Source organism: Asterias rubens, chromosome 16, assembly GCF_902459465.1.
Source record: "Asterias rubens chromosome 16, eAstRub1.3, whole genome shotgun sequence".
Taxonomy (NCBI): Eukaryota; Metazoa; Echinodermata; class Asteroidea; order Forcipulatida; family Asteriidae; genus Asterias; species Asterias rubens.
Window position 1 is genome coordinate 10,659,040 of NC_047077.1, and position 72,089 is coordinate 10,731,128.

The 72,089-nt window shown below is 38.9% G+C and overlaps 4 protein-coding genes across 7 annotated transcripts in view; 1 reads left to right on the forward strand and 3 right to left on the reverse strand.

Annotated features, from left to right (window-relative positions):
• LOC117300686 (heterogeneous nuclear ribonucleoprotein A2 homolog 1-like) overlaps positions 1-8,749 on the reverse strand; it is a 19,095-nt gene extending 10,346 nt beyond the window's left edge. For all 4 annotated transcript variants that reach the window (XR_004520199.1, XM_033784416.1, XM_033784415.1 and 1 more), the window contains exons 1-5: positions 8,651-8,749; positions 3,429-3,710; positions 2,640-2,844; positions 1,309-1,431; positions 1-98 (exon numbers count right to left, since the gene is read on the reverse strand). The exon at positions 1-98 is cut by the window's left edge and continues 145 nt beyond it. Coding sequence is in view for 3 of the 4 variants with exons in the window: in XM_033784416.1 (XP_033640307.1) it covers positions 1-98; positions 1,309-1,431; positions 2,640-2,844; positions 3,429-3,710; positions 8,651-8,671 (729 nt within the window). In the remaining variant the exon portion in view is untranslated. The remainder of the gene's footprint in view (positions 99-1,308; positions 1,432-2,639; positions 2,845-3,428; positions 3,711-8,650) is intronic.
• Positions 8,750-15,099: 6,350 nt separating this feature from the next.
• Positions 15,100-46,295, reverse strand: LOC117300852 (vacuolar protein sorting-associated protein 11 homolog). Its single transcript, XM_033784701.1, has 25 exons — positions 46,236-46,295; positions 43,827-43,901; positions 41,340-41,513; positions 38,794-39,014; positions 37,852-37,996; positions 36,258-36,347; positions 35,163-35,299; positions 34,371-34,432; positions 33,799-33,878; positions 32,192-32,271; positions 31,740-31,893; positions 31,150-31,296; positions 29,366-29,557; positions 28,521-28,626; positions 27,672-27,704; positions 25,626-25,759; positions 23,988-24,122; positions 23,534-23,622; positions 22,855-22,929; positions 21,742-21,919; positions 20,421-20,542; positions 19,722-19,817; positions 19,058-19,184; positions 16,970-17,035; positions 15,100-16,062 (listed from the first exon to the last, which is right to left on the reverse strand). Exons 1-25 carry the CDS (start codon positions 46,251-46,253, stop codon positions 15,283-15,285), a joined length of 3,516 nt encoding a protein of 1,171 aa, XP_033640592.1. The 5' UTR covers positions 46,254-46,295; the 3' UTR covers positions 15,100-15,282.
• Positions 46,296-46,652: 357 nt separating this feature from the next.
• LOC117300853 (ELKS/Rab6-interacting/CAST family member 1-like) lies at positions 46,653-60,239 on the forward strand. Its single transcript, XM_033784702.1, has 12 exons — positions 46,653-46,764; positions 47,390-47,483; positions 48,179-48,292; positions 48,903-48,981; positions 49,642-49,756; positions 50,656-50,840; positions 51,961-52,116; positions 52,949-53,026; positions 55,563-55,646; positions 56,764-56,922; positions 57,684-57,851; positions 59,520-60,239. Exons 1-12 carry the CDS (start codon positions 46,710-46,712, stop codon positions 59,718-59,720), a joined length of 1,488 nt encoding a protein of 495 aa, XP_033640593.1. The 5' UTR covers positions 46,653-46,709; the 3' UTR covers positions 59,721-60,239.
• Positions 60,240-61,757: 1,518 nt separating this feature from the next.
• Positions 61,758-72,089, reverse strand: part of LOC117300568 (enoyl-CoA hydratase domain-containing protein 3, mitochondrial-like) — a 12,299-nt gene continuing 1,967 nt past the window's right edge. Inside the window, exons 2-8 of the mRNA XM_033784226.1 lie at positions 70,433-70,581; positions 69,263-69,401; positions 68,644-68,749; positions 67,271-67,355; positions 66,503-66,612; positions 64,645-64,810; positions 61,758-62,903 (exon numbers count right to left, since the gene is read on the reverse strand). Coding sequence (XP_033640117.1) covers positions 62,780-62,903; positions 64,645-64,810; positions 66,503-66,612; positions 67,271-67,355; positions 68,644-68,749; positions 69,263-69,401; positions 70,433-70,581 — 879 coding nt within the window. The 3' untranslated portion in view covers positions 61,758-62,779. The remainder of the gene's footprint in view (positions 62,904-64,644; positions 64,811-66,502; positions 66,613-67,270; positions 67,356-68,643; positions 68,750-69,262; positions 69,402-70,432; positions 70,582-72,089) is intronic.

The following is a 72,089-nucleotide window of genomic DNA, read 5'->3' on the forward strand; positions in this document are numbered from 1 at the left end:
ACTACCATAGCCGTCTGATCGATACGAGTCGTAGTCTCCGCCACCGCCGTATCCTGAAGAGTAGTTGTTATCTCGGTATCCTCGGTTTCCGAAACCACCTGGAGACACAAACCAAAACAAGTCAAAATTAAGCCTGGTTCATACTTCCTGCGAATCAAATACTGACGTAACGAATTCGCAACAATTGATTCGCGGCAGTTGAGTTGTGCTCAACTCTCTTGCGAAAATATTGCACAAAAAAAAAGAGTTTTGATGTCAAATTCACATCGCATTCACACGTAGTATGAACGGGGCTTTACTCTTCATGAAAATAAACCCTGGATACATTCTTAAAGGAACACGTTGCCTTGGATCAGTCGAGTTGGTCTTTGAAAAGCGTTTGTAACCCTTTGTTATCAAATGCATATGGGTAGAAAGATGTTGTAAAAGTAGAATACAATGATCCACACAAACATGGCTCTAAATTGCACCGTTTTCCTTTTACCTTGTCGACTATAAATGGCCGACCGTGTTAGTTCGCACAGTAAAAGGAAAACCACGCATTTCGAGGCAAATTTGTGTGGATCATTGTATTCTACTATTAAAACATCTTTCCAACCGTGCATTTTATAACATACAGTTACAAACGCTTTTTATAGACCAACTCGTCTGATCCCAGGCAACGTGTTCCTTTGACCCGGCCTTCAACAAATTTCTGCCATCATCCAATGAACAAAAAACTTGCTAGCTTTAAAACCACAATTTGTCTTTGAAAACATTTTCAAAATTAAATGCAGTGCAACGGGGGTGGGTTTTTTGTCTGCTCATGACAAATTACTTTTTATTCATACAGTTAACTTCATTGCTATAAGGCAACAGATAATGGCCTTCTAGACCCATCCAAATGTTCCAACAAGAACACCTCCTTCTACTTAGTTCATACTCGGCACAGGGTCAGGCTGTAGTTTGAAAAGACAGATTTCTTTGTTTAAAAAAAAATTGGTAATGTCAACTAATGGTTGGTAACAAATTTTCTATTATGCAAAATTTGTTCTAGAATTGGGCCCAGAATTTAAGTAAAAGTGTGGTAGACTGCTTGTTAGTACACCTAACAATCAGTTTTGTCGCTCGAAGTCCAATTCAGTGCACTAAGGATGAGCGGTTCAACAAAATGATTTACGTTTAATTATGCGGCCATCAATGCTGGGGGAGACCTGTGCTGGGCGTATTATTTAGTTGGTTCTGGGCAACCCGCTTGGCATCGCCCATTGTGGCTACAACACTGATAACAATGATCTGTGGAATTGATAGAAAAATAAGAAAACATACCACCACCACCACCTCCTCGTCCGCCACCACGTCCACCATATCCTCCTTGGCCACCTTGGTCGTCCTTGTTAATTGCTTTCTTGGTGACAATGTTGACTCCGTTGATTTCATGGTTCTCCATGACTGAAAGGGAAGTCACATGAAAGTCATTATTTATTTATTCTATAGCTTTATGAGAAGACTCTGAAATGGTTGTTAGCCGTTATCCAAATAACTAATCCTGATCTGGCATGACCTCTAAATGGCCCTGGTCTTGGCTTAGTGAACATGTAATAAATGTAACAGTACAAATCAATATTTCCCTTATGGTGGCCTTCTTACAAAAGAAAACTGCCTTGCCCCTTTCAAAACCAAAACGCAAGTTATTGTCGACAATAACGGCTGAAAGTGGCAGGACTGATTTCAAAAGACCGAGTCCCAATTATAAAAGACGCTGTGGAGCGAACCGGCTCCAGAAATTGAGGCTTGATGTTGAAAACGGTGACCGCAGATACACTGTGCAAAGGCTTCAAGCCGACATGAGCATCAACTATCACATGTGGCTGCATTATTATACAACACACAGTGCACAGATGATGCATAGGCATATGCTGAGATATACAGAGTCCAAAGTCCAACCAGACAGCACGTTGTGATTGGCTGCCGATTATATCCATATTCATAAAAGCTTGTCCCATGCACAAAACACACAGTACTGTATGCATGTACAGGCATGTACACTTCTATGTACAGAGACGGCACACTGCATGCACTACGGACAGACTGCACTACGCACGTACTGCACACTACGGACGTACTGCTGCCGGCCAAATCAAAGACTTTTATAAATGCATGGAGAATAGGTGCTCGGTGGCATGATGTCTGATTGACTTGGTGGGTATTCTGGTAATAATTTTTCTTTAAAAATAGATCGGCTCCAATTGTGTGTATGTGTGTGTGAGCTCTGGACCAATGTCTGATTAACTTGGTTGTTTTCAGTTAAAATAGATCGGCTCAATGGTGTGTGTGTGAGCTCGGGACGGGCGGCTTATGTTTTATATAGAGTGGAACCGGGTATGTCTCAGAACCGAGCTTTTTTTTTGGAACCGGAACCGAGCCCCAAATTTCTGGAACCGCCCAAGCTTATTGCCTTGGTGCCTTTGAAATGCTCCAGTAGAACTTTATAACTCCCTCTTTACCAAGGAGAAAGAGCCTTAGTGCCCTTGCCCTTCAAAAAAACATAGTGCAGATCTTAAATGGGATCCGGATCTTAGAACGTTCATTTTTCATTATTCTAAATTGAGTACATATTGGAATAACACACAGAACTTTAAAAGATAAATTTAACTCACTGGCTAGTTTGTCCACCATGTGACGGTTGGAGAGCTCCACAAAGCCGAAACCCTTGGATAGAGTCGTCTCTTTATCTAAGACGATTTTGACACTGACGACCGGACAGAAATCATTGAAGAACTGTTTCAAGTCCTCTTCAGTCAAATTACTGTTCTTGAAGCCAGCGATGAAAAGCTTCTTAGTTCTCTCGCTACTGACCTGGCCCTTTAATTAAGGAAGTAAAATCAATTAGAAAAATTAAGCATAGATATCTTGACCATTTTAATTATGGCAGGTATGGCCATCACTGGCGATTGCCTCTCTGTCCCCTGTTTATTGGCATGGTGCCTTTGAAATGATCCAGTATAAATATATTGTTTCGTCATAGGTTGCCCTTTACCATAGACCAATGCTTTGGTGCCCTTGCCTTTTCAAAAACAAAGAAACAGGACTACATGATATTTGGTCTTTCAATGGAATTCTTAGACTTTTTAAGAATAATTTGTCAGAATCTTTCCAAGAGCTTAAAAATTTATTATCAGACTTAAGTAAGATGATCATAAGGGGCCGATAAAGTGCTTAGCATTTCAACAAAGCTTGCACCTTGAGCATCGTTTGCCTTTTTACACACTTGTCTTATGGAACCACAGCAAGTAAATGAGAAATGTTCATAGGCAGTGGGGAGGCCCACTTGCATTAGGTAGGCTGCTATCTTGTTTCAAGATTTCTCAGCATTACTCGGTAGAAAGATTGTCAAAGTGCTCACTTGGTTGGTTGGGGATGCGACTTGTTAAATATATTGAACTTACCTTTGGAATTGCACGTTTCACTTCAACTTTCTTGCCGTTAATCTTGTGGCACTCATCGTTGTCTTCATCTTTTGCCATGACAACGCTGTCTGTCTCCTCGATGGAACTCATGGTGACAAAGCCAAACCCTCTGGACTTCTTCTCACTGTCTCTCATGACGATACAATCCTTGATGCTGCCATATTGGCCGAAGTACTCTTTCAACTGTTCCTCAAAGGTTTCGTCTCTCTTGAGACCACCCAAGAAGAGCTTGCACAGGGCATCTTGCTTGTCCTGTGGGCTCTAGGAAATTAAAAATTACAGAATTAAGAGAAAATTTACTTGCACGCCTGCCACCCAAGTTTTTGTGTCAGCTAGGAGCATACATTTATGTCCAAAAAATAATGATGTTCAAATATTGAGTCCTACAAATATCTCTAATTCTCCAGAATCAACAATAAAACAGAAGAGATAAATATTCTCATAAGGATCAGGCCTTCATTTTAATAAATCCGAGGAGAGCTGTAAATCGCTCTCCTTAATTCAAGAAAATGAATTAAGGAGAGCGTTTTGCTCTCGCTAACAAAACCCAAGTTTAATGAACACGTACTCAAGAAAATGAACACAAAGTTCACCAGTTGTTTAACTTTTTCTTACTCAATATAATGAGTTTACTTTAATCATGAACCAACTTTTTTGCAATCAAAATGAATGTTTCGATACATTAAATAGACCCCACCACAATTATGTATATCCCCTAGGCACCCCCCCCCCCTAAAAATAAAAAATTTGGTTTTCCGCTGTTAATGTTGCCAAAAAAAAAATTTTGAGAAAAAAAAGAATGGGCCTAAGTAAAAATATGGCAGAGAATGAAATTGTCTTAACTTTTATAGTAATTATCTTTTGTGAATTTGCCTAAAGATAACAGAAAAACTGTCAAAAAAAAAGTGTGTCCGCTATTTTTCAATTATTTTGTTATTTCTTGGGGCTTGTTTAATACTGTAGTTGTCTGTAGCTCTCTCCAGAGCAAAGAAACATTCTTGTCTGTGGCTGTGCGCATCGGCACCGTAGTGTGTACATGTACGTCAGCGTAATCCGTATTGGTATTATGAAGCGGTGTGGGGAACCACCGACTGCTGCCGATCGTCGATCGCGCCACAAAACGACCGCGACTGATTAGCCTGCCTTGGCACGGCCAGCTTCACATACATGTACTGCACACAGGGCCGACCACGGACCATACTTTTGTACACTTGTACTGGACATGCAGTTAATAATTATTATACACAGTGCAAACTTATCCATATGCATGAGCAACAACACCATGTGTGCTTGTGATTGGTCTGGAATAATATCTGCATACAATGGGTAGTACGTGGGATCTTCCATATGCATCAGTACGCGATATGTGACTTGTGATTGGACCGGCGTTGCAAGCGCCAAGAATGAAGGACGCGCGCTGGCAGTAGTTGTTGCAATGTCGCTATTTAAAATGTACGAGGGGTTTGAGGGCTGGGCTCGAGAGCTGGGCGGGCGGGACTTGAATTGGAGCCAAAACTATCCTTTGGGTTGGGGGGGGGGGGGGGCATACAATTACTTGCGGATGCGTTCGATTAGCTTTCCTGGGTCGACCCAGGTCTGACCATCCCCAGTGCGTTCGATTAGCTTTGACGTCAAAGCTGTGTGGGCCCGAGTGAGACCCAAGTTCATGACGTCACGGCGAAAACTTTCTCAATGGCCACCATTTTGTGTGTAATTCAGCGGGACATTTTTTATGAAGTTTGACACACATTTTCGCCATTAAAACAGCGTTTTTGTAAGCAACAAGTATTTATTATTCGAAGCAGTGTACCCTTTTATCACTGTGGGGTTGTTAAAGTGTTTAAAGTGTTTAAAGGTATATCTTGAGAATAATTATTTGACGATGTTTTCATGAATCCACGAAAAGTATCGGACGAAATGCACAAAATGGGAGTAGTTCCGGTCGGCTGACCCTTGGCGTTCTATCTAGCTCATGTCTTGGGCTTGTCCCCGAATTCTTTTATCCTGCTTGAATTTGTCGATGTCTGACAAACCTTACACCAAATTTTGGTTACCATGACACGGTCATTTATTGGTGCCGTCTCGTAACCATAACTTTCCAAATTCCACCTCAAGAATGTTGATAATTGAACACTTGACAGCTTGATGTCATAATCCAGCATAAGCAAACAAAATTTTCACGTCGAGCAGCATGGGGCTCTTAATTTACTGTGCATGATCCCAATTCCTTTCAATTGTTTTTACTCCAAAATGCGTTTGTCCAGCCAGGTGGCCGGAGATTCCCCCCCCCCCCTCCTTTACGGCATACTTTTATCATGACAAAATACTTAACCAATCACGAGCGTGTATTTGCGGTACCACACTTTAGTGTAAGAGCCCATCCACGTACCAGTGTGGAATTCTATAGGCCCCACACAGATACGTCTGTGTGACCGGCTGCGGTAAACATCAAGCCCGTGCGCGCAAAACACAACCAGTGTGGAATCGCTCACATTCGTCTGTGTGACCGGCTGCGGTAAACATCAAGCACGCGCGCATGCAAACACAGTCAAAGCAGACTATAATAGGACTCGTTTGCCACTGCCAACTCACAACATTTAAGTGGCAGCAGGCTTATAAACTCCGAGATTCAAGCGGCTTATTTTAATCAACAATTAGGGTATTGAAAAAACATGCTCTTGTTAAATTTGTAAGGAGCGCTTTTTTTTGCTCTCCTTGGAAAACATTAAGGAGCGCGGAGGAGCGCGAGCGCGATCGCGCTCCTTTAAAATTATGGTCTGAAGGATGATCAAATCCCTTTGTTTCTGAGCTACAAGCCCCTTTGGTCTTGTGGATTTCCCCAAAAAAAGTTAAGCCTGTATCACAGATGCACTGCTGGATTATTGAAAACCTTTTAAAGCTTGAGCATTGCTAACTGGTGCAGCTAACCAGTTACTAACAACCCTGATCTGGTTGTGTAAATAAATCGACTTATCACGATTGATTCGAGTTCTTTATTTCTGTCTGAGGATCTTGCTTTCATCATCCAACTTGAATTGTTGAAGTTTCCCACTCTAAAACGTTTAAAAATGCGAACCTTTATAAATCTATAACATCAAGAAACATGTCCAACAATGCATTCACAGTCTCCCGACAGGAGTTAGCAGTTTTCTTCTTATGGCTGAATTTTGTTTAAATATTGTTTGTAATGAATTTATATAAAATCCCCTATAAAACTAAGGAGGACAAAATTACCATTTTTTGTTTGAAGTTAATACTTTCCCATTTAACTCAGACATATTTTTGATATAAGCTGGCATTCCACTCACATAATGAAACACAATGGAATGTAACCATAAAAAATCACCTTTTTTTTGTCATGGTGGTTGACCTTTAAGTTTCATATGGACTAATTTGTGTTTGTGGAAAAAAAGAGTTCACACTTCAAATGTTCATTTAAAATATTTATAATCCTGATTCTACAAACCAAATTTCAATAAAACATGATTTACAACTATTTCTGCAAGGAAAACATTGCCAAACCAGGACACTTGTCCGTGCCATGCAAGTTGTGGCTGATGCACTTTTTTTATAACAATATTTAATTAAAAAAAAAATTGGAAAAAATTTCAATATCATGAGGAGACATGATGGTGATTTTTGTCAACAAAAAAAAACGGAAGCGTGAAATCTTTAAATGTACTTTTCTCGGAAAATCATAATGGCGACCCCCTATACAATACATACCACTGCAATGCTTGGTAAACAAGCAACCCGTCTATATAAAACCTAACAACAGAGGGCGCCAAACAAAATAAATACAATCTCTCAAAGGCAAGGCTTTTTTCTGTCAAGTTTTCTCGACATTGGGACGGAGCGACTACACAACGCACGGTCGAGTTTTCTCGACAATGGTAAGGAAGCGCTTGCACTGCGCGGTCGAGTAAACTCGACAATGGTATTGAAAGGGTTAACTAAGGTTGTTAAAAATCAGTTCTTATGTTATTTACAAATTTAAGAGTAGACCCCGACCCGAGAGGGCGCTATACGTAACGTAAATCGAGGCAGACTTTGCCTGTAATGCGTAGAGTAAACACAATTGCAAAGTACATGTACGGACCAAGTCGTGAGTTTGTACGTTTCAAAAACAATTTTTTTTTGTTTTTTTTTCAGCAATGCCGACCATGTGCATTGCTGCTGAATGCAGAAAATCACTTTTTGAAATGTGCCAACTCACGTCTTGGACGTACATGTACTTTGCACCTGTGTTTACTATACGCATTGCAGGCAAAGTCTGCCTCGATTGACGTCACAAAAGGGGTAGGCGGAGTAAGCCCCTCAATTAACTTTATATATTTTTTAAACATATAAATCGTGACAAACAATTACTAAAAAAATTGTTTTATTATTCGTAAGCATGAACTCTTATGTTTGAAAGAAAAAAAAATATATTTCCAGGTGACTTTAATAATGTCAGAATAGTTTGGGACAGATATATGGCAGTATTCGATTTTCTAAGGCTAAATACAAACAAAGGTCAATATGCACTGCCACTCACTGTCATGACTGTCAGTGTGTGTCATGTTTAACATGTTTAAAAAACAACCAATCATCAATAAAAAAACTGACTTTTCAGATATAAAGGGGGCTCATGTTTGACCAAGAAAATGTCGGCTCCTTTGTTCACAAATGGCTTAAAATAAGCTCACATCGAGGATCAAACTTGAGCTGTTCCAGACAAAAAAAATTCAAAAGCCATTTTTTTTATTTTGGCTTTTTGTTCGCTGTCAATTTGACTTTTCTTTACGAAAAATCATCCTAAAATTCCACCAAAAGTGACCATTGATTATGCTTGACGATATTATTACACAAAAAGTATGAAGAAAACATGCAATATTAAATTATATATCATGTTTGTTAGAGGGTTGTGGAATTATCGTGGGAGAACTACAAAACGGAGACAAGAAATTTCTGCGTGTGATGCATTCCGCTGGGTTCAGTACACACAAAGCATTGCGCCGGCCCGCCGCCATGCCTTGCATAAAGCATCACGCAGACAAAAAACGACACATGACCACAAAATGCAAGAAATAAAACCGCTTCAAATCCCTTAATTCTTACAAATCACCTCCTCAAAATCCATTCATTCAATAGCAGAAATCACATAGATAAATAAAATGTAAGAAACTGTTCATATACATCAGCAATAAAGTGAAAATTACCTGTTGGTTTGAGTCATACATGGTGAGATAACACGTGTGTTTTTTAACGTCCGAACAGAAAGATAGTCAAGCTGATAAAGGACGCTCAAGCACGTCTCGATCGTCCTAATACACATGCGCTGTAGTCACGTGTGCTGTCTTAATTAGTGTGCGCATGCGTAAGGGAACGTCTGAGCGAGTCTTTTGTTCACCTTTTTTCAAGATTTTCATCTTGAAAAATAATTCCGTTAAATATCCATCCACGATAATAATTTAAGGCGCAATATTTTATTTTTTAGTCAACAAACAAATCAATAACTTGTGGCAGTCTTTTTTTCTCTCATACTAATAATAAATATCAGAGCAGATTGAAGAGAGCGAGCTCAAATCTGAGCCCCAAGGCATTGTTTAGAATTAATGTCAACTACCGTCACTAACTTCACACAATTACTTGCTCTTTGGCATGCATGACTTATTTTATATTCTAACATAGGCCAAAAAAAACATGATCCTCCAAAATAAAAATACAGAAACATTCAGGAAGAGATTTTAAATTCCGTATGAAAAAAAAGGTATTCTTGTATCGAAAAGTAATATTATTGATCATTGTCGCTAGTGGTAGCATGGAGGAAGAAATAGTTCCTCCGTGGAGGTAGAAAAAGGGTAGCTCCGCGGCACGTGTAAGCGGACTGCTTGCTCTTGAAAAAAACCTCACTTTGCTTTCACTTGATGGAGATCGATGCATTGATAGAAGCAGAGATCTCTACTTGTACTAGTCATGAGTGATGTTGATTGTGATTATCTTGGAAAATTATTTATAATCAAGGATAAAAAAAACGATCTTTAAAATTTCTAAAACATGAGCTCATTAGAGCATTATTATACAACCACTGCAACCGTCGACCTCAACTTCAAACCTAGATCTCTTAGTTATTTAATTTAACAAACAAAATTGACACACAATAGTTATGCACAAGCAAAGTTGACATTCTTATATGCGCTGCATTTTAAAATGGCCTCTTATTTCTAAAAACACTGGTATTTCAGTAAATACATTCTGGCACTAAGCATGTGTCGTGGAAGCCCATCGTTTTGATGAAATTCCAATTGACAAAAATGCTTGTGTTTCTTCCCCGACACTACAGTCCAAATAGCCCCATCATTTTCCTTATAGAGTTGATGTTTTGCCGATTTATACAAAAGAAAGACAATAGATAGGCTTAAAAAGATTAAAGTGAAGCATTTATATAGGATACTTTTTTTTTTTTTTTTTTTTTTTACTTCGACTCACTAAAAGAGGCCCTTATTGAAGTTGTAGCGTTGATTAAAAATTGTAGCATTAACTGTCATAGAATTACTTATTCAATGGGGTCAGATCTGAGAACCCATGACGCTGCAGACCACCCCCCCCCAAAAAAAAAAGGGGGGCAAGACAAGCAAATGAAAGTTGCATTGTAGGAATAACATTAAACGAAATGTTGCTTTTGGTATGCCAAGTAATAACAATAATTTATTTTTAATATAGCGTATTGCATAAAAAAAATATCAAAACGCTGCACTAGTATTTTACATAATATGTAAAATACACTTTTTTGGTTTCACGAAGTAGCGCGCATCTTCTCTTGTGTCTAGTTTCATAATTAATTATGCAAATGAGTCAAAATAAGATTAATTGATAAGTTCAAGTCATCAAGTATCTACATTGAAAAATTTAAATGGAAATACTTTGAAGTTTTGAAGGGAGGCGGGTTTCTAAAAAGTGTTCAACTTCAGAGGCCGTTTTCTTTGATTGTTGTTTTTTGCTGGTATAGCAGTGAGTGCTACTTCGTGAAACCGCTGACGATATATTATAAACATTAAGTTATAAAAAGAGCATAGAGTAAAAAGAGTAAGCAAAATATAGCAACATTACATTGTACCATAAGAACAACGACAACAACAAACAATGACAAATACCAATAGGCCTACGAGAACAATATTCACACCATGCATAGAAAAGGCAATGAAAAAAATATAAAAAGTCAAAGATAATGTTTTTTTTAATTAAATGTTTTGAGATGGGTTAAAAACAAAAAATATCAAAGTTGGTGATAATCCTCAAATGAATGGGTAAATTATTCCAAAGGGTGCACTGGGAGTATAAATAGAAAAAGCCCGATCCCCATAAGATTTGCTATGCTTTGGGCCAACCATAGAGTAAGGACAGAGACCAACTAAGGGACAAAAAGTGACTTTGAATGCCTGTTTCACAGTGTTGTCAGGCACTGGGACAAATTTCTCGGCGATGCTGCGCCTCTCCGAAAACCTATCTCTGCCATTTTGTCGGTTTCCCCTGAAGGAGTTTGGGCGGGTGTGTTACGCCGCCCTGGGGTGGGGCAAACTCATACTGGGGCATCACCTTGTAAGATCTTGAAAATAATGAGACACGGTTTAAAATGGGGAGCGGAGCAAGTATTACTTGGAGCATATAGAGGGAAGAAGAGGGCGATGGCTTCGGAACAAGGCATCATTTTGGTGGGCCTTTTTGCCCGCAGACACACACTTTGAAGAAATATTTTGTACATTAATAAGATGAATATTTAAGGCCACTTTTAACGCACCAAAACAACAACAACAGAAACTTTGGAAAGCAAGAGTTTGTTATTGCTCCATGGTTACAGCAATGCTGCTCAATCTCTGTTATACCTGAAACCACGCGCCCCCATTACGTAATGGTGGCTTTAACTCTTTGTTGAACAGTGAATTGGCTGCATGTAAAATAGACCAAAGGTCTCTTTGTCCTCTTTCTTGATTACTTTTCTTAATTGTTCATCCTCTGCTGCGTTCTTTCTCCCTTTCTCAGTCATGACTGCTGATCTGTTATGCAAACGTAGGCGTACTTGTTATTATGCCACAGAGAATGCCCGAATAATAATTGTTGGTATTTTTTCCCGGTATCCCCGCTCATTCATGGCACGGCAGCACCCCCAAAATACCCCCCCCCTCCGTAAACAACCAACAAAAAGTGAAAGTAGCGTCACATCATGGAGTTAAACAAAATGCTTCATTATGCAGATGAGTAACTCCATGGTCTTCAAGGTAGCTTGGGCATGGTTGGTAATTACTCAAAATAATTAGTAGCATAAAAACCTTACTTGCTAACAAGTAATGGGGAGCGAATGGTATAAAACAATGTGATAAACAGCTCCCTCTGAAGTAACGTAGTTTTCGAGAAAGAATTTTTTCCCACGAATTTGATTTCGAGACCTCAGATTTAGCCTTTTGAGGTCTCGAAAGCAAGCATCTGAGGAAAGCACACAACTTCGTGTGACGAGGGTTGTTTTCTTTCATTATTATCTCGCAACTTCGACGACTTGGGATACACCAAGAAGGCTGGTCTTTGACAATATTGTCAAAAACGTCCATGCGTCTTTAAAGTCACTTGGCGTTTCCTCTTGCTGCGTTCCGTTTTTTTATTTTTAACTTTCACATTTTTTTTGCTTTTGGGACACAATCGTAGGGGGGGGGGGGCTTAGGCATGGAATGCCTGACAATGGCCTTTGAGTGACGAATTATTGAAACGTCGGGCTAAATTGTTCAAATGAACGTGTTTATCAATCAAGCAGTCTACGGGATATGGCCGAAAAAGTATCCCTTTGTTTATTGATAAGTGGACAGATCTTTAAATTTCAATGCATTGTGTATAGACTAGTCAGCATCTCATAATGTGTTTGTTAACAAACATGAACAGGTAACTAAGTGAGACAATAAGCAATGAAGTGGAAATACATGAAAGAGTGATAAGGGGGGGGGGGGGGGTTGAAGGGAAGGGACTGGCTTGACCACAAGAAGATGGAAACACTAAGGACAATATCAAGGGTGGGAAGAGGATAGAATAATACCCAGCTAGTAGATAAACACATGATGTTCCTCATGGGGAGCAAAACCGTCACTTACACCAGCAAACCCTTATTGACATCGCATGCAAAAGGCCCATGAAGATCGGATTCTTTTACAGTAATTTTTCTATATCAATTAAACATTCTAATGTAATAATTATATATTCTTTATTGACATTAGTCTCACTTCGGGTTGAATTAGAGAATTTGGAAAGTTTTATTCGCACAGAATTAAAGTAGTAAAAATGTTTCTATAATGCGCATGTCAAAAAAGAATAGCTTTAGACATGGAGGTAGAAATGCCCGTGAACCACAGGCCGTTTCTAAAACGGCAACCTCGGCTACTGCCTACGGCTATCGCCGTCGGCGTCTTCTTCAAAACTGGCAGAACACACGCTGATCTAGCCGGCCGGCCGGCCGTACCCGTAGTCGAAGTTGCCGTTTCGGACACGGCCTGTTTTATACGCATTATGTAACGCCTCATTGCCAATCTCAATTTGCGGCTACACAGACACTTCCTGTATTGAAGTTAAGAAAGCCCTTTAGCAAAACCCTATCATGATCACGGCTTGAAGTTTGTAAGCTCATGAAGGATTGGCAGAAATAAGGGGGGGGGGGGGGACGACACATGTTTCTCTTCCTGTCTTTTCGAAAAAGGATCAAGTGCCTTTGATTGTTTTTTTTTTCTTTCTAAAAACATTTTTGTACAGACAACCGGCAGGGTTATTTTTAAATTTTGTTGAAATCGTCAAAATGTATCGGTTTTTGTTTTCCTTTGAAAAAGAAAACAAAAAAGGAGGCAGCCTCTTAAAAGGAAAGGGGTTGGATGCCTTTTTGTTTTTGCCTTACAGTTGCAAAATGTTGTCACTGTAATATCCACACCATTGACAAATAAAAGAAAAAAGATAGCCATTTGTGTTTATGTATAGTTGCGTATAATATAATTTTATTTACATCTGCAAATACAACACATCTTCTGGATTGGTACAATGCAGTATTTACTATAACAATAGCCAATTATTATATTTAATAGCTTGATAAAACCCAAAAACCTATAAGTATAAGATACTTACCATTATTATCAGATTATGAATAGTCTATAGTCTTAAAGGTAGTGGACACTATTGGAAATATTACTCAAAATATTTATTAGCATAAAACCTTGCTTGCTGACTAGTAATGGGGAGAGGTTGATAGTATAAAACACTGTGAGAAACGGCTTCCCTCTGAAGTAAGGTAGTTTTCGAGAAAGAAGTCATTTTCCACGAATTTGATTTCGAGACCTCAGAATTAGATGAGGTCTCGAAATCAACTTGCATCTGAAAGCACACAACTTCGTGTGACAAGGTTGTTTTTTGATGTCAAATTTTGACAGGTTTGTTGTTTTATGTGTATGTTGAGATACACCAAGTGAGAAGACTGGTCTTTCACAATTACCAATAGTGTCCACTGTCTTTAAAAAGATCTTGTCTTATGTCAATCATCCTTTGAAGTAAACACTATTTAAATATTTAAAATATTTCTTGATTTTATTCACTAATATTTTGTTTACTGTTTCAACTTCGAAGAGAAGTTCACTTCTTCTTTGAATTTTTTATTTTATTTATACTTTGTTGAACTGTAACACTGTCAGAAGCAGGGCTGCTATATGTACATACAAAATGTGCAATGATTATTTTCAATTGGCTTATCCTTACAGGTTTAAATTGGGCACAATCCAGAGCCCAGTCCCAAGCCTAAGTCGGGGCCAAAGCCTAATAAATTAACAAATTATGAAAAAATCCCTTCAACCAGTTCAATCAAATTTAATTGTAACTGGCAGATTACTTGCCAAGCAACATATCATTATGCATACACTTTATACAATTGGATCCAGGGCCCAATTTGGTAAAGCCTGTAAGTGCAAAAAAAACCTTGCTAAGAACAGAAAAGTTTTGCTTAACAGAAACAGGTTAGAAGCCAAAATTATGTCAAGTTTACATTGGGTGCCTTCGTTTAGCTTCCCTTGGTCGACCCCGGTCTGCCAGGGTATGTTCGAATAGCTTTGACAGGGCTCACCCAGGTCAGCCCCCAGTGTCCTGCTTGTGTAGTGGGTCACTATGGGGTGACCTTAGGTGCATGATGTCACCACGAGAGGGCGAGTGTGATCGTTCGTTTAGCTGTTGTCAGGGGCTCACCCGAGTGAGCACTGCGGGGTCAACCCAGGGAAGCTAAACGAACGCACCCATTGTTGTTACTGGTGCCCCACTTAGTTTTTGCTTAGCAAGGCAATTTGTCAGCAGTATTTTCTAAAACAGCTTTAAGGAATCGAGCCCAAGTGACAAGTCCAACGATTTCATGTGCAAAGAATACATATGTTCAGATCCACAGATTCACACACAACTTTCATGGTGTAAAGATGGTCATGAAGGAAAACTTCCCCTGAACAAGTTTTTGTCTGAAATGCTAGTTTTTATGAAAATGGTTTAAAGACTCTTTGGTAGTTGTCAAAGACTAGTCTCCTCACTTGGCGTGTCTCAACAAATGCACAAAATGAAAAAAACCTGTGAAAATTTGAACAGGTTTGTTATTTTATGCATAATTATGATGAGATACACCAAGTGAGAAGACTGGTCTTTGACAATTACCAAAGGTGTCCAGTGTCTTCAAAGAAAATCCTGAAATCAGGCAAAATGCTGAGAAATCAATGCATGCCTGGCATTCACTATTGACTATTGACCCCCAAAATAGGGAGCATGGTAGAAATCAGCCCTTCTGGCATTGGAGCAAGGGGTTTCAAAGGAAAGGGTTATTAGCATCTTCATCTTCATCAAATGGATTGGTACTAGGTGCATCATTTCCAAACGGGTTAGGAGGTGTATCTGGGCGTCCGGTAAAGGGATTCACCTTACTCTCACTTCCCTTGCTGGCATCACCCCCAGATTCAAATGGATTGTACGACTGTGCACCGCTTGGCTTGGCAGCTTTCTGGGACGTACCACTTGATGCAGGGGTAGGTCCTTTTGCTGTACCTGCTGATGGCCCAGTGTGAAAGGGATTGTACTCTTGGGTTGGTGTTGGCACCCGCTGAGGGGTGCTCGGATTTGATGATTGCGGGGTGGATGGGTTTGAAGAAGGGGTGAGCCTGCTTGGACTCGAGTGGTATATATCGGGGGTTGCTGCCTGGGGTTGCTGGGTGCTCTGCTTGTTTGACTGGGTACCACCACCTCTGGGTACTTGCACGGGCGCTTGAGAGGATCTGGGTAGCTGTTGGGGTACATAGGTCTTGCTGGGCTGGGGTACTTGGGTTCTGCTCGGCTGGGGTACTTGGGTTCTAGTAGGTTGGGGGACCTGGGTCCTCATAGGTTGTGGTACTTGAGAGGGTATAGATGTATACCCTTGAGATGGTTGGGTGGCTCTAGAAGCTGGCTGACTTGATCTGGGTATGGACTGGGTTTGTGAAGGTATCATATATGATGCTGTTGTAGGTTGCATGGGTGCAGGAAGGTTACTCGATGTGTGAGTGGGTGTTTGTTTCCTTGAGGCATTTGGGAAAGAATCAGTCAACAGCGTGACCTACATCAAAACAGAAGATAAAACAAATAATAATAATAATAGCGGCTTCTTATAGAGCGTTCAAGGCGCCTAAACATCCAGAATTTCCTGCAAGGTTTTTTAGTATGGCTTCTTATATTATAGCGCTTTAACCGGCACTCAGTGACGCTCAAAGCGTTTCCAACATTCAGGTAAAAACATGTCACAAAAGTAATTTTAGTCTCTAAAGACGAATATTATTTTAGCATGTTAAACATATTTTCGTGACATTGTTTTACTCATTTCTAAAAAACTACAGCGCCTCAGCTAGTAATATTTTAAGGTAAGCTTTCTACTATATTCATCTTCAAATGGTGTAAACCTGTGGACATTGTGTTTTGTGTTAAAAAAGTACAAAAATTCTTCAAAGAGTTTAAGTGATGAGTGATAAGTAAATGATAAGTAGAGTTTGAGGAGGGATGCCTTAAGGCCGAGTCACACTGCAGCGATAACGAAAACGATAATGAATACGAGGCAAAGAGAGCGCATTCTATTTGTTGAATTGCTCCACGCGTTGCTCATTGCTGCACTACCTCATGCAACCAATGGAATGCGTTCTCTTTGCGTCGTTATCGTTATCGTTTTGGTTATCGCTGCAGTGGGACCGGGCCTTTACAGGACAGAAAAACCAGACAAGCAACCATTCAACAAAAATACAAAGATGAGCAAAATATTGGTTAAAAGTTTTGCTTAGGGACAGAAGTGTCACAACCGGGACTCAAACCCACACTCTGCCTTGTCTGCTGAATAGAAACACCAGAGCTTGAGGCTTAGTGCTCTCACTCATTCGCTCGGCAAAGACATGTTGTATAAGCTTTCAGACTTAAATGCATTACAATGGGGCCATATTATCCCATTGGCTCCTAACGTATAAACAAAGCGGACATACCTTATTGAAAACTCCTCTTCCAAAATAATCAGCCACGACTGAGAAACCATCTTGAGATTTCTCCAACTGTTAAAAACGAAGGGAAAACAAACCAGATTTATGGAGAATACAGTTTTAAGTGACAGTTTTTAACCTACATTGATAAACTTAGTTAAAGGAACACGTTGCCTTGGATCGGTCGAGTTGGTCTTTGAAAAGCGTTTGTAACTGTTTTTTATAAAATGCATATGGGTAGAAAGATGTTGTAAAAGTAGAACACAATGATCCACACAAACATGCCTCGAAATTGCGCGGTTTTCCTTTTACCTCGTCGACTAACACGGTCGGCCATTTATGGGAGTCAAATTTTTGACTCCCATAAATGGCCGACCGTGTTAGTTCGCGCAGTAAAAGGAAACCACGCAATTTCGAGGCAAATTTGTGAGGAAAGTTGTATTCTACTTTTAAAACATCTTTCCAACCATATGCATTTTATAAAAAACGGTTTCAAACGCTCAGTTACAGACCAACTCGTCCGATCCAAGGCAACGTGTTCCTTTAAACCCCAATCCGTCAACTTTGCCTGAGTGAACCAAGTTTATACCAAATCAGTCAACAAACTGCATAAAGGAACCCAGTTAAATACTAAAACAGCACATCTAACCAAAATTAGTGAGCAAGTTTGAGTGGGCACATTCAGTCGACCCGTGGTTGACTACTGACCAGCAACGTACATGCGCAATGGGGCACTCACTCGAACGATTCATTAGGAAGTCTAGTCAACCTTCCGCCTTTTCGCTATAGTGTCACTGGTTCCCCTCTGCGCTTAACACATATTAGAATGGAACATGCTGTTGGAAACAGTGAAGAAACCATGGGCACGAGGCTGGTTCCAAATGGTCGACCACAGTGGTCAACCAATGGTCGACCAGCCTGGGTTCGAGTGCAAATGGTCAACCTTTAATTAACCATTGTGCACTCGAACATGTCCTATCCTGCATTAGTGAACCCATTTTATACCCATGTCAGCCAACTTATTCTGCATTAGTGAACCCATTTTATACCCATTAAGCCAACTAAACCTGCATTAGTGAACCCAGTTCATACCCAAGAAGCCAACCTATCCTGCATTAGATAACCCATTTTATACCCAATAAGCCAACTTATCCTGCTCTAGTGATCCCATTTTATACCCATTAAGCCAACTGAACCTGTATTAGTGAACCCAGTTCATACCCAATAAGCCAACCTATCCTGCATTAGAGAACCCAGTTCATACTCAATAAGCCAACCTATCCTGCATTAGAGAACCCATTTTATACCCAATAAGCACACCTAACCTGCATTAGAGAACCCAGTTCATACCCAATAAGCCAACCTATCCTGCATTAGACAACCCATTTTATACCCAATAAGCACACCTAACCTGCATTAGTGAACCCAGTTCATACCCAATAAGCCAACCTATCCTGCATTAGAGAACCCATTTTATACCCAATAAGCACACCTAACCTGCATTAGTGAACCCAGTTCATACCCAATAAGCCAACCTATCCTGCATTAGAGAACCCATTTTATACCCAATAAGCCAACCTATCCTGCATTAGACAACCCATTTTATACCCAATAAGCACACCTAACCTGCATTAGTGAACCCATTTTATACCCAATAAGCCAACCTATCCTGCATTAGACAACCCATTTTATACCCAATAAGCACACCTAACCTGCATTAGTGAACCCAGTTCATACCCAATAAGCCAACCTATCCTGCATTAGAGAACCCATTTTATACCCAATAAGCCAACCTATCCTGCATTAGAGAACCCATTTTATACCCAATAAGCACACCTAACCTGCATTAGACAACCCATTTTATACCCAATAAGCACACCTAACCTGCATTAGTGAACCCAGTTCATACCCAATAAGCCAACCTATCCTGCATTAGAGAACCCATTTTATACCCAATAAGCCAACCTATCCTGCATTAGAGAACCCATTTTATACCCAATAAGCCAACCTATCCTGCATTAGAGAACCCATTTTATACCCAATAAGCACACCTAACCTGCATTACTGAACCCAGTTTACACCCAGTCCACCCACCTGTCTATGGAATTGCTCATGTAAATCCTTGCTCTGTTCCTGAGCTCTAATGATATCCATGACTTTGTGGTTCTCTGGTGCACATGCAGGACACTCTGCATCGTTCTCTGCATAGCTCTCAAAACAACTACACAGAAAAGGAAAAAAATACAGTTAATATTGGAATTTCTTAACCCAAAATAATAAAAACAACATTGCACTTGTAAGCCACACTTTCAAAGGCGCATATATGCAACAAGGCTTAAGGCGGAGTTGGGTATGGGACGCATGACCTGTTACTCAGAATTAAGAAATGAACTAAAAAGTCTCTGCGCTTAATGTACAGACTATGAATTCGAAATGTGACACCATCAAACATTTTTGGATGTTGACAAAAATTGCACTTAACCTGAGGGTAGAAGACTGTAACTTTCTTTTCCATTTTGATAAAAAAATTCTATCTACTAGAAAATGAGTGGATAACAAAACTGAATTTGACATTCGAGCCACTCTTTAACACAGCGCTAAATAAGAAAACAGAATTAGCTGTTGCAAACTGCTTACCAAAGGACCTATGGTATGAGTGCAAACAAGTAGTCGTGACCCTAGCCTTGGAGAAAGACTTTGCTATGGTCTAAACGTCAGACCATTAATTAATTATTTTGCACAAAAGCTAATGACTTACTGTTGGTGGTAGGAATGCTGACAGAGAAAATGAACTGATGGTAGCTCCAAGTTGTGGTTACAAATACTGCACTTAGAGACTTGAAAGATCTTGGCACTAAACATAGAAAGTTAAAGGAACACAGGTTTAATGATAACAAAACACAGAAAACTTCTTGTCCACTGAACGCTAAATCAGAAGTCCCGGCCAATTTTCTACCTTCCGCCCAGATTGAAGATAAAAAGCAGGACACTTCTTTTCAGGACCAAGAAGTCTCCCAAATTCAAAAAACATCTACTCCGCGGTAGTAGAATATAGCAAGAACAAACTCTACCTGGCAAGTAGATACATACATGTTACCGCAAACCAAATAATATCCATGTGAGGTGTCAAGGCTGAGCGAATAAGAGCATCAAAGCTCTGGTGTTTCTGTTTAGCAGAATCCTTAAACAAGACATTTAACCATAAGCTTCTCTCCACCCAGGGGTAAATGGGTACCTGCGAGGGCCAAGGGGGTTCTTGTGATTGATTAACTTAGTACACTTCATTTATTTGGCAGCACAGGCTGTATACTCGCCAGGGAGCTGAATTAAGGAATGATTTAAGCCCCAGTGAGCAGAGGTAGTAATGTTGAAGCACCATGCCCATCACATGGATGACAGACCTGAGCGCTTTATAAGAAGCCACTTATATTATTATTATTATTATATTAAAATTTACCTTGTCTTCATCTCCTCTATCTGAACCCTCATTTTCTCTGTTTCTTCTCGGTATTGTTTGACGAGCCGTTCATCTTCTGAGATCTGATCATTTTCTTGCTGAAGTCTTCGGATGATGTAATCCTGTACAACAATAAGAAGGCAGTAAGCTTCACATATAATGATAGTAGAAAGCTTACCTTAAAATATTACTAGCTGAGGTCCTGTAGTTTTTGGGAAATGAGTAAAAAAAATGTCCCAAAACACGTTTCACATCCTAAAATATTTTTCGTCTGTAGAGACGAAAATTATTTTTGCGACTTGTTTTACTCATTTCTCAAAAAATAAAGCACCTCAGCAAGTAATATTTTAAGGGAAGCTTTCTACCGTCATTATTTTCAATTTGTGTGAGTTTGATGTAAATCTGCAGACATTGTGTTTTGTGTCCTACAAAAAGTACCCAGACCCTTTAACTGCACATTCAAATAATGTAACTTTGAGTGGAGTGTACGATGTTTTAGTTTTGACGTGTCATGGGCGCATAGAGGGAGCAAGGTCAGGTGTTTGTCATCAGCAGAGTTTATCATTTAAACTGACAGTGGATGAGATTGAGTGGTCCATGAGTAGGAGGGTTAATAATGAACTAACCTTCACAACAAATAGTGTTGCAGTTGCGTTATGAGCTAGTGGAAGATATTGAATGGTCAGACAGTAGGAGGGTTAACTGTGTACCGTGTATTCACCACAATATCAATATTGCAGGCCGGCATAGTACATCTATCATACCCACAGTGGATGAGATTGACTGGTCCATGAGTTAATAATCCATGGGTCCATGGGTTAATAATGAACTAACCATCACAACAGATAGTGTTGCAGTTGCATTATGAGCTAGTGGAAGATATTGAATGGTCAGACAGTAGGAGGGTTAACTGTGTATTGTGTAGATGCATTCATCACATGACATGATATTGAGAACCACAGTGGGTGATATTGAATGGTCAGACAGTAGGAGGGTTAACTGTGTACTGTGTAGATGCATTCACCACAATATCAATATTGCAGGCCGGCATAGTACATCTATCTTACCCTCAGCGGATGAGATTGAGTGGTCCAACAGTAAGAGGGTTAACAATGAACTAACCATCACAACAGATAGTGTTGCAGTTGCGTTATGAGCTAGTGGAAGATATTGAATGGTCAGACAGTAGGAGGGTTAACTGTATTGTGTAGATGCATTCACCACAATATCAATACTGCAGGCTGGCACAGTACATCTATCATACACACAGTGGATGAGATTGAGTGGTCCAACAGTAGGAGGGTTAATATAATGAACTAACCTTCACAACAGAGAGTGTAGCAGTTGAGTTATGAGCAAGAGTCTGGACGACCATGAGCGGTGGCAGTAGATTATGACGATCAATCTGGCATAGAGCCTCGATGATATACTGTTTACAGTTCTCTTCTTTACGGGCAAAGTAGGAGAGAGTCTGCACCCACAGATTTGGATCCTGAGTCCTAAGAAAAGAAGAAATCATAAAATCTTAGGATCATTCTTGGTTAATAGTCTTAAAGAAGGCAGTGGACACTATTGGTAATTGTCAAAGACTAGCCTTCACAGTTGGTGTATCTCAACATATGCATAAAATAACAAACCTGTAAAAATTTGAGCTCAATCGGTCATCGAACTTGCGAGGAAATAATGAAAGAAAAAAACACCCTTGTCACACAAAGTTGTGTGCGTTTAGACGGTTGATTTCGAGACCTCAAGTTCTAAATCTGAGGTCTCGAAATCAAATTCGTGGAAAATTACTTCTTTCTCAAAAACTATGGCACTTCAGAGGGAGCTGTTTCTCACAATGTTTTATACCATCAACCTCTCCCCATTACTTGTCACCAAGAAAGGTTTATGATAATAATTATTTTGAGTAACTACCAATAGTGTCCACTGCCTTTAAAATACATTTATAATGCACAAAAACATATCCACCATAGGGTAGCTCAAGGCGCTTTCAAGAGGAAATTACAAATGGTGGTCATAAGGAGTGATTTCAGTTTGGATTTTAAACTATCTACAGTCCCACATGTCTTATAAGCGTTTGGAAGCTTGTTCCACAATTGAGGGGCGATGGTGGCAAATGCTCGATGTTAAAATTTGCATCGGAATAAAAAATACTATTGTTGGTTTTTACCCATACACACCGATGTGTTGTAGCACTGTATACTCAGTACTTACCCGAGTTCTGTGACAAAAATCACTGGAGAACTAGAGAAACAAAGAGTCAGAAGGTAAAAGAACTGTTTCCTTTTTTTTTCTTAAAAGCTTTTTTTGTGTTTGTGTATAGATTTAAACTGTTTATTGTTAATTCCATTTTTCTTAACTCTGTAAATAATCCATTAATATATGAAAGCCAGAGAACCAGGGAAAATAAATTGCCATGTTTATTACTCACCCATATCTCTTGCAGCAATCTATGACTTGATCGTACTCATTGTTCTCCATATGATAATGCAGAATTTGCTGGTAACTGTTAAGGACAGGACAAAAATACATCTATAAACATCTATAAACACTATTACTGTTTTTATTATTATTATTTTTGTTATTATTATTATTGTTATTAAACACAAATATTGTGCCTTGAAAATTTTCTCAAACATCAAGGGCTGGACATTAATTGTAATTACTCAAAATAATTGTTAGCATGAAAAACTTAATTTTTTACGAGCAATTATTAAAAGACTTCAGTTCTGAAGCTTGTAACTATGCATCTGAAAGCACACAGATTTGTACAATGCTGTTTTTTTTCTTTCATTATTCTCTTGCAGCGTTGACGATCAGTTGAGCCCAAATTTTCACAGATTTGTTATTTGATGCATTATGTTGGAGTACACCAAGTGAGGGTTGTGGTCTTTTTGACAACTACCAAAGGTGCCCAGTGCATTAAGCTTCAGAAGGAGACTTTGTAAATTAAATAAATGAGTAAACCAAACGCTTGAAAATTCCTCAGGTTGCCTTTAGGTTCAAATTTAAGAGAAAATAACAAAAAATGTTTCCTAAAACAAATTCAGCAGACGGATAAAACAATTTATTCCTTTTCCAAGTTTGAAAACAGATTGAAATGAACTTACAGTTTTGACTTCTCATAGAGGAATAGAATTCCTTTCTTGAAATTGTGCATCTGGCATAAAACCAGGGCTTGGTCGATGTCACAATGATCCTGCAAATAAACAAACAAACAAACAAATTCAAATGAATTGATTGATCCATTTTGCCCCGATCCCTAATGTAATACCTATCACGATAGCAAACAAGAATAAATCTCATACTTCAACAAAACGTAGCTCCCTACCAAGGAGGAAAAGCCCTTCTTGGCCCAGTTTCAAAAGCCTGTTTACAGGTAAGCGTTTTTCACCATGATTTCTCATGCACTAACCACGGGTTAGCCAGCATTTACCCTTGCTTACAGTTAACAGCTTTATGAAATAGAAATTCTGCAAAGGGGACGCTCCGTAAGCACAAAGCGGCTGCTTACATGTTATATGAAATTGGATGGGCCTTGTACATTGTCTTTAAGAAACTTACATCTGATGTTTGTAGGAGGTCCATAGCTCTTCGATTCAGCTCAAGACGATTCCGTCTCTCATCTTCATGGGCCATATCATGAAGATATAACTCAAGTAAGGTGTTGTATATCAGATTGGAGGATTCTGGTTGAACCTACAAAACAAACAATCACAAATCCAGTCATCAAAGCCATCCAGACGAAAGACAGTTTCAAAACAGCATTTTTTTTTAAAGACACCGGACACTATTGGTAATTTTCAAAGACCGGTCTTCTCACTTTGTGTATCTCAACATATGCATAAAATAACAAACCTATGAAAATTTGAGCTTGATTGGTTGTCGGAGTTGCGAGATATTAATAAAAGAAAAAACACCCTTGTCACAAGAAGTTGTGTGCTTTCAGATGCTTGATTTCGAGACCTCAAGTTCTAAATCTGAGGTCTCAAAATCAAATTCATGGAAAATTACTTCTTTCTTAAAACCTGCGTTACTTCAGAGGGTGCCGTTTCTCACACTGTATTTTCTTTATTTTTAGTAATTACCAATAGTGTCCACTGCCTTTAAAGGCACTGGACACTATTGGTAATTACTCAAAATAATTATTAGCATAAAACCTCACTTGGTAACGAGCAATGGAGAGATGTTGATAGTATAAATCACTGTGAGGTCTGACTCCCTCTGAAGTAACATAGTTTTTGAGAAAGAAGTAATTTCTCACCAAAACATTCGAATTGGATTCGAAACCTCAGCTAAGCATCTGAAAGCACACAACTTGTGCGACAAGGGTATTTACTTATTCTATCACAACCAATTGAGTTCAAATTTTCACAGGTTGGTCATTTTATGCACCAAGTGAGAAGACTGGTCTTTGACAATTACCAAATGTTTCTGGTGCCTTTAATTCCAAAGAGATTGGGGTTACTTCTACTTCTGCTGCAGTTTTTACCATTCTGCTCTGGCAAGGGCACTTTTATTAGGAAAATGTATTATTTTTATTGTAACCTTGTACCAAGTGCACCAAAAAACACAGCAACACGGCAATAAGCCATTTGCGTGTTAGACTTGTTATAGTGTCTGGTGCAATGGCGTGGCGTGCGTAGTCACAATGTATCACTTACATGTGAATTCCTCAGACTATAGAGCCAGTTGCTATGTCAAACGGTTCGGAGCAAGCTTTTGTATAGCAACCTCCAGATGGGCAAACCCTGGTACCACTGTGCTATACACATCCCTTCAGAAAGGTGTATGGGTGCCAGGCCAGTATGCTTCGTTTTTGAAAGGGCAAGGGCACCAAGGCATTCTCTTCTTGGTAAAGGGCACCCGATGATAAAGTTGAAAATTTGTACTGGAGCATTTCAAGGGCACCAAGGCAATGACCAGGGGACACGCAGGCAATCGCCTTCAATGCCTGCGTGAAGTATCATGCCTGTATGGGTGTTCACCATCTCTAATACTTACATGTAACTACGCAAAAGCTTGCCCCTTATCATGTGGCATAGCAACTGTCTCGATAGTCTGAAAAATTCCAATTTAAGTGGTAACTTGTGATCAAGCACATCATTGACAAGACAATATTCAGATTTAACACGCAAATGGCTAATTGCTGTGGGTGCGGTGGGTTATTTCAAGGTCTGGAAGTTGATGGGGTCGGCATACCTTAATCATGTGCTCTAAGAACTCCATTAATTGGCGTGAGTTGTTGACAAAGATATGGATGAATTCTTCTGCGTTGGCTTTGCGTACGGTTGGTATGACGTCTCCACTCAGCATGCTGGAATCAATCAATGGCTCTGAAAGAAACAACATTTACAAATGTTTTAACAGATGTTAAACAAGTAATATTTTTTTATTTCCAAACTGGTTATGTCCCTTTTTTCTTTTATCAGGAAATTTCTAATGTCAAATTTTAATGTAATTTGTATAACTTTTTTATCAAATTTTGTATTGTTTACCCTTTTTATTGTAAATTGTTGCAATTCAGCATGTGGCTGCTTATGACATTTTTTAATAAACCATTCTATACATGTATATATATAAATTTGCATCGGGGATAACAAATATGGTATTTATTTTTGGTTTTTACCCATTATACATGTACACCGATGTGTGTTAGCACTGTTTTGCTCGGTGCTTTCCTGAGTTCTGTTTGCAGTACCCGCTGCTAAAACATAGGATTCGAACTGACTCTACCTATCGGGCAATCTCGGTGGTCTAGTTGGTATGACAGAGTTGCAAAGCGTGTGGGTTCGAATCCCACCCAGGTAATATGCCTGTGATTTTTTTTAACACTGGAAAGTAGAGTATACAGTCCTTACATACATTGGTGTACATGGGTATGAAAAAAATAAAAATGTATATCTACAAATGTCTTAATAATTTTGGCCAAGCATATTTAAAATCGCGCTAGGTTTTTTACACCCCAGTTCAGGAAGAGTCGGCTTGGAATTCTTTAATAACAGTACCCACAACTGTGCATGCAAAAGAATGCATGTTCGGGCAAACTCCTTGGTAACGAGCAATTGAGAGCTGTTGATTGTATAAAACATTGTGAGAAATAGCTCCCTCTAAAGTGATGTATTTTTTTGAGAAAGGTACTTTCTCACTCAGGCCTGACGCCTTTTATTAGGATCTTAGAGCACACAAATTTGTGCAATATGCATGTTTTTTCTTTCAGTGTTCTTTTTTAAATTTGATGACCAATTGAGTCCAAATTTTCCTAGATTTTTTATTTCATGCATAAAATTGGGATACACCATGTGAGGATACTAGTCTCTGTGACAATTACCAAAGGTGTCCAGTGCCTTCAAGAAACTGAAAATAACATTCAACATTTAAAGTTGATTGAATGCAAGTTTGACTTCCATGTTTGTGTTTTTGTTTCAGTTAATTGTTTTTTAATAGCTGCTTTTCATAGTATCCATTTGTCCATAGCACATTCAAAAGACATAAAGGGGCATGCTACACTACCCAGCATTCTGTAATGCATGCAACAAAATAAAACAATTACTCAAAATAATTTTTAGCATAAAACCTTTCTTGGTGACACGTAATGGGTAGAGGTTGATGGTTTAAAACATTGTGAGAAACGGCTCCCTCTGAAGTGACATAGTTTTCGAGAAAGAAGTCATTTTCCACGAATTTGATTGCGAGACCTCAGATTTAGAACTTGAGGTCTTGAAATCAACCATCTTAACGCACACCACTTCGTGTGACAAGGGTGTTTTTTCTTTCATTATTATCTCACAAGTTCAATGACCGATTGAGCTCAAATTTGCACAGGTTTATTATTTTATGCATATGTTTAGATACACCAACTGTGAAGGCTAGTCTTTGACAATTACCAATAGTGTCCACTCAAGATAGGATGAGTTACTCGCCCTAACTTAGGACTAGCCATCGTTTTTAATATCTCCAAGGACTAGTCCTAAGTTATAAGTTAGGACTAGTCCTAACTCCTAGTCCCAACTCTTTGTGAAATCGTCCCCAGGGCAGACCGGGCGCAAAGCGATCATAGTATGAAAAGACCGGCCGTACCCGGTGAACAGGGCATAGTGTTACAACTGGGCATTGAATACTATTTACACACTATCACAATAAAACAACATAAAACAAATAACGAAAATGTATCACAATGCATCTATAGCTCAAAGACACTCATTTTAAAGCAAGCACATAACATCACATGCAAATTTAGACTTTTACCGCCATCAACTCCAACTTGCAGGAAATTTGCAACTAGAGGGAAAAAAATGATGAAGTATTACTCTTGACTGTAAATCTCAAAGTCTGCTTTTCTTTTCTTTTTGTACAGTTTAAAGCTAAAGCATGGTGTGGATAACTATAAATAAATAGTTAACTTGCGCGCACAACCATGTGTAAATCTTTTTTGCGTGAATGTTAGCTCTGAAAAGAGCCATGGTGGTCTCAATGCTTTGAACAGAATACTATATGAAAAGAGCCGGTGTTGTCTCGATGTTTCGAACAGTAACCTCTCAGAATGGAACGGTATGAAACGTCGAGACCACACTCTTTTAAGAGCCAAAACTCCCAGTATACTGTTCGAAACGTCGAGACAGAGAGAATACTGTTTGAAATGCCTAGACCACACCTGCTCTTTATACTGTTCAAAAAGTTGTGACCCCAGCGAATCTTTACAGAGCAAACACTCCCAGTATATTGTTCAAAATGCCGAGACCATTTTCGTCCTACAGAAGTACATGTTATTTAAATTGAACTGGGCCCAATTTCATAGCCCTGCTTAGCGGCCGATTTTGTGCTTACTTTGCAATTTCTATTTCATAGTGCTGCTAAAAACCGTAAGCACATGAAAAGGCATGCTCACCTTCTGGTGCTTACCGCACGTAAATAAATGACGTCACAATGCAAATCCATGGTAAACACGCAATATGGCCGCCCAATTTTTCTGCTAACTTGTAAATTTGCTAAAGCTTTAAAAGCACATTTGTCTGCTACAGTAAGCACGCAAATTTGCTTACCGTTAAGCAGCGCTATGAAATTGGGCCCTGAATGGAACACTGGTGTAATACTTACTGTCACTAGGTTTGTAGTCTGTACACAGGATCTTAAGGAGGTCTGTTGTATCTTTAGGGACTTCGTTCATCAATGTCTTCCCATATTTCTTCATATTGTCCATCGCCTGACAAGAAACAAAAGGATAAAGTGAAATAATCAGATATTCAGATATTTTAATAATACCTTGAGATGAGGGAGGGTATGGGACCCCCTCATACCCTAAATACCACCCAGTGGGAGGACACAAGCAACCAGACCACCACTAGTGACCGTAGCAGGAAACAGCGCCACCAACTGACTGGTGGTGGCTCGTCATGCTCGTTCTGAGGATGACTAGTGGAACTAGTCGAAACAGAAAACAAAACTACGTATTAGTACATGTTATTGGCTGTGTTTTATGGAAAAATCATTTCTAAAAATACCCAGGGTGAAAACAAAGGATTCAAATTGCCTCTGGCTACTGGGTAATCTTGATGGTTGGTGAAACATCTGCTCAAGAATGGCGAAGGTGATGGGTTTGAATCCCAACCGAGTAAAAAACATGTGATTTAAAAAAAAACCATTGTGCTGCCCAGCACAGATTTGAAATGATGTCCATTGAGCATTGCTCTGAGACACAGCTAATGATGGAGTATCAAATGTCACAGAGAAAGAACACAGTCAAAAGGCCATTAATTTGATTGCATGGCCCCATGACCTGTTTGGAAACCTGCCATCATGCTGAAGCTTGCACTTAAACAATAATGGCCCCATAATTGAAACAAGAATTGATCCGCTCGCCATTGGTGGACTTAAAAATATTTTGATTCATTGCCCACTACTAACATTGGTCTAGCTACGACCCTGCAAACAAACCAATTTACCTCAAAAAATTCCAGCTTAGCGATGTATGTGAGAGACTTCTGGTAGTTCTTGATGTCTTCAAGCTGTATCTTGAGGTACCAGTCATGTTGGCCGTGTTTCTCGGCTAGGAATAAGGCATGTTTGTAGTAACCGGCCTGACGGCAGACCTTGATGGCTGTCTCTACGTCAAAATCAACCTCCTTGTCTTTGGTCTGTTTGCAACACGGAAGAGAAAACGAACATCAGTGATTATTGCATGAAAAATAATAATAGTATCAAGATTTATCAATTTTGGTTCAAACGCGGAGCTGCTGCAGAGAAATACCTGTCACCCCAAGACCTCCTCACTCAAGCCGACTGGAGCTTTTTAGCATTTAGTAATGCCCCTGTTCCAGCGGTTGTAAAGTGCCACAACAAAAACCCAACCATCCTCTAAGAGCCCACACACGGCAAGGCTTCTCGCGTGGGAGATCATGTCTTCACTTCGTAGACACTCTGAAACGAGACACCGGCCTGGCCAGCGTTGAGGAACTACGCTCCTGCATGCTAGATTGAAACATCTGGAAAAAGATCATTTGGAAGGCCCGAGCTACTACATGGCACTCGACTTGATGACCAAAAAAGCCAAATGAAAACCAAAGAGGAACCAAACGAGTGAGTTTTAAGATGCTTTTTGAACTGGGAAATAGAAGTAAAATTGACTAATGAACGAGGTATTGAGTTCCAGAGTGTAGGAGCAGTGCATGAAAATGAAAAGTCTCCAGTCTTCTTTGGAAATTATTTATTGATACATGTACCTCAACGTATAATGACTCAAAACCCACAATGTCAATGTTAATATATATTCATAACTACCTCAGACAGTTTCGCTTTTCCTATTGGTGGAGAGCGCGTCATGTGGGGGTATTTAAACCTTTGATAAAGACCAGTGTTTATAACCGGTTGCGAGTGGATACTCCGCGCTAGTCTTGATGCAAGACGCTTCTCGTTACGGGTGATGCAGGCACTGTCGGTGAGTTGGCCGCGCTGTGTGTGAAAGGAAAACCAGAACGTGTTGCACCAAGACTAAACCAGCATGCGCACGAACGGAACCGGAAACTGTCGAAAATAGGTGTCTCAGTCATAACAATGCAACACACGGATGTCGTACATGTATATACCATGGAGGTAGAAACACACAGAGCTCGAGCACGACGGAAACATATAAGTTTTACAGAATTTCTTACTTTGTAAGCCTTTTAACCAAAAAGGCATTGATGAATGGGAATAAAAGGGTAGCGACTTGTTCTTTCACGGCCGTTTTAAACCTTGCAGGGTTGGATTTATTCCCTTAATAATAATTTGGGAGGCTAATCATCCTTACTCACAGCTAAGAGCTGAATTGCGAAGGGCGCAGCTAAAAGATGGTGAACACCCAATACACAATTTTAAATGGATGTGTATGACACAATGGTACCAGAGGTTGCCATGCAAAGGCTTGCCGCGAACCATTTGACATAGCAGCTGTCTCTTTAGTCTGAAGAATTCAAATTAAAGTCATTGTATCAGACATTATTCAAGTCTAACATGCAAATGGCTTATTGATTGATTGATTGATTGATTGATTGATTGATTGACTCACCATGATAAACTCATCTAGTTTACTATTATCTTTGAGCTTGGTATAACAGTTGAGTAGTAGCATAGTGTGATCCTCATTTGCTAGGGACTGCTTATTGATTGGTTGATTGATTGATTGGTTGATTGATTGATTGATTGATTGATTGATTGATTGATTGATTGATTGATTGATTGATTGACTTACCATGATAAACTCATCTAGTTTACTATTATCTTTGAGCTTGGTATAACAATTTAGTAGTAGCGTAGTGTGATCCTCATTGGCCAGTGACTGCTTATGCAGAGCTTGTAAGTAAGCTGTCAAGTTATGAATTCTCTGAGCGTCCAAGAACTGTAAAAAAAAAACCCACAAAAATTAATAACACATGAACATGTTTGGTCATCACCCTACGACAGACCCTGTGACAATCCGTGTTACACATCCTTTGAGAGACCCTGTGAGACACCCTATGGCAGACCATATCTCCCGATAGGTAGCTAATTATTTCCTTTTGGTTTATTCTCCAGATTTGCTTCCTCTTATCTCAATGTCTTTGGCGGATCATTCATGTCATGATTAATTAACTCGTTAATTATCTCATGAAGACCGGTTCCTACTTCCTGCGAATGCGATACGTATTTTGACATCACAAATTCGCAACGAAGAATTCAAAACAGTTGAAACCTATTCAAGCGAAACATTTGCAGCGAAAATACAGCTGTGGGATGTCAAAATTTGCAACATGGAAATAAATGTAATACTAAAGCTGAGGTTAAAGAAGGTAACAAACTCGCCTTCCTAATGACATAGGATGGTTCCAGATGTCCAATGGTGCGTATGTATTGTGATATAGCGCCATCATGATCTCCCTTGCTGTACAGATGATCTCCATATTGAGTGAAGATGTCGATGAGTCCATCGTAATCGTAATGCTGGCTCTTGGCAAGACTGTGAAAAGACAAATAAGATGGAAATATTTCTCTGGAGGATTGCTGCTCGTGTGATCATTAGAATCAGTGAGCTGAATTTGATTGGAGTCCATCATAATCGTAATGCTGACTCTTGCCAAGACTGTTGAATGACAAGACAAAATAAAAATACTTAGGTTGTGACTGAAAGTATTTCTCTGGAGGATTGATACTGGTACAGATGGTATGAACTTAAGAATCTGTAATCTTTCAGATTTGAACTTCTGATTTATCTCTCATATTTAACCAAACCTGTACTATTTTGAAGTAATACTTACTTGATCGCCAGACTGTATAGGTTCTTTTTAAAGAGAATCTCCAGTTTGGTTTGCGTGTCCTTCTCTAGAAGATGATAGAGCTGCAATAAACCGAAGATTCAAATTCAACAAACATTCATAAATACCATAGACAGTTTCGCTATTCCTATTGGTGGAAAGTGTGTCATGTGGGGGTGTTTAAACGGTTGATAACGACCAGCTGGAGCTGTTTATAACTGGTTGTTTTTTCGGATACACTTAGATGCATAATACTACGCACACGAATGCATATCCAAAAACTGTCTCAGTCATAAAAATGCAACGCACGTACAGAGCTCAAGGACTTTGGAAAACGGATAAGTTTTACAGAGCTTTCGTACTTAATTACGCACTTTAACCAAAAAGCCATATGGGAATAAAAGAGTTGTGACTGGTTCTTAAGCTGCCGGTTAAAACCTTGCAGGGTCGTGGCTGTGCGGTCCACGACCCTGCCGGTTTTAAACAGCAGTTTTATAACTCGTCGCTAACCTTTTATTCCCATATTTATTTATACAACTTATGCTCAACCAAACACAAGTGCAGTAGTGGTTGCTCTGAGAAGAGCCGTTTTCTACTGCTCAATGTTTCGGTCAGAGTTTCATTTGTTTACCAATCTCTAGATGATGCCAGAGGTGGAATAAACCAGGGATTCAAATTCAATAAATTTCTATAAATTAATGCTCAACAAAATACAAGTACAGTCAAGCCAAATCTGCAGTAATAAATGGAAAGAGTAAGTCAGTAAGGTTAGCGGTGACCATGTAATAATCTATTTATTGAGAAGTGGTGGCTCTGAGAAGAGCAGGTTTGTACTGCCCATTGTTTTCAATTCAATACACATTTATTTCTATAAATTACACTCAACAACAAAAAATACATTGAGGCCGACACTAAATCTGCAGTAAATGGAAAGAGAAAAAAAGGTCAATTATCTCAGAAGACAATAAAAGGTGAAAATCCAAGAAACAGAACTTGAGTTGGGACCGATAATAACAATAATAATGAAGTATATTTGGTTAACGGTAACTTCTTGCTCGGTAGATTATGTTGTTTTAAACCTTGTCTTGCTTTTTATTCTACTTACGCAGAGTAGATTTTTTTCGAATTCACAGACTTCTCAAATAACTATTTACTACTATCTCGGCAGAAGCTAGGAAGCCCGGCCGTGATTAATACTTTCGCTTAGTGGATCGAGGGGGACTTCTCATTTCGAGGTTGGATTTGAACCGGAGTCCACAGAGATGAAAGGCAGGCAAACAAACCTCTGAGCCAACCTGGGCACAATTTCATAGAGCTGCTAAGCACGAAAATTTGCTTAGCATGAAATTTCTTCCTGGATAAAAACAGGATCACCAACCCAATTTCCATTTTGTTGCATTTCCTTGTTACTGGTATTCAACTGTTGTGTGCTTCTCTTGAAAATCACATAGAAATTTGGTTGGGAAATCCTGTTTTTATCAAGGCAAATATTTCATGCTCGGCGAACTTTTTTGCTTTGCAGCTCTATGAAATTGGACCCTGATCACCCTGTTCCTGCCGAATGTAATACCCACTACTCCGTTTATATCAAATCTAATCCCATGTAATACCTTTCTGTCTCCTCCAAGTACATAGATCGATCCCCATTCCTGGACCACATCCAAGACTTCCGGTACTGGGGCAAGATAAGCTGCAAAAGAAAAAAAAGAGAGGAAATTTTCAACTACTTAGAATCACAAAATCTTCAACAATTTTGGCAGCAAATAGCCTAAAATCAGCTTGAAAGGGTGTGGGTATGACTTTTTGAAGGACACAAAACACAAAATCCACAGATTTACATTAAACTCACATGGTTTAAAGATAATGATGGTAGAAAGCTTCCCTTAAAATATAAACTGCTGATGAGGTGCTGTAGTTTTTGAGAAATGAGTTAAACAAGTCACAAAAATTATTTTAGCATCTAAAGCGTATTTTCGTGACATTGTTTTACTCATTTCTCAAAAACTACAGAACCACAGCTAGTAATATTTTAAGGGAAGCTTTATATCATCATTATCTTCAAATGATGTATATCTGTGGACATTATGTTTTGTTTTACAAAAAATACCCAAATCCTTTAAACCGTGTAAATAAAACAATCTGTGGACAAAAAGTACCCAGACCCTTTACAAAAATTACTCACCAATGAATTTATTCTGAATATCGTAGACTGTGACTGTATCCATCACAAGCTGCTGCCCGCCTCTGATGGGTCAAAGAGCAAATCAAACAAATTCACTAAATTACACAATTTAAATATCAATCAGAGTCAATGTTTTCCCTAGATCATAAAAATAGACTCCAAACATAGAAGTACTTTATGGCTTTGGATACTACTTTTGTATTGGTTAATACGCAATTCGGCATTTTGTTGAAAACCTTGAAACTCAAAACTGTAATTGTCGGAAATAGAAACTCTGCCAGTGGTGGTTGGACTGTTTGCACTCGAACCCAGGCTGGTTTTCCATTGGTTGACCACTGTGGTCGACCATTTGGAACCAGCCTCGAGCCCATGGTTTCTTCACTGGTCCCAACAGCATGTTCAATTCTAACATGTGTAAAGCGCAGAGGGGCCCCAGTGACACTGTAGCGAAAAGGCGGAAGGTTGACAAGACTTCCAAATGAGACGTGCGAGTGAGTGCGTCACTGCGCATGCAAGTTGCTGGTCAGTAGTCAACCACAAGTCAACTAAATGTGGCCACTCAAACTTGCTCTTAGCATGTGCGCGCACAAGCTCAGAGCCGCACAGAAGGACTGTTATGTCTACTGCCGCTAGCGTCTCAAAAGTCTCCCACTTTCTCTTTTTATAACCATTGTATTGCATTTTCTTGTAAATCTTTGATGTGCAATTGTTTAATACATGTGTTTTTTTTTTTCATGTTTGCTGGCAAATAAAATGAAATGAAACGAAATGGGAATGGGGGCTTGTACTTACGAGCCTAGATTTCTGGAGAGCATTTTGCTGTCTTTGGTAACGACGACGAGATAGCCTCGATACCAATGTAAGAGAGTCTTCTTCCCTTCAAATGCTAAGCATGGACCTCTTCCATCTGGCTGGTAGAAATACACCGCCTGTAGACATCATCAAAGAAATAAATCAGAATGTTAAAAACTTTCAAAAGGTGGTCACTTTTTTGAGATATCACCGAAAATCAAGAGGAATGTGTCCAGACAGGAAAATTAATCCCTAATCTGTGAACAATCTGAGAAGTGTTAATGTAACCCAGAAAAAGGGTACACTTAGAAAAAGAATAAATAAAGCTAAATAAAAGTGCTAACTATGGGGGCACTCGCTTGAACAAATGAGAAAAAACCAAGATCGGATAGGGCTAAGACGCGAGGAGATGCAAAAAATAGGAACAGTGACTCAAAGAGTAGGTTTCTCCAAAAAAAAAAAAAAAAAAACAGCTGAAGGAACAATGTAAACAGGAAAGGCAATTAACTAGAACCTGGAATTAACTTGAATATATACAATGGATTTTCTACCCCTACTACATTAACACTAACAGTTTCTAATGCTGTTTTCAGCTGATATATCTTTAAATAATTATTTTTGCATTACTTAGATGTGAAATGTTTCTCAAAAATCACCATTAATTTTTAGAGAGATTATCAAACACACACCTTTTAAATTGACAGGATTTGGGTACTTTTTGTAACACAAAACACAATGTCCACAAATTTACATTAAACTAATTACACCGTTTGAAGATAATGATAGTAGAAAACTAAACTTAAATTACTTCTTGCTGAGGTGCTAAAGTTTATGACAAATGAGCAAAACAATGTCATGAAAATACGTTTTACATGCTAATATAATTTTCATCTCCTAAAAAGAAAATTACTTTTGTGACTTGTTTTTAATCATTTCTCAAAAACTACAGCACCTCACAAAGTAATATTTTAACTGTGTGAGATGAATGCAAATCAGTGGACATTGTTTTTTGTGTCCTACAAAAAGTACCCAGACCCTTTAAAGGAGGGAGGGGGGTTGGGGGATGGGTGTTGATCTTATTGGTCAAGTACTCACGTCTTCTCGACCAATGACAAACTGATTAAACTGTGTCGTATCACTCATGACTGCACAGTGAATGGGGCATCCATGTAGGTCAAGTACTTCCTATAAGGGAAAGAAAAAATAACACATGAACCTCCAATATCGTCATCTATGTAAACTTTGTCAGGCCTGATACTTCACGGAGGCAACAAAGGCAATTGCCTGCATGCCCCCTGGCCATTGCCTGCATGCCCCCTGGCCATTGCCTGCATGCCCCCTGGTCATTGCCTGCATGCCCCCTGGTCATTGCCTGCATGCCCCCTGGTCATTGCCTGCATGCCCCCTGGTCATTGCCTGCATGCCCCCTGGCCATTGCCTGCATGCCCCCTGGTCATTGCCTGCATGCCCCCTGGCCATTGCCTGCATGCCCCCTGGCCATTGCCTCGATGCCCTTGAAATGCTTCAGTAGAAATGTACAATTTCCTCATGGCGCCCTCCCAGGTCAAAATTCCAGTTGAACCTAGTTACCTAGTTAAACTGGGTTCAACTGGAACTAGTTGAAAATCAGTTGATAAACTAGTTAGACACAGTTAAAACCAGTTGGTTTAATATGAAAAATGGACAGAAACCAACTGGTTTATAATTTAAACCTAGTTGAATCAGTTGATAAACTAGTTAAACCTAGCCCAAACCAGTTGGTTAACATGGTTAATATGGAAAATGGACAAGTTTGGTCACTATCCAGTTGACCGCGGTTAACCATTTAGCCGCTGTACCGCCCAGCCGCCTATAGCGATACACTGTATGCGGTACGAGGAAACCTCGCTAGCTTGTGTTTGTAGAAAAAAAGGAACATCAAAAGAAAACTCGATAGTCAAGAGTAGGTCTACGCATTTGTTAATATATCTAGTTGTTAATAGATCGTTATTAATTCTCCCTTCACAGTTGACTTGTCGAAGCTAATGATGATGAAATAATTTAGCTCTTACGAAAAAAAAACCGCTCATTATTAAACAGGAAATTGTTCATCATTTATGATGATATTGTCGAAAATTAACGCCTTCGCATTTAATCAGTATGAGCATTGAGCCAGACAAAAGCCTTGAAAAGTTATTGTGTCCATTTTATCCGTGCACAAAAATATTCGCCATAAAAATTACCGCAGCCGTTTAACGAGAGGGATTATTGTTCCCATGAGAACTTGTACTTTTATACAAATATTACCGAAAGGGTAAAAAATTGTGCATACACATTAAGCCATGGCTATCTTTTACAATTTGAACTACGATTCCAGTAATTTACTGCAAGAATTGACCTGGGCTTTACCGAGGAGAAAATGCCTTGGTTTCCTTGCCCTTTCAAAAAACGAAGCACACAGGCTGAGAACACGAGAAGAGTACACTGTTTGAATTGTCGAGACCACATCGGTTTTTTTTATAGATCGAACACTCCCACAAAGGTTGTCCCCGCAAGTTTACCATTTATTTATGACTATCCTGAGGTTGATACAACTTGAAAGTGTGGTATGGCTAAAGAAAGGTCCACACCTTAAAGAATATGGTCAAAGATAAAGTTTAGAGAATAGTGAAGGGATGGCGCCCTCTAGTGGCGAGGTTTAGTTACTCACCCGATGAGAATCTTTTCCACTCAGACTAAAGGAGCTGACACTGGTCTCCGTGGCAACAAACAACACATTGCTCCGCTGTGAGTGTCGGAATGCTAGACCTGTGATGGGAGTCTTGTCTTGGAAAATGGTTTTAAATTTGTTGTGTCTAGAAAGAAAAAAAAGGCATGAAAAATAGTTTACAAATAACAGATGTTTTAATCAGTACAATGCAAAAAATAATTAATGGCCTGATTAATGGTGAGAATATCTTCATGAGTTGAGAGAAGAAGGAACGTTTAATTTATTGAAAAAAAAGTAAAAATCACAGATCAATGTTTTCAGGAGAGACGCATAAATACTTTGTACATGCTAAAATGATTTTTTTGTTGTCTCATGAGACGAAAATTATTTTCCTGACATACATGTAGTTTTACTCATTTTTCAAAAACTCAAGCACCTCAGCAAGTCATGTTTTTCAGGGAAGCTTTCTACCATCATTATCTTCAAACTGTGTGAGTTTGATGTCAATTTGTGGAAATTGGGTTTGGTGTTGTACACAAAGTGCCCAAACCCTTATAAGACATTGGACACTTTCGGTAAACAGTACTGTTCAAGGCCCACACTTCGTTTATCACAACTTCTATGTAAAATAACAAACCTGTGAAAATTTAGGCTCAATCGGTCATCGGAGTCGGGTGAAAATAACGGGAAAACCTACCCTTGTTTCCGCACGTTTCGCCGTGTCTAAAATAAATCCGTAATTCTCGATATCGAGAATTTATATTGCTTTTATGTTTTCTCAAAAAGTAAAGCATTTCATGGAATAATATTTGAAGAGAAGTCTTTCATCATTACCTTCTGTAAACTCTACAGGAAAGTTATTTGTAAATCTGTGAACTTTTAATTTTTTTACTGCACCGAAAGTGTCCAATGGCTTTAACATACAACTTATTCTCCACTGACCTGTCTCTTGTCACATCTCCCCTGACCAGCGTGACACTACCGTCCTGGAATCCGATGGCCATCATAGTCAATGTCTCGCTGACGGCTAGCACCGACACATTAGATGGTTGATTACTCCCTGGTAGCGCCCTCGTGATGCGCGAACACGTTGGATTGCGCATCTTGTCTTGTTTGTCCAGATTCCATACCTTGATGATGGGATTGATGCCTGGCTCATCTTGCTGAGCACAAAAATAAAACAAAACATTTCATAAATTGATCTGAAAAAATGATGATGATGATGGCCCCATCTATTTCAAAAACATTCAAAGGCGCAAGCTCCTCCAATAAAAAACTCCCCAACAAAGTTTTGCATTTGATAAACGCGTTCAAGGCCTTGAGCTTTACTACGGTGGTCAGACTGGCAACTTACTACGGTGGTCAGGCTGGCCTAGAGTTAACTTTCCTCGCCTTCCACCTCTAGGACCCTGGTTCGAATCCCCCAGGGGCACTATGTGAGATTGGGTTTTCGGTCCCAACCTGACTACATGGGTTTTCCCTTGAATAATTCTCTTGGGTCAATAATAATATCAAAGTCTTATATAGCGCACGTACATGTATCTACCAAACAAGGTACTCAAGGCGCTGAGTACATGTATATACAAACTTTCAGAAAGATATGTTATTGATGGATTCTGAGACCCAATTATGTAGCACTAAGGGTTTACAAGGTGCTACGGCGCATTAAGCAGTCACAACCAGGAACACCGGGGCGAACCCCTTCTCTTTTCGATAAGTGCACTGGGTTCTTTTACATGCGTTACACAACACATGGGACCAACGGCTTTACGTCCCATCCGAAGGACGAAGCAATGGTAAAGTGTCTTGCTTAAGGACACAAGTGTCACAGCTGGCGATTCGAACCCACACTCTGCTGATCAGATGGTTTCCCTCCCACATCTAAAACTGCAATATCCTTCCTTGTCTTCCCTACATTTAATGGTTAATGTAGTACGCTGATTAAGTTTTGCTTTTCTGAGAGTCCTTGGATTCACAGCCATAACTATTTTTTATTATGCACTAGTTACAACAACGTAACACTTTGTCTGGTAACCTGTGTCTGTTAAGCAATATTTCCAATACCAATACCAATATCAATACTAAATTGATACCTCTCAATCAAAAAATTAATAAGTACACGGTTAAATAGAAAACAGAAGGTGATCAGGTGGATGGGGTATCTAAAAAGCAAAGCTTGTCGAGTAGCACTTTTCTGTGCTACATGTAAGCTAATTTTGTGCTAACGACTTCCCAACAGTTTTGAATAAATCTTGAGAGCCCTGCTTTATAGCTACTACAGCCTAAGCTTGGGCGATATCACGATATTATCAAATATCGCGATATTAATTTGGACACGATTTCGATATCGGATGGATTTGGTTTTAATCGAAATATCGATATATCGATATATCAATTAAATATCGCGATGTATTTGCTAGCTGAGACATCTTGCACCCCATAGGTTTGGAGTAAAACCAGAAGAATAGGTCATTAGAACACCTCTCTTATGCTAGGACTGTCTCTTCTACAACTTTCACTTGGACTTTTAAGACTGATGATGTCAAATTTCATTAATCGCGATTATATCGAATATCGCGCTATATTGTCGGCGATATATCGTGAATAAAATAAATCGATATCGCCCAAGCTTACTACAGCCAGCTGCAAATATTGACATCTTTTGCTAATAGTGTACATTTGTATTTGTGTACATTTTATGGAATGGGCACAATAGGCCTGTAAGTCAATAAAGTATTTTTATTTGTTGTAATATTCTGAAGACTTGAGGCACTGTACACGTTTGGTAATTGTCAAAGACCAGTGTTCTCACTTGGTGTATATCAACATAACCATAAAAGACAAGCCTGTGAAAATTTGGACTCAATTGGTCATCAAAGTTACGAGAAAATGATGAAAGAAAAAACACCCTTGTTGGACGAATTTGTGTGCTTTCAGATAGGAATAAAAGACTTCAAGCTAGAAGTCTTTTATTACTTTAGTCAGAAATTACCTTTTTCTCAAAACTACGTTACTTCCGAGGGAGCCGTTTCCCACAATGTTTTATAATATCAACAGCTCTCCAATGCTCGTTACCAAGTCAGTTTTTAAGCTAATATTTGTTTTGAGTAGTTACCAAACTAGTAGCTTCCCTTTAAACAAACTCTTTAGTAAATGAGTTTTATTGTTCCTCTCAGTCCTAAGTAAATTTTTGTAATACTGTTGTATCTACTGTCTCGATGAATGTGTTTTTACAATTGTATTTACTGTCAATGCATTTTTACTGTTTGGGAAGTCCAGTGAGGGTCATGTGGTATAATTTGTTTAGACTGTGGTATTTCCTGGCTTTTACCAGTTGTTATTTTTTCAACCATTATTTTGTTATGAGCTTGTGTACATTTTATGGAACGGGCGCAATAAAAAAACAATAAATTATTATTATTATTATTCGAATTAGGTGCCAACCAAGTGGGTGGATTGAACTTTCCGCTTCAATCAAATGTACTTACTCCAATTGACACCAAGATGTTGTGCTGTTTGAGTTGATATAAATGAGTCACACGAAGCTCGTAAGCTCTGAATCCAGAAATCTCCAAGTTACGATCCAGAAAGAAAAGATTTCCTTCGGAGTCTCCCAGGGTGACTTGACCACGCCCGCTGGCACATGCTGTGATGTCAATGTCCTATTAAAGAAATTGAAGATAATATTAGTGAAAAATAATATTGGAATGTTATAGCACACATATCTACATGTACCAATGAGGTGTTCAAGCAATGTTCAAGGCACTTACACTTTTTAGACAGGTTTTGAAGTTTAAATACAGTGGACACTATTGGTAACTACTCAAAATAATTGTTAGCAAAAAACCTTACTTGGTAGCGAGTAATGGGGAGAGGTTGATAGTATAAAACATTGTGAGAACAGGCTCCTTCTGAAGTAACATAGTTTTTGAGAAAGAAGTAATTTTCCACGAATTTGATTTCAAGACCTCCGATTTAGAATTTGAGGTCTCGAAATCAAGCATCTGAACACACACAACTTCGTGTGACAAGGGTGTTTTTTCTTTCATTATTATCTCGCAACTTCGACGACCAATTGAGCTCAAATTTTCACAGGTTTGTTATTTTATGCATATGTTGAGATACAGCCAGTGAGAAGACTGGTTTTATAATTACCAATAGTGTCCAGTGTCTTTAATTGAAGATAAGATTAGTAATAAATAATATTGGAATCTTATAGTTATAGCACACATAAGGTGTTCAAGCATGTCAAGGCACTTGAACAAAGAGAAACACTTTTTAAGAAAGGTTTTGAAGTTTAAAGACCTGCTTGAACGAAAATGTCAAGTTGTGAACTTTGCTGAATTCCACTTAAAATGTTTTCGATGAATAAAGAAATCGAGTCATATGATTATAAATAGGTTTCAATTGTGTAAAAAAACAATCATTTTGTTTGTCCTTGTCCAGAGGTTTTCTGCGAGATTTGCGAAAAGCCCTGTTACGTAATCACTCTCAAAACGTCATAAGTAGATAAAGCCGCTTTGTTGCAGCGTGGATGTATAACAAAGCAAACTCCCACAAATGACGTCAGCGGCATTGTTCTTTGACGCCCACTCTCAATGGCAGAAGTGTTTTTAGTTTTTCAAAAAACCTTTAGGTAGGGGCCTGATTTTTTACTCGATAATTACGAAAAGTTCAGAAGTGTACACATATCAAAATTACATTAAAATGGTGAACAAGTGCATTATAAACAAGTAAAAATACAATTTCTGTTGAAAACATTCCGCTCAGGTAGCTGTTTAAGAGGTACATGTTTGAGAACAATTTATGTAGCACTTTATACTGGTTAAAATACAATGTGCAGCAGCGCATTCAGCAGCCACTGCCAGAAACACTTGGGCAAGCCACAAATCTCTTTACAATAAGGGGTCCTATTACTTGCTGCCAACTCGCCATCAACTCACTTGTGCCGTCAACTCGCCGTCAACTCCTCCAATAAACATTTAAAATCCACAACAGAAGCATAGAACTGTAAAGTATTAGCTAAAAGAGAATTCTCATAAGTTTTAGGGTACATTTCGGATAAAAATTTTTTTTTCTTGTGAAAAATTATCTCGAAGCAGCAAAATCGTCGGCCGCCATCTTGCTTTTTCAGAGCTTGCACATTATGGCAGCAGGGGGGCGCTTTCTTGCGTATGGGTTAGTCTTGGCCCAAGATGTCAAGGATTGGTACTATTTATTTATCAACACAAAATCATTTTTGTAAATGAAATTTTACTGAAAACCATGAGAAATATGTAGTTTAGCCCAGACTTAACACTTCCATGCCCCATTTATAAATTGTTGAGTACATTTCATGAGTTGACCGCCTGAAAACGAGTTGACGGCAAGTAGTAGGACCGACAATAAGTGAAAAACCAAATATTAGAGGTTGTACTCTTGCGTTACTGCAGTACTGCTTCTCAGATTCAACGTTCCACTACTGCCAGAAACACTGCGGGCAAACCCTTTCTCTCAACGAGAAGTGAAACAGGTTCTTTCACATGCATTTATAACACAACACACAGGACCTACGTCATAAAAACGAGTGACCATTCACAGATGTCAATAGACATTTGGTGTTTAAGGCCTTTGAACAAAGGAAAACACTTTTTAAGAATGACTTTTAATGTTTCTGAATAATGAGACCCATTTATGTACCACTTTATAAGTTTACAACAGGCCTGTATGCTTCGTTTTTGAAAGGGCAGTGGCACCAAGGCATTTTCTTCTTGGTAAAGGGCACTCTATGATGAACTTGCAAATTTGCCCTGGAGCATTTCAAGGGCACCAAGGCAATGACCATGGGACCGGAGGCAATCGCCTTCGCTGCCTCCGTATGTATCAGGCCTGTTACAAACTGCAGTGCCACTACCAGAAACACCGGGCCAAAGATCGGAGTGGGCAGGGACGAGCAACAAAAATTATTTTACTTGGCCTAAAACTAATCCTCTTACCTTGAGGCTAGTGAAGGTTTCCGCAGAACCTGGTAACTTCACCACTTCCTTGTCAAAGAAATTCAATCTCTTCCACTGCAATGAAGCAAAACAAGGATTTAAGGCAGTGGACACTATTGGTAATTGTCAAGTCTAGCCTTTACAGTTGGTGAATCTCAACATATGCATAAAATAATAAACCTGTGAAAATTTGAGCTCAATCGGTCATCAAACTTACTTGCGAGATAATAATGAAAGAAAAAAACACCCTTGTCACACGAAGTTGTGTGCGTTTAGATGGTTGATTTCGAGACCTCAAGTTCTAAATCTGAGGTCTCGAAATCAAATTCGTGGAAATTTACTTCTTTCTCGAAAACTATCGCACTTCAGAGGGAGCCGTTTCTCACAGGGAACCGTTTTATACCATCAACCTCTCCCCATTACTTGTCACCAAGAAAGGTTTTATGCTAATAATTATTTTGAGTAATTACCAATAGTGTCCACTGCCTTTAATATCAAAGTACATTCAAGAGTTTAGATTTGAACAAAGACAATGGAGCGGGAGTGCGGAACTTGAACCAACGACCTCAGACTTCACAGTTAACGTGCCAGCGCTCTTTCAACTGAGCCATCCAGCCCTACAAACGTTGGTGGTCTCTCTATGTTAGGGGGTGCCAGTGAGAAGCCATACAGCCAGAAACTGGCATGTGCCCAAGGGTCACACCCAAGTTTAGGGTACAACCTGGGAGGCGGCAGCACTGTTACTATTTTAGACCGACCACACCCTCTAATGTGTTGTTGAGAATAATATTTTGTGGGTGCATGTAAAAAAAAAAAAAATCAAACAGAGCCATATTTACATTAAAACTCACATATATTCAAAGATGAGGCCGTGTAAAAAAAAGAAACATGTTTAGCGTCCTGGTAAAAAAAAAAAAAAAAGGAGGGGCTTTTTATTTTCAAGATGGCTACCATTCTTTTTTTTTAATTTCACAAACCATTTTTTTTTTACTGCTCAAACTTTTGACAACTTTGAAGCTGAATGAAGCTAATGAAGCTGAAACTTTACCTGGCTAAATTAGATTTACAAACATCATTCACAGGGGTAGGGATTCATGTCTATTATGGACAAAAACTTAATCTACAATCCCTGGCAAACTCAAAGCTATTCGAACGCACAGGGGGTAGACAGGGGTCGACCCAGGGAAGCTAAACGAATGCGTTAAATTTTAAAATGAAAATATTTTCTAAAATAAAAACAATTTGTGGAACTAAAATTAAATCAGACAAAAAGTTAAATCGAGTTGGATCCTTTCTCTGTGCTGTATTTGTATGCATGCCTACATCATTTCATTGTACAATTTAAGGAGTTTGGTTGGGTACCGGTCAACTCGGTCCCAAGCCAACAAGTTGATTTGGGACCGAGTTGACTTGGGACCGAGTTGACTTGAGACCGAGTTGACTTGGGACCGAGTTGACTTGGGACCGAGTTGACTTGGGACCGAGTTGACTTGGGACCGAGTTGACTTGGGACCGAGTTGATTTGGGATCGAGTTGACTTGGGACCGAGTTGACTGGGACCGAGTTGACTCATAAGCGTTTGGTTGGTTGGGCTACTTTTCTTTTTACAACTCAAGGCTCAACTCCTCAAGCAAATTGTCATAACTCAAAGTCAAGTTTAGTTGCGATAACGTAACCCTCCTCCCAACGGCCGCCAGGCCGGAGGGTTCCGGTCTCGTTATCGCAACTATAAGTCAAGTTAACACAGGAAAATGAATGGATTTGAGTAAATACTGACTGTTTTACAATGTGCTGTACAGTACACCGTGTGGTGTGTTTATTGGGATAACTTTCCGTACGGCGCCACCACTTTATCACTCATTTTTACAAAAATGGATATCTCATTGAGGTAAATTAGATACTATATTATTTCATATCAAATGAAAAAGTGGTGGCGCCATACGGAAACTTTTCCGTTTATTGGATAACTTTCCGTATGGCGCCACCACTTTTCCACTAATTTTTACAAAAAGGGATATCTCATTGTTGAGGTAAATTAGAATAGATACTATTTTAGTATTTTACTATAATAATTTCATATCGAATGAAAAAGTGGTGGCGCCATACGGAAACTTTTCCTGTTTATTTCATTCAGCATTTGGATTGGGTATTTATTCAATTTATTGTGCACTGCTCTGAGTCTGACTGATCATTCACAGCAGTCAGTGGGATGGCCATGTCAATGCATGACGAGTCGAGTGCGGCAGGCCTACAATACAACAACTACATACAAAACTGACACAGTTTTGAGATAGGAAGTCTAGCAAAAATGTAAAATCTTCATCTATGTGTCACTCAAATACCACTTGAACCATCCTTCACGGCAACATGAATATATTGCTATTGAAATATACTACAAATGCATCTTACCTGCTGTAGAAACGCCATTTTCAGACCATTTCTATTCGCATACAAAAATAGATGAACAAGATCCACCCCGCAAAATATAAAATGACCTTTGAACTCTATCTCAAAGCTAGTCTCCGCCCTGTCCATAATCAAAACGAATTCGTGTGTATTTTTGTACTTCTTGTGAAGAGGCTAACCTAAAAGGGTACTTAGGCTTTCAATTAAAAATTTAAAATACTTATTCATTAAAACAAAGTAAAAAAACTTAAGTATCAAACTTATGTTTTTTTTAAGAATATGATAATTCAAATATATTATTCCCTTTCATGTTATTTACCTTGACTTGAGTAATATTTAAAATAATCAATCCTGCTTCAATCTTGATTGAACAAAATGTCAGGAAGCTGAGTGGTTTTATTGTTGTTGCCAACGCGAAGATAGCGTCGTGTGTCGACTGCTCTATCGTTAAAGGAAACTCCTCTAAAACCTGTCAAAATGTCGTCAATTTCAAGCATGGCGAGATTCAGGAATCCAACAAAGTCTGCAAGAGGTAACATAGCCTATTTATTGTTATTTATTTCTATTTAAATATGTGTAATTTAGTTGAAATCAGAGTGCAAAGTCTGGAACTTTTCAAAACTGTCGGTGTCAATTTTTTTTTTTTTAGGCTGGCGAACACCGAAATGCCCCATCATAAAGCACTGTGTTTACTGTGTGGGTGGATTGTTTACTTAGTTGACATGGGCTGGGTCTGGGTCTTAGACTTTAAATTCTCTCCAGACTTCTGTGATTTTTTTTTTGCCCAACTTATTCAATTCAATTGAATTTCAATACTATATTGGTTTTTTCAGTTCCCCCTTTTTTTGAGGAAATTTATTCAAATTAACAATAAACAATTTTACATGATATGGTTTGACTGACTGAGCTGTGTATGAAGAATGTATGGCCAATTGATTAGGACCACATTTCAAAATTTCTCATCTCCCTTTGCTTGGCTGTCATTCAATGTCTGATGATATATGCTTAACTAAATTATCTGATTGCCAGTTTACTGTGGTAGAACTAAAACCAAACTGCCTTTTCCCAATAGTTAAAATTGAAAATAATATATAACAAACTGTGATATATGATGATTCGAATTCCTTAAACAATTTCTGCTTCCTTGTCTATGTCAGGTCCAGGTTTTTCTGCCACCTTGAGGCGGAGTGGGAGTCTTGGAAGTCTCAACAAACGAAGCTCTGCCAACTTAGCTCCGTCATTCAATGCTTCGTAAGGATATAACAAATATATCAATATATACACCTGAAGTTAAAATAGTTGTACTGCTCCAGCAAGGGTCAAAGACCCGAGTGTTACAAGCAACGCCATTCAAATTATGGGCAAAATGGTGTTCACTTTTCGTCAAAATCAAACCCTGCCGCCAATTTGAATGGCGTTGCTTGTATTGCTTGGGTCTTAGAAGTTAGACCCTCGCCAGAGCATTATAACTACAATATATCCTATGAGTGGTTAAATAGGGAGTAAAATGCGTTACACTTTACGGCCTAGATGATTGAAAAGGGTTTCCAGTTGTTTTTAAACAAAGACAATTTCAATTCCAGTTTACTATTTTTACATATGAACTGACTTTTTATTAGCCAAATCAATGATGATTCAATCGCTTCCATCCAATCAAACAAAAGTTCTTATAACCTTCATAGCAAAGAGTTTTAGTGTTTTATTTAACTGCAAGTTTGGTTGCTAAAAATCCACATCAAATGTTGTTTTACTCTCGGATGACCATCATAAATGGTGGTCAAAAACTGCCAGCAATTTACAATTAACAGGCTGCATGTTCTCTTTCATTTTTTAAATGGTTTCTCTGCCAAAAAAACCCCAAAATAACATAAACTTTTCTTGTTACTGTCCATAATTTAGATTTTTGTAATTCTAACTCTCGATGATTTTTTAAAATTTATTTGTAGCAAAACTGGCCAAAGCACCTTGAACACAAGTCAAGACTACAACAACATCGAAGCTGAATACATTAAGAACTTACAACAGCAGATCTACTTCCTGGAATTGGAGGCTAACTTTCTATATCCTTTAAAAAAAACAAGAAAAAATGCTTACCAACCAAAGCAACCAGTTTCATAAAAGTTGAAATAGCAATGGCCTCATATTTCAATCTTAGCAAAGTCTTTATTCTTACCCTTGGAGAAAGGCTCCAACATGTGAGGCCATTTTAATGGACACGTTGTCTTGGATAAGGCGAGTTGGTCTATAAAAAGAGTTTGTGACCGTTTGTTATGAAATGCATACATGGTTAGAAAGGTGTTTTAAAAGTCATAGAATACAATGATTCACACAAATATGCCTCGAAATTGTATGGTTTTCCTGATACGTTGTGATCCAACATGGCACGTCAAATTTTTGACTCCACAAAATGGCAGACCATGTTAGTCGACGAGGTAAAAGGAAAACCGTGCCATGACAAGGCATGTGTGGATCATTGTATTCTACTTTTAAAACATCTTTCTAACCATGCATTTCATAACAAACGGTTACAAACACTTTTTTTATAGACCAACTCACCCTTTCCAAGGCAACGTGTCTCTTTAACAGGTAACTGTGTCGTTGGATGACGATGTGTAATAAATAAATAAAACAAAATTCTTTCATTTTTATTTCTTGACTGATAATGTTTACTCGAGACCAAGCAAGAAAAGCCACTGATCTGCAGCCTAAAATGACAGAAGAGGCTGGTCGAATGCTTCACACACTTCAGGTATGAGAACTATTCAAAACATCTTCTAAGGCGTCTTGGTACTTTTTGCAGGACACAAAACACAATGTCCACAGATTTACATTAAACTTACACGGTTTGAAGATACTGGTAGACAAAAGCTTTCCTTAAAATATTTCTTACTGAGGCTCTGTAGTTTTTGAGAAATTAGTAAAACAAGTCACCAAAATAATTTTCGTCTCAGTGAGACAAAAATTATTTTTGCATGTGAAACGTGTTTTTCAAAACCTACAGCACCTGAGCAGGAAATATTTTAAGGGAAGCCTTCTAATATTATACCCTTCAAACTGTGTTAATTTATTGTAAATCTGTGGGCATTGTGTTTTGTGCTACAAAAAGTTGATACTTTACTAACAGGGGACGTAATAACTAATACTTATACAATTTTTTACAATAACCGTATCTAAAATAGTTATGCTGGTGCGCCTTTTTCGTCAAGCATAAAAATTGTCTCTGTGATTTTTGGGTACTGCGTCTTGCTTGCGAGCGTCTTATCCGCAGGATATTACGGTAGTGGCCTGACCTTTTGACCCTAGCAGAGTCTTCCTTGAAGGGAATCTTGAAGACTCTGCTCTGGCTACTAACTATTTTTGTTAAGGTTAAATTTCTGATTTAGTGTTTTTGACATTCAAACTGTAACAGGATTTGCAAAGTGATGTTGATAGCCTGCACCTAGAGGTGAAGAGAAAAGAGTCCAATCTACACATGGTGAATTCGGAAAAGACCAGGCTAGATGGCAAACTCCAGCTACTTCACGGTACAGGAGTATTCATTATACCTTATTCATATTATTAGTGATTTTTAAAAAGAATGCGTGTGAAATTATTGTACACTTGTGGTAATATTTATAATGATTTGTGTCAAGGCCGGGCAGTTTCGTGAACTAGACTTAAGCTCTGGTGTTTCTGATTAGCAGAGTGTGAGTGTGAGTCCCAGTCTGGACACTTGTATGTCCTTCAACAAGGCACAAATCATTATTGTTTTGTTCTTTGGATGGGATTTAAATCCATAGTTTTTGTTTTGTACAATTTTTTTTATGCACATAAAAGAACCCATTTACACTTTAAGTAAGTGTGTGTATACCCTGGGATTTGGAACAGTTCAATTATTTTAATCCTATATAAAAGTAGATGCACACAATAGAACTAACATCTGAAACTGTTTCAAAAGTCGGTTGTGTTTTTGCGATATTGCTGGAAATCCAGAGCGAATATTATGTCCATGCAGGAAGACTGATCCCTAAGGAATGCACAATCTAAAAAGCCTTACCCCATAACGCTTCTTATAGATGATGTAACCTATGCTTACATTCAAACCGCCCTCTGTTGACACTATACGTCATGTTTCGCTGGGCTAAAATATGCGTAGTCATGGTAAGATTGCACACACTTTCTAGCTGGCTGCCAAAACATGAGCACGAATCGTGTTATGGTTTTCATGTGACGTCAGAGGTCACATCGTCTATAGGTTTAACTTTTTAATGCCAAAAATATGTTATCTTTTTACATAGCCACATTACTAAACTTCGAAATGAAATGTTTCGCAAAATGCTTTATACTATTGCATGCTGCTGTAGGCTTCTAGTCAAAGGTTTTTTATTTTATAAACTTCCCTTGAAGAGATCTCACTTTAAACAAACCATTATTTCTTTGGCAGATACGCACGCAAGAGAGAAGAAACTTCTTGTTGAGGAGATTGTTCAACTCAAGAAGCAGAACGAGATGACACAACGAGAGATTGTACAGAAGGAAGATCAGATCTTCAATGCGCGTAAGGAGCTTGATCGGGGGAGTACGTCACTGACGAGTGCCGAGCAGCAAATAAGGATCCTGAATGCTAAGGTAAACACACAGGGGACTGCTCCTTCAAGGGGGGGTTCCAAAAATGGAAAATAATGTAAGCATATATTTTGCCTCTAACTTTCACCACACAGCCCATCCCAATTACAATGCCCACCTATATAAACACCAGTCATGCCAGTGTCCGGACTGGCTGTCTGGGACTTGACAAAATGTATTTATTTATTTTTTTTTAATGACCTCTGGCCACCCTCATTGACCATGTCACACACTGTCACTGTGAGCAACTTTACCCTGAAAATCCGTTTTGCCGTGATATAATTAAACTCACTGCAATTTCAGGGCAACCCAACTCAATGAGAACACCCTGAAATATTTCTAAGATTTCTGCACTAATGAAAACACCATGAAAATGCTGTGTACTAAACTTGGCAATAAATCACAAGAAACACACAGAAGCACACCGTGAAAATGCCCTGAACTTTATCTTTGCAATAAACCACATGGCTAATTTATTCTTCCTCCATGCACTGACCAATGTATAAACGTCCAATTTCTGCCGGTCATAGTATGCTCTCTTCGACAGACCCTCCTGGTTATAGCCTAGTGCAAAATTTTGCACTGTGAGCCCGATCCCGATGTGAGTGTCCTTATCTTCGTCTCGGTAAAATTATCAAGTCCAGGCCTCGGCGCGGGTTTAAACCACCAGTTGAAAACCTCTTCACCACACATTGATTCCCTTAAAACAGAATTGTTTTTTGCGATTAAAACAGTTGCTGGCAGTGTAAGCACTTCATGTAATCCACCCTATACATTAATTGAAAAACCTGTTGAAGTTTGAGATCGATCGGCAATCTAGATCAGGAGAGAATAGTGAAAAACCGATTACAAATTTTGCATTGCATTGATGCCTAAACAAAAATGAATAAAATGCTCACTGAGCGATAAACTCCAAACGCGAAATTAGATTATTTATTTCTCATGAAATTTGACATTTCAGACAGAAATATTTCCAGGGATGTTTTCTACTATCATTATCATTATACCGTGTAAGTTTTATGTAAATCTTTGATCATCACGATTTTTGTTTCTTACCAATTCTGTAACGTTCCTTTATAGGTTACAAGGTGCATAAAAGTTATTGGTTTTGTTCCGTTTGTAGACTGACCAGAAGACTGATGAGTTGAGGCACACCCAACTAGCGTTGGAAGATAAAAGGACAGAGTGTCTACAAGTACAGACTCGGCTGCAGGAACTTGAGGATCGTTATTACTCCAGTACTGCTTCCATCCAAGACAAAGCTGTCGAAGAATTTAGGGTAATTTCGCTCTCTCTTTCTCTCTAGAAATGTTTTTGTATTAGGCCTATCTTCTCAAATTTGTGTATTTGTATTGTGAAGCGCATTGTACAATGTACTTGCAGTATACGTGTGAAGTATACATAGACCTTATCGCAAATACCAATGCGCAAGCGCAGACTGTTGAATGAGGTGCATTGTGGGATATATATGGATCAAATTTGGATACCAGCTAGACCACAATGCACCTAATTCCAAGCTTTACGCGCGCGCCCCGGTATTTGCGAAAAGGTCTATGTACATGTACGTGAAGTTGTGAAGCCCCCTCTCTCTAACTGTCTAACATTTTTTGTATTAGGGCAATTCCACGGTCAGTCGCATTACGGTCAGTCGCATTACAGTTTTCCAGACAATGTAGCCACGTCTACATGGAGCCAAAGCTGAGTTCTTTTTTTGGCAAAATTGCTCGCGTAACGTGGAGCTATTGCTTAACCTCTCTAATAATAATAATAACAATACTTGCGACTTATTGCACTGCTAAAGTAAAACTACAAAAGAGTTGAGACATTTGTATAGACGATGTGACCTCTGACGTCACTCGAAAAACCATAACATGATTCGCGCGCATACGGCTGGGCAAAACCTTAGTATTTGGCAGCCAGCTAGAAAGTGTATGCAATCTAACCATGACTAGGCATCTTTTTGCCCGGCGAAACATGACGTATAGGCTACATGTACAGTGTTTTGTCAACAGAGGGCAGTTTGAATGTAAACATAGGTCACATCGTCCATATACAATGACAAGAAATGCTGCGGTTGTTGAACATTTTTTCTTGTAAACTGTTTATTCCAGAATGAGATTCGTGTGATGCAGCACAGGATGAAGGAAACGGAGCTGAATGCTCAGCAAGATCGCTACTTGAAGAACAAAGTGAGTATTAACAGGAATGTATCATTTGCCCTTGGCGAAACAGGGGAAACAATTGTAGGACAGTTCTATTGAGTATAAGGGCCGGTAAATAGTCGGTTGCGCGATGGAAATCTTGACGCACAACCCGAAAAAACACAGTTTATAGTCATCGATGTGGCCTATAAACTTTTTTTTCTTAAATGTTCGCGCGTTAATCGGCCTTACGGGCTGACCTACAGGGACATAGGGTGTATGCTTTTTTTCAGGACATTGAAAAAAAATGTTGCTTTTTTTTTTCCTTGAGCAAAACAAAAAATCAGAAATCAGCTTTAGAAGTGCAAGTCCCAAGAATTACGAAATCTACTCGGCAGTAGTAGATTAATAACAACAAAACATGAAGAAGCAACTCAACAAAGAAGATTAATTCATATGGTTGTTACCGCAAACTAAACATGTGGTGTGCTCAAGCAAAATGAGTTGTTTGTTAACCCTGGGGTCGATTTCACAAAGATAGTCCTAACTTGGGACTAGTTCCAAGGAGTTATTTTTAAAAAAAACTTAAAGACTCTGGACACTATTGGTAATTGTCAAAGACCAGTCTTCTCACTTGCAGAGATGCCAAGTTCAGAGGCCAGCTATGCGTGAGATTTTTCGAAGCCTACCCCCCCCCCTAAAAAAAAAACATTTTGGAAGGACTGTTTTTCTCTCTCGGAGAACAGAATCGCCGCCCGAAAAAAAAGTGTTTCAAAACGCATCAAAAACCTCTTCAGTATACTTCAAACTCACATGAGGTACACAGGAGATGTTGCTGCTTAATGTGGAGGGTCGAACGTGTCAGATTATTTCTGCCTGTTGTTGAAGAGTCTATGAACGAATTTGCTAAACGAAACGGGACAACCTTGTGCGCTATGTGCGTTTTGCGCTCTGCCAAATTGTCCGCTGAATCTGCTGGGAGAGCAAAAGCGTGCGCAATCTGCAAATTTGCGCTCTGTTTGTACGGCAGCTCAAGATGGTGATTCTGATAAACTGCATGCAATCTATAGATTGTGAAAACTTTGTTTTTTGTACACACGTGTGCAATATGGCAATGCATTGTCGTTATTTATTATTTTTTTCTCCGGTCTGGCCCCAATGCGTGAGAAAACGGTTGCGGCGCGTGAGAGCGTGAGACAGACCCCTAATGCGTGAGTCTCATGCCTAATGCGTTACGAGACTTGGTAGGTCTGCACTTGGTGTATTTCAACATAAGCATACAATAACAAATACAATACAATAACAAAACACCCTCGTCACACCAAATTGTGTGCGTTCAGATGCTTGATTTCGAGACCTCAAGTTCTAAATCTGAGGTCTTGAAATCAAATTCGTGGAAAATGACTTCCTTCTCGAAAACTACGTCACTTCAGAGGGAGCTGTTTCTCACAATGTTTTATACTATCAACCTCTCCCCATTACTCTTAATCAAGAAAGGTTTTATGATTAATAATTATTTTGAGTAATTACCAACAGTGTCCACTGCCTTTAAGGCTATATGTAGTCCAAAGTATGGATAGGTAACCTGGCGTAACTAGAGATGAGACTCTTTGTGAAATCCACCCAGGTCATTTAAGTTTTCATGATACATTTGAAAAGAGCATATGCTACAATACTGTTAAAACCCCATGTGAAAGTATAGAAACCCAAAGTAATGCGAGAAAATAAAACTGAAAACAAAGGGGTTCAAATTTGAAAAAAATCTGCTAATTTTAACCCCTCAATTTTGATGTTACTTTTCCGGAAATGTCACCACTGTTGGCCTGTTTTCATGGATGTGATTTCCCCGTTGTTAAGTGGAATTCAATTTTTGTTGTCCCTCCCCCCCCCCCCCCCAAGGAAAGGACATTCTGTTTTTTGTTACCCCCCCCCCCCAGTTTTTTAAGATCAAATTCTTAAAGAAATGGAAATATAACCATATAATAACGCCCCAGATTGCAGAATAGGGCTTTATTATAAAACCAGTTAAATATTAATTTTGGGCTTCATGCTCACGCTTCAAGTTTTTGAGCTCGTATGCAATGTCTTCACGCTTTTTGCGCTCAGAGTTCAGGGTTTTTTTCCTCAACGTCCTATCACATCCCTATGTTTTTGCTTGTTTCTCCGAGCGGATAAGAGCACCGAACTCAAGCTCTGATCATTCTGTTCAGCAGAGTGTGGGTTCGAATCCCGGTTGTGACACTTGTGTCCTTGAGCAAGACACTTAACTGTAATTGCTTCTCTCCACCCAGGGGTAAACGGGTACCTGTGAGGGCAGAGATGGTTCTTGTGATTGATTTAGCCGAGTAGCGCATATTAATGTTGCACAGGCTGCATACTCCCCACCAGGGAGCTGAGATGGTTTAAGGAGTGAATTAAGGCCCAGTGACCAGGGGTAATAATGTGAAGCGCTTTGGGACGCCCTCCAGGTGTGAAAAGCGCTATATAAAAACGGGTTATTATTATTATTACTGATATTTCCAACCGACGTCTCATTTAGCTTGATGGCACCTCAATACATATTTTACTTGATTGTATTTATTAGATGACTGATGATGTTGGGAATCTGGTGAAGGAAAACGCTTTGCTAGGATCCCAGGTCGTTGAGCTTAATCAACAACTTGACAGGGTGAGTTTATTAACCCATCAGTTTTACAATCATGTTACCCTTCAAGAAAGACTCTGAAACGTCATGCCAATAATTATTTTGTACATTTTTACAGTCAATATCAGAACCTGGCCCACTTTCATGTCTCTGCTTCTATCGCAAGCAAAGAATCGGCGCACAGAAGCAGGGAATTTTGCGTTTACGTCAAGCGTATTTCAGGGTGACAGAGAGTTTAAGCTTGTGCACATGTGACTCCACATCACTCATAATCTGGGCATGCTTTGTGTACACAGCTAGTGCAGAATCAGGCATGCAACTGCCCGTTGAAAACAAAGAGGAACAATTTTTCAAAGGCGCCACGGGACATGATACCCACAATGGTACCCTAGGAAATTTTGAGGTTCATTATGCTCTTAGGTCCATTGTTAGCATGTAGTAGGCTTATTTTACATGATTGTAGTTGTACACTGTTGTTGCCAGGCATATATTAGGGTAAAAAAACAAAATCCGAAAAAAAACCACCAAAAAATAAAAAAACGAGGAATCCCGCGGAAACGCGGAAGAGTTGCATGCCTGCAGAATGTTGATTGTAAGCGCAGACTTCGCCAGTGAGATTGAAATTGGGCCCTGTTTGGATCAATCACAACATCTCGCTTTATCTTTTTTCTGCTATTGGCTCGAATGCACAACATGCAGTGCACTCAAAACTCTGGTAGGAACTCTATGATTGGCTCGGATAAGTGTTTTTGCTTCTGCGGCTGTTTACTCGACGTTGCTTGGTATTCTTAGGTTACAGCTGGTGCAGATATTTGGCACGCCCTGTACATAAGCAAAGAATGGCAAGCACAAGAATTTGGCATTATGAAATAAAGTTTGGCATATAAAACAAGGCTCAGGGTCCAGAAAAAAATGCTTAACATTTTCTGCTTAGCAAAGATAAGCAGGATACCATTCATTGTACAGGCAGCATGGTATTTTGGCTGGCATGGCTGGTAACCTCAAGCTGCTAACTTGATTTTAATTACAGTTAGTATATTATTTACAAAATGTGCCAGGTCAGTACAATGACTGTAGTTTGACAGTCGTTGACAGTCATTGACAAGAATCTGTTGGTTTGGATTACATCTTCTATTTCCAGGAGAGAACATTGAGAGAAAACCGCGACACCAGACACGCTACCAATATCACTGAATTAGTGACTGTGAGAGACAAAGAGAAACAGCTCAGCTTCGACCTCCAAAAGGCTAGGAATGAGCTTCAGCATGAGAGGGATCGAGTTCAGCACCTACTTGATCAAGTAAGAGCCAAAATGGGTAATTCATGATGGCTCCCACCCCCACAATCCCCCACCCCCCACCCCCAAAAAAAATAAAAAATGGGGTGTTATGGTCGATTGGTTTAGAGCATCAAACTCAAATTCAGGTGGCCGTGGTTAAGTCATCGGAGTGTGGGTTCAAATCCCGGTCATGACTCTTGAGCAAGATGCTTCAATGGATATCCGTGAGGGTAGAACAAATTGTATTGTGTGTGGACAAGCCTTGGTGGCCTCTGCAAACTGGGTTGTACACTCCCAAGGGAGCTAAGGAACTTTAAAGAAATAATATTGTCTGAATGACCAGGGCAGTATTGTACATGTAAAGCGCTTTGATTCGTTATTGTGAAATGAGCTATATAAGATCTATTTTTACTTTTATTATTATTATTATTATTAATAATATTAGAGCAACCAAATAGGGATTAACAACCCAATCCACATGCAAGGCCCCAGTCTGAGGTGGGCACCAAACTGGGGTCTACCAAGGTGAAGGGCAGGGAAAGAAACCACAGACCCAACCTGATCCCCAAATCAGAAAGTGACCAATTTATGATTGAAGATTAAAAAACTAAACTGTTCTCGATGAAGACGATCAGAGCATACTGATCGAAATGTCGAGTTGAAACCAATGGTTCTTTTCAGAACCACCCCAGCTCATTAGAGATAGTCATTACATGGTGTTACCGCAAACCCTTTCCATAAACTGTTCTTAATTTTCACATTTTGTAAAAAATGCTTCACAGCTGGCGAAGCAAGAGCAAGGTCAAGCAACCTCCTCCCTCAGCCAGAACACTCTACGCAGCAGGTTAGCAGAGATTGAGGGAAGGTTGTCTGGGGTAGAGGTTGAGAACACCCAGCTTCGTAGAGACAAGATGCTATTGGTGGATCATGTATCGGAACTCCAGAAACAGGTCAGAAAATGTCACCTAACACTCAATGATAATGTTTTTCATTACACATAAAAAATATGCGCAAGAGACTTGCACGGTCATTACCAAACTTTATCCTAATCAAAATACTGTCCTCTCAGAACAAAAAATGCTGTCTTAATGGAACATGACAGATTTGGTTTTTGCTAGTGTAAGCACTCTATGTAATCCAGTAATACATGTACATACACTGACAAACCTGTAGAATTTTGAGATCGATCGGCCATCTGGGTCACGAGAGAATAGTGTAAAACCGATTTCAAGTTTCGCCTTGCATCCATGCTAAAACAAAAATGAATAAAACGAGCGATAAACTCCAACCGCGAAATTAGATTTTTTATTTCTCATCAAATATGAAATTTCAGACAGAAATATTTCAAGGGATGTTTTCCACTATCATCATCATTATACCGTGTAAGTTTTATGTAAATCTGTGATTTCTTACCAGTTCTGTAACGTTCCTTTAAGCAACTCTGTTGAATGTTTAAACCGTCGCCTCAGTGCTACAAGGTCATTGATTGCAATTGCATACTCGTAGTAATTAAAAAATTGTAAGTGAAAAATGCGTATAAGTTTGAAAAAATGAATCAAAATCCAAAAATGTTTTTCTTAGAAACCAAAGGTTTCTTTTTTCCAATTATTAATAAATAAATAATAATAAATACAACATTTATAGAGTGCTAAATACTGAAGTATTATTACTGTTAAGACCACTCTTGATCAGTAAACTTCATTCACATAAATCAAAAGCTCCAAAATAGGCAACAGCAATGAGCAGACGAAATGAGTGATTTCTAGTAAAATTTGACGCAAACATAAGCCAGTTTTGGAGCGGGTACAGCAAATACACTGGCTAGCCCGGTGGTCTAGTGGTTAGACATCTGCTGCTGTAAAGTGATTTGCCTGAGACATTTTTTCACCCGAGTGTACATTGCTTGAAGGCAGTGGACACTATTGGTAACTACTCAAAATATTTATTAGCATAAAACCTTACTTGGTAACGAGTAATTGGGAGAGGTTGATAGTCTATAACATAGTGAGAAATGGCTAGTAGTTTTCGAGAAAGACAACTTTGTGTGACAAGGGTGTTTTTTTCTTTCATTATTATCTCAAAACTTTGACGACCAATTGAGCTCAAATTTTCACAGGTTTGTTATTTTGTGCATTAGTTGAGCTACACCTAGTGAGAAGACTAGTCTTTGAAAATGACCAATAGTGTCGAGTGTCTTTAAATGCACTATTGGGTAATTACTCAAAGTAAGTATTGCTAGCATTAAAACTCTATACTTGATATTGAGCAATGAAGCGCTGTTGATAGTATAAAACATTGTGAGAAACATAGTTTTGAGAATATAATTGAATTGAGTTTGAGATCTCAGCTGAGGTCTCGAATTAAAGCATCTGAAAGCACAAAACTTCTGTGACAAGGGTGTTTTTTCTTCCATTGTTCTCTCGCAACTTCAACGACCAATTGAGCTCAAACTTTCCCAGGTTTGTTATTTTATGCATATGTTGAGATACACCGAGTGAGAAGACTGGTCTATGACATTTACCGAAGGTGTCCAGTGCCTTTAAAACCGGAGAAAAACACATCTCTGTATAACTATAAAAACTCAAATCACTTTATGATGTACATATTTTTTCAAACAGCTCTCGGAGAGAGAGATGGAGACAACACGTCTACACGATCATCTTCATACTCTAGACAGCACTATCTCTAACATGGACCGTCGCAAGAAGGTGGAGAACAGTCTACAGAGTCAACGATGGGGGGAGTTTGAGAAGATGGCCGAGAGTATGAAGTCATTGTCTAAGAGTATGACCGCTCGATCAGTCACACCCGAGTATTGAAGACGTAATCACCAAAACCTTGGTATCAGGGTTCTGTCTTTAGTGGTGGACAAATATTTCCCTGGAAACCATCGCGGGATGGATCAGTTACATGGTAGATCATATGAATAGACTCAAATAAAAGAAGTGCTCAAAATGGTGAATATCCAATTTCACATTTCGTTGAAAACGTTTGTTGGTCTGAAACAGAGAGCTTGGCGGTTTTTCCCGGCACCGACAGAGACCTGTGTATGGATCTGAAATCAGTCATGTGATGTAAAAATTGACATTGCATTCGCAGGAAGTATGAACCGGGCCATACGTGGAAACTTGAAGTGAGTTACATGATTAATATAATTTGAGTTTATTTTGGTTAATTCATTAATACTGCTAAATATTGGAATTATTATTGGAATGTGTGCTGTAATTAAACCAATCATGCTTCTTCTCTTGTAAATGAAACCCACAAAGATCAGACTACTTGAAGGGTCTGGGTACCTTTTTTTTCAGGACACAAGACACAATGTCCACAGATTTACATCAAACATTCACCGTTTGAAGCTAGTGATGGTAGAAAGCTTCTCTTAAAATATTACCTGCCGAGGTTTTTGAGAAATGAGTAAAACAAGTCTAAAATAAAAAATATAAAAAAAATTGTCTCGGCAGACGATCGTTATTTTAAATACGAATTTTCAAGACATTGTTTTGCTCATTTCTCAAAAACTACAGCACCTCAGCAAGTAATACTTTAAGGTAAGCTTTCTACCATAATTATCTTCAAACTTTGAAGTTTTAAGTAAATCTGTGGACATTCGACGTTGTTTTTTTGTGTTACAAACAGTACCCCCAATCCATTAAGTGACGCAGGCCTGGAAGTACACGCAGGCCACGGCCTCCGTTGCCACTAGTCATGGCATGGGTGCCCCTTCAACTGTTTACCATTGACTTAAAGATTTTCCAATGGAAGTGCCCTGTGCAAAACGAAAAATTGCCTTGCCCTCTTATAGATGGAGTCCCAGTCCAGGCCTGTGACGTCAAGTAAACTGGGTCGATAGGATCCATAGAAATGAGAGTCAAGCAATTAAAAGGTTTTTGAATTCAATATTTTTAGCCCTCGTTACAAGTTGTATTTTTATCAAATAGGTTTGTTGTGTTGTTTGTTGTGTTCAGTTGTCTTAACAAAAGTGTGTTTTTTTATATTTGTTTAGAGTGTAATTTTTAAAATGTGTTGTCCTCAATGCTCGTTATATTTAAACATGTTGGTCTTAATTGTAAACGTACAATGCATTGTATACGATGCCTCGATGGGGATAGGAAAGGGCGTACTTGTGAGACGGCCTGCAACATAGTTCTGTCCAACTTCAAAACTTGTCTTAGTCAAAAACTAAGATTGTGAATATCCTTGTCTGTTCAAACAGTTTAAATGGTTTGCTTAAAACATATTCTGAAGTATTTTAGGGCATAATGGTAACAATATTTTTGTATTTAAAAGAAAAATACTGAGAGCTGAACAGAAGTAGGACTATGCATATTTATTGAAATGCTGGAATACACGTCATTTTAGTAGTAAAACAAAATAACATCTTTTTAATTATCTTTGTTAGCTTACAAAAACTATGAGTTTCTGTTAGTATTTTTGTGTGATCCAGGGAGGCAGACATGCAGCTTTATCCCTTCGGTAGTGAAAGTAAGAAGAAAAAATTTAAAAGGTGAAATCGGTGTGGTCCAATTTCATAGAAAGCACAAAAACTTGCTAAGCACAGAAAACTATTGCCTAGTAGAAACTGGTTACCAACCAAAAGTCCATACATTGTAGTTTACACTGTTGTGACTGGTGCTCCACCCATGTTTTGCTTAGCATAGAAATTTGCTAAGCAGTATATTCTGCTTTATGAAACTTGGCCCTGATTGGCTGTAAAGTTGCATGTCTGAGTTTGAGAGTATATCATTCACCTAGCAACCACCTAGATTGCTGTACCAATGCATACCTTTTGACACAAGCACAATTAAAACTTATAGTTTAATAATATTTCTGATGATAAAAATAGTCATTTTAATTACATAGCCGTTTTAGTATTAACACATAATACTGTTTATAAAACCAAAACAATAACAAACCACATCAGAGAACTCGTCCATTGAAAAGCTTATCAACTTTTTGATAATTTTACCGAATGTTGATTCTTGAACAATATTTTGAAATAACTGTAAAAAATAATTGTGATTTTAATTATACACAGTACTTTTTAATGATACTAATTTAATTTGTAAAAAAAAAGAAAAAGGAAGAAAAAAAGAAATGAAGTTGAGAAATAAAATTGTCTGAAAATTTGCAAATAGTTCTTTGTCTATAATAAAAGATGTTTCCTTATTACATTGATTCTTCATAAATGTTTTGGTAAAAGTAAGTTTCTTTGAACCTCCCTGGTAATTTTCCAGTTTCCAAATCAGCCCAATAGTTTGTCTGGTTGTAGGGTTAACCTTTGGAGTCAAAATTAACCAGCAGCACTTAGTTGTCAATGATTTGTATTGACCCGTCGCACGCATGTCGTACGCGGCGTCTGTGCCACCCTCACCTGTTTTGGTGGTCATTAGGTTTACGTGTAAATGCCGCGTCGCCTAAAATGTGCACTTCACTGAATAACGCACATTGACATTGACCACAAAAATGGCGCATCTAAGCTTATTCTGATGATGACGTCGGGTGAATACATGTAGGGTCAATACCAACCTATATAATAAATCCTCCTTATAAACATGACAAATCCTCTTATCAAGTTACCTCTTTAAGAATGAATTTTGTAGTTCTTTTTTTTTTCTTACCATGAAAAGCTTCACACACCACTGAGGTTACTGTACTACTTCAAATACAATGAGGAAGGATTTAAAAGTGCTGCTTAATATTAATAATTTCTTCCGCACAGTCAGTCCTGATACTTCACGAAGGCAACGCAGGTCATTGCCTGATCACTCCTTGAAATGCTACGGAAGAAATTTCCATCAATCCATTACCTTGTTTGAATATATCATCATTGTTCCTCTCATCTTGATTGTCCTCCATGTTCGCCACGGTATCTGCATCATTTATCATCCACTAAATCTAAGGTATTGGTCCACGTTGGATGCCTCTTCTGGATGAAGGCCTGGATGCCTTCCTGACCGTCCTTCAAGGCTAGATTATGAACCATCACGTCTCCAGCTTGTCTGGAAAAAACAAAACACAGGGGTCGAAATTAAGTGTATTTTCATGGTAGTCAGCAGGGCTAGTAACCCAGAATTTTTAGTAGCCCTGATGAGATTTTGGTAGCCCGAAAGACACATTATGTCTCGTGTCTCGGCTCAAACTTAGCACAGTTCTTTATTTGTGATGATGATTTTTGCTTTATTTTTTTCCACTAGCCCCCCGGGCTATCAAACTGGAAAAATAAATCTGGTGGTCCAGGGCTAGCGGGCTAGTGGCAATTTCGACCCCTGGAAACACGAAATGTACTCACGACCACCTTCTCTACAGGGGTGAGAGTCATTACTAACGAAAAAGTCTGAAACTTGGATACAAATTCAAAGGTATGTTGAAATGTTGCCATTTCTACCATTGGTAATCCTTAGGGTTATAGATTCCAAGGAGCCTTTGGAAACAGTATCCAAAGCACCAGAGAAGTAGACCAATGAGCAGGATTTCTTGATTTGTGGACAAAAATATTGTCTGATTTTCTTCACCAGGCCGACATAAAAAGACTGAATTCAGCCCAAAGACTGAACAATTTCATCCCTGTCTCTAAGAAGCTGTTCACAATAGACCAATCCATTCAGTGCACCCCATTGCATATAGACCAATCACATCAATTGAACAACCAAAAGTCTGCCACTATAAAGTCTGACATGCGTGGGCGTATGCTTGGCGCGTGCGGCAGAGTTGTGCAGAATGGCATTGAAGAGGCTCGTGTTTTTGCTCGGACATGCATCGTGGGCAGAGCCTAATGGATCAGTGTATTATCAACATGTTCACAAGCGTACAAACCGTATGTTGGGAAGAAGGGGGGGTTATATGCCCGCTGTAAATTTCAAACTATAAAAAACATAGCTTAATGGCCCATTTTTGCACCATTAGATAAGACACCCTTTTTAACCTTTAGACAGTCAGCTGCGTCTCCAAAGTTGTGCGCAGGAAATTACGACAATATCTGATTCGAATCCCACTCGAGTAACATGCCTGTGATATTTTTTCAGAGGACTCAGGAAAGTACCGAGTATGGGTAAAACCAAAAAATAATATTCTTTATCCGCGATGCAAATTTAACATCTCTTATATCGTTGCGGTAGTCGCTGCCAAAACATATTCGAACTGCCTCTAGCTACCGAGCAACCTCGGTAGTCTAGTTGGTATGACACTGCTCTAGAATTGCAAGGGTCAAGGGTTCGAATCCCAACCGAGTAAATGCTTGTGATATTTTTCAGAGGACTCAGGAAAGTACCGAGTATGGGTATACCAAAAAATAATATTCTTTATCCGCGATGCAAATTTAACATCTCTTATATCGTTGCGGTAGTCGCTGCCAAAACATATTCGAACTGCCTCTAGCTACCGGGCAACCTCGGTAGTCTAGTTGGTATGACACTGCTCTAGAATTGCAAGGGTCAAGGGTTCGAATCCCAACCGAGTAACATGCTTGTGATATTTTTTCACAGGACTCGGTGTATGGGTAAAACCAAAAATTAATATTCTTTATCCCGATGCAAATTCAACATCTCTTAATATCTGTTTAATATGTGTACGTTCTTTAGAACTGCTACTGCTTAGCAGAAGTTAGCCTAATATTAGCTAGAAATTATACATGTGACATGTATGGCTGGTAACCTCAACCTGGTAAGCATAATTTTGTTCAATCTGGTAAGCATAATTTTGTTATGCTGAAGCAGCTCAACAAGATTTCGAGTCTTGACTTACTCATAAGCGTCCTCCCTCGGCTTATTCATCTGACTATTGAAACAGGCCTTCCCGAGGGCGATCACCGACCGACTCGATTGACAGATCTTAGCGGTTAGTTTGTTTGTTTCTTCCTCCAGTAATTCCTCAGGGACAACCTTGCTGACGAGCCCGTGCTTCAGAGCAACTAGATTTGATGGACAAAAAAAATGAGCAAGTCATTGGTTACCGCTGTCTTTGTTGTTTTTCCCCCCTTTTTTTTCCCCCAAATTTTCGCAGGGTTTAAGGATTGGTTCTTGAAAAGTCCAACTTCATGGCCAATTCATGTCTACATTATTTCGTTGCTGTCCTTACATTTCACATTTCAAACCTACCCTTGTGAACTAGGTTCAAATTATAAGTAATACACAGCAAATTAAGATAAGACAAATTTGATAATTCACAATGATTTGTATTGATCAGTAAAACACTTAATATAGGATTTGAGGCATTGCATGGTGAGGTATCAATGTATATTTGGTTTGTGGTAACACCATGTTTGTATCTACTTGCCAGGTAGAGTTGTTCTTAAAGAATTGTCTTGCTTTATTCTACTGCCGCGGAGTAGATAATCGGAGGTTCGGCAGACTTCTCAGTTCTGGAAAGAACTGTCCTGCTTTTTAACTATTACCAGGGCGGATGGTATAGAAAATAGACTGGACTACTACTTAGCTTATAGGATCGTAATTAACTGTACTGCTGCTGAGTCAGTTCTGAATTGGTCTCAACGTTTCGACTAGTTTGCTCTAGTCATCGTCAGTCTCCTGACTAAGTAGTGGTCCAGTCTATTTTCTATACCATCCGCCCTGGTAATAGTTAAAAAGCAGGACAGTTCTTTTCAGAACTGAGAAGTCTCCCGAACATCCGATTATCTACTCCGCGGCAGTAGAATAAAGCAAGACAGTTCTCTAAGAACAACTCTACCTGGCAAGTAGATACACACATGGTGTTACCGCAAACCAAATATACATTAATACACTTAAGTTATAAATAAGTACTAGTTGGACAATAAATAGGTTTAGGGTACGTAATTTGATTGGGTAGTATCCATTTAATCATGTATAGATAAAAAGGCCTACCTACTAAGATATTATACACTGTATAGAAGAATCTGAGTTTTTACTTCAAGTTTATGGTTCAGAATGAACTAAGCTTGTAAAAACACAAAGCCGATATTAGCTTATTTTGCCTTAAAACACCAATATTAATATACAGTCTATTTTTTAGAGATCCATGTTTTGGGTTTCTAACGATTCCATTACAATACATTGGATAAATTGACCTGAGTAGCAAAAAAAAAAACACAAAAAAAACAGATGAAGTAACAGAAGCCCACAAGTTAAGCTGACACATTTCTCAAATTCTTATAAGCGAAATTAAATGAACACATTAAAACACAAACAATGATCGCCAAATTCTCAGCAGAGCAAATAAAGACCTTCTCCCAGTTATTTTATTGCTTGTTTTTTCAGAGCAATAATAATGAAATCGTTCTTATAAAGCACATTACACACAGGGTCCCAATTTGCTGTACAAAGTCAATAAAGTTCAAACTTTTATTAAGTAAGTTGAACAAAATTGGTTTTGAGAATGCACTTTGATTGAGAGTTAACTCATTTCTATATTTCACTAAAAATTACCAAACAAAAGACGTAAAATCACTTCCAACCTCGACCTAGAACATGTACATAGTAACTGAGGTGCTGTACTCCTTTCATCAAAATGTGTCATTATCGACCGTTGTACTCTTTTTTTCAAAATGTGTCATTATTGATCAATAATGACCCATTTCGCCAAAAAGAAACACAGCACCCCATTACTGGGTCTACTTCCAGCTTACCTTCTGCCGATATTGGCTCGCCTGTGAATAGCATCTCCATAGCGAGCTTCCTGGGAACAGCGCGGCCCAGGGCCACCCCTGGTGTCGAACAAAACAGCCCAATATTTACCCTTCAAGATTGACCAATCAGAAACAAAAATGCTTTGTGAAAATAATAAGAATAATAATAAAAATTTATTTATACTGCGCCAATTCCAGGCAAACCTGTTCAAAGGCGCATGTTAATGAACGATAAAAATATTAAACCATTAAACCATCTGGGAAGTGAACATTAAAATATAAAAATACACAGTGTTTAAAATGCAGAGAACCAAAAAATTAGAAAAAGAGACGCCCAAAATTAAAGACTCAAAGTGAGGGAATGCAACACAGATCAAAAGCGCAATGAACCATAAAAAGTAAACCATTAAAATCACAAAAAGGCATAAAGTGACTGAAATACAATTATGTAGCAGTCATAATGAAAGATATAGCTATGTTGTATGATAGATAAAACAAAAAAAGGTGACCAAGTTGAGAGTAACTTTCAAAGTTTTAGCACTGGGCTACTTATTATCTTGATTTGGCGCATTACAATTTATTATAATTATTTATTATTATTATTATTATTGATAATATGACTGTATTCCTCATATTATGGTTAAAACTTTGACTTCTTCATTGATACCGGTAGCGCTCTATTTTCCAAACAATTGTTAGCATTAAACAAAACAAAAGAAAACAAAATGCACACACTGGGATTCCCCTTCATAATATTTCAGAGCTTACCCAGGTGTGGCAAACTTGGCATTCTCAGACGCAATAACAATGTCACAGCTGGCTACCAGTTGACAACCGGCTGCTGTAGCAAAACCTGTAGGAGATTCATTCAAATAAGTAAATGAGCAACCAAACCAAGTACCATCTTATTCGAATAAGTAAACAAGGAACCAAACCAAGTTCAATCTTATTCGAATAAGTAAATAAGCAACCAAACCAAGTACAATCTTATTTGAATAAGTAAATAAGCAACCAAACCAAGTACAATCTGATTCGAATAAGTAAATAAGCAACCAAACCAAGTACAATCTTATTCGAATAAGTAAACAAGGAACCAAACCAAGCACAAAACCTTACCCATATTAGTAAATAAGTAAATAAGCAGTGGTTATAGAGCACCAGACTGAAGCTCTGGTAAATGGTGTTTGAAGCTTGCATGGTGTGGAGAATGAGAGAAACTACAAATATAAATATTAATAGTAAACTTGCGGGTACAACCAAGAGTAAAATCTCTCTTGAAGGAGTGGTGGCTCTGAAAAGAGCCAGTTTTTCCAAAGAGCTCTGGTGTTTCTGGTCAGCAGAGTCTGGGTTCGGAGTCCCAGCACCCATGTCCTTAATCAGAGCTTAATACTTTATCACAACTGCTTTGTCCTTCAAAGGGACATTAAAGACAGTGGACACTATTGCTAATATTGTCAAAGACCAGTCTTCTCACTTGGTGTATCTCAACTAATGCATACAATAACGAACCTGTGAAAATTTGAGCTCAATTGGTCGTCAAAGTTGCGAAATAACTATGAAAAAACAAAAACCCTTGTCAAATGAAGTTGTGTGCTTTCAGATGCTTGATTTCAAGACCTCAAATTCTAAATCTGAGGTCTTGAAATCAAATTCGTGGAAAATTACTTCCTTCTCGAAAACTATGTCACTTCAGAGGGAGCCTTTTCTCATAATGTTTTAACCTATCAACCTCTCAACATTACTCGTTACCAAGTGAGGTTTAATGATAATAATTATTTTGAGTTATTACCAAAAGTGTTCACTGCCTTTAAAGGCAGTGGACACTATTGGTAATCTGAAAAATAGTTATTAGCATAAAACCTTACTTGTTACATGAAGGTGTGTGCTTTCAGATGCTTGATTTCGGCACCTCAATATCTAATTCTGAGGTCTTGAAATCAAATTTTGTGGAAAATTACTTCTTTCTCAAAAACTACGTCACTTCAGAGGGAGTCGTTTCTCATAATGTTTTATACTATCAACAGCTCTCCGGTGATTTTTACCAAGTAAGTTTTCATGCTAACAATTATTTTGAGTAATTACCAATAGTATCCAATGACTTTAACAGAAATAATATGTATAGATAAGAATAGCATGAATACCTTGTACTTGAGCAATGACTGGTACAGGCATGTCTTGTACCAACATCATGACTTGACTGCAGGTACGCATCACTTTGGTATGATGTGCTCTGCCATACTCTGTAGTCTGCAGAATAATAATATAACAATATCAAATATAATAACTGGACCCTAGTCAAATGTTCTTAAAGACTTCAAGCAAACATTTGCTATACTCTTCATGATAAAGACTAAACTTGTGCTATTTTTTTTTGCAGAGAGTTGGTAAGCATTTAGCCTCACCCAGTTGCATTAAGTGTTGTAGCTAGACCAATTTTAGTGGTGGGCTCTAGATCCAATTTATTTAGTCCCCCAAGGCGCCCCAAGGGCAAGGGTTAACAAAACATTATTCTGGTTAAGATATGGGGGCAATTATTGCTGAAGTGCAATCTGGAGAAATCTGTGCTGGGCGGCACAGTTTATTTTGCTGGGCAATTTCTTTTAGTTCTTGGCAGGAAGCCCGGCATCGCCCACAGTGGCTACATCACTGGTTGCATTTGCCTTAAGACAAAACTCCCACCAACTCAAAATCTGGACACCTGTTTAGTGACGCTAAATTCTTACCAACTCCTTGAGATTGTGTCTAGAGCTAAATTCTTACCAACTCTTTAAGATTGTGTCCGGATGAAAATACTGGTCCTCCTGATGAGATGACTACAGCTCGGAGTTCCTCCTCCTCATCACCGTTGTGTAATAAGTCTGCTTTAAGACTCTGTAGCATCTCCAAAGACAAGGCATTCCTGCAAGAAATGATCAAAGACTTCAAGCAAACTGGGATCATAAGCTTGGGCGATATTGCTTTTAATATCCCACGATGTATCGTCAAAAAAATATTGCAATATTTGATTATATCGTGATTCATATTTGAACTCTAAAATTCTGACACCTTACGTTGCAAAGTTTCAATACTCCAAAAAAATAATAAATCGAGGTAAACATCTGTCAGGTGTACTGTCTACCTATGGTGTGCAAACATGGGCCTTTCAATTACACACACATACTGACATAAAGTGTCTTTTGAAGTGTCTACGGCGCATGACTGTTCTTACATGTGTGCATACTTAGCAAGATCCCGCCCATTTCATTCTAGCTAACCAGTAAGCATCCATAATGCTCATGTGATGACTTCTGATGGGTTGTGGTTTGTGTTATGATCCCAATGTGGTTTTCATTTCGCGGCACGCGGTGGCTCCACACACAGGGGGAAAATGATACAATTGTATTACTTCTGTAGTGTCTGTGTGAGACCGCCTGGGCGCTAAAGACTTTGATGGGTTTTTTTTCAAAGAAACCCTGTCATTTCGGGATCAATCGGGGAATCTTGCAGTTGGTTCTAGGACTTTGTATTTTATGAAACAGCCCTTTATGGTTGCAAGACGTCTCAAAACCTTGATTTGCTAATAATTTGATTAACAAAAACTCTAGACAATATGGTAGTCGTTTAAGAAATGGTATCACGATTTTCGATAATATCGAGATGTCGCCCAAGCTTACTGGGATCGTATACTCTGCCTGATTAATGTAAAGCTACAACTAGTTTGAGAAGCAGGCAGGGAGGAAAACCGGATGCTCTGGAAAACCCTCGAAGCACAGCAGAGAACCACCGCACAACTAAACTCACATGGCCAAGGCCGGGTATCGAACCAGGGTCACCTTGGTGAGAGGCAAGCGCTCTACGCACAAGCCAACCATGCCACCCAATCACTCAAAAGAGATCTCTCTACATGGTGTTTCTTATGTTTAGGATGTCTAATTTTGTCACAAACTTTACCTTCTCTTGGGGTCATTTAAGAAGATGGTCCTGACTCCATTGGACTGAGTTCTTAGCGTTAACGATTCCACTTTCTTCTCAGAGACATCTGTCGAGCGTTGTCTACAGTTGTAAGGAATCAAATGATTCCCGAAACATGACGCCTGAGGCTGAGGGGTAGGAAGTTTAGAAAAATAATTTAAATTACTTCTTTCCCAAGTTAAAGGCAGTGGACACTATTGGTAATTACGCAAAATAGTTACTCGTTGGTTCGAATCCCACTCTAGTCAATTCTTTGTTCAACCCCAAAAATCATTTCATAATTTACCCAGTCAGTTTCCCTTGTGGTTTATATTGATATCTGAAACAAAAAGTCGCATCCCCTTAAGGTGATCCCCTGGCTGCCGCTTTCCATGTTGTATCGTAATTTGGGTGTGATCCCTGGCTACACGTCAGTTAACGGTTGTATGGCTTCTGACTGGCACCCCCGAACAAAGATATTGACATAATAGGGACAGCGCCAATATAGGGCTAGATAGCTCAGTTGGTAGAGCGCCGGCACGTTAATCCGGAGGTCGTTGGTTCGAATCCCACTCTAGTCAATTCTTTGTTCAACCCCAAAAATCAAATAATTATTAGCATACATGTAAAACCTTACTTGGAAAAGAGGTTGATAGTATAAATCATTGTGAGAAATGGCTCCCAATGAATTGTGACGAAGTATTCGAGACAGAAGTAATTTTCCACGAATTTGATTTCGAGACCTCAGATTTAGAATTTATAATCTCAAAATCGAGCATCTGAAAGCACACAATTTCGTGTGACAAGGGTGTTTTTTTCTTTCATAGTTATTTCGCAACTTCGACGACCAATCGAGATGAAATTTTCACAGGTTTGTTATTTTATGCATATGTTGAGATATACCAAATGAGAAGACTGGTCTTTGACAATTACATGTACCAATAGTGTCCAGTGTCTTTAATTATTTGTTTCTGAGTAATTTTATATATAAAAACCATTGGACCAACTCGCTAATTGTTGTGTCACTCGTCTGCTTTTAAAATACAAGAACCACCAGCGTACCCTTACTCCTAGAACTATGAGGTTTGTTCCGCTATTTAGCGATAGCAGAACGCACATAGTTCGTGGAGCATGTATGCTACTGCTCTGCTCACAGGATGTCTATGAAAAAGACATTCTGCATTTATTATAAATGGAAGTTATGGTTGCTCTGTAGAGTAGCAGAATGCTCAAAATACAGGCTTTATGAACTTTGGTCAAGTTTCTCAACACTGCACTGCACAATCTATTTGCGATAACGTAATTAACCCCTCCTCCGAAGGCCATCGGGAGGAGGGTTCCATTATTGCAACTATGCATAATTTGGACTCTCTATTGGTTTAGTCGTATAGTCCTATTTGGGTGCAGAAGTGCTTGGTCACGGGAACAGATAACAAAAAAATTACTTCAGGCCGAAGTAAAAAGATGTCTGTGTGATAGACTATCAGAGGGTGAGTGGATTCTGGCGGCTCAGGAAGATCTTCAGAGACTGAGCTGTACCACGGTGGCTGGTGCACACTAATGTTTTGGTTGGCAAAATGAGGGAACATCGCGCTGTTTTGTACACGGCTAATGGGTGCGTGGCGCAGACGCGATTGCGCGTCTGCTAAGTGCACAA

Coding starts and splice junctions, on each gene's coding strand:
- LOC117300852 (XM_033784701.1), bottom strand. Junction 31,297..31,739: donor CATCCTATGTCATTAGGAAG/GCGAGTTTGTTA, acceptor TTTTTTTTACAG/TTCTTGGACGCTCAGAGAAT. Junction 29,558..31,149: donor AACTAGATGAGTTTATCATG/GTAAGTCAATCA, acceptor TGTTGCAAACAG/ACCAAAGACAAGGAGGTTGA.
- LOC117300853 (XM_033784702.1), top strand. CDS start 46,710: ATGTCGTCAATTTCAAGCATGGCGAGATTCAGGAATCCAACAAAGTCT. Junction 46,765..47,389: donor TCCAACAAAGTCTGCAAGAG/GTAACATAGCCT, acceptor TGTCTATGTCAG/GTCCAGGTTTTTCTGCCACC. Junction 48,982..49,641: donor GAATGCTTCACACACTTCAG/GTATGAGAACTA, acceptor AAACTGTAACAG/GATTTGCAAAGTGATGTTGA.